This window comes from Conger conger, chromosome 10 (assembly GCF_963514075.1).
Source record: "Conger conger chromosome 10, fConCon1.1, whole genome shotgun sequence".
Taxonomy (NCBI): Eukaryota; Metazoa; Chordata; class Actinopteri; order Anguilliformes; family Congridae; genus Conger; species Conger conger.
In genome coordinates, this window is record NC_083769.1 from 9050442 (window position 1) to 9122530 (window position 72089).

The 72089-nt window shown below is 43.3% G+C and overlaps 1 protein-coding gene and 1 long non-coding RNA gene across 3 annotated transcripts in view; one reads left to right on the forward strand and one right to left on the reverse strand.

Annotated features, from left to right (window-relative positions):
- kcnd3 (potassium voltage-gated channel, Shal-related subfamily, member 3) overlaps positions 1 to 11842 on the reverse strand; it is a 172393-nt gene extending 160551 nt beyond the window's left edge. The window contains exons 1-2 of one of the 2 annotated variants that reach the window (XM_061258779.1): positions 11714 to 11842; positions 8214 to 9390 (exon numbers count right to left, since the gene is read on the reverse strand). In XM_061258779.1, the coding sequence (XP_061114763.1) occupies positions 8214 to 9316 (1103 nt within the window). In that variant the 5' untranslated portion in view covers positions 9317 to 9390; positions 11714 to 11842. Of the gene's footprint in view, positions 1 to 8213; positions 9391 to 11120; positions 11437 to 11713 lie in introns of those variants that run through there. The other variant, XM_061258778.1, reaches the window with a different exon arrangement.
- Positions 11843 to 19762: 7920 nt separating this feature from the next.
- Positions 19763 to 49952, forward strand: LOC133138343 (uncharacterized). Its single transcript, XR_009709723.1, has 3 exons — positions 19763 to 19820; positions 21679 to 21734; positions 49901 to 49952. It is a non-coding gene; the product is annotated as an uncharacterized LOC133138343 (long non-coding RNA).
- Positions 49953 to 72089: the final 22137 nt, after the last annotated feature.

Here is a 72089-nt window from a genome sequence, read left to right on the forward strand (position 1 = left end):
ATCCTACCGCTCAAACTCACAACATCGACGACGGCTCTCACTCAACGGGCGCACGTTGCTGAACAAACCATGTCCTGTTTTTATCAAAACATGTCTACCAAGCTCCCTCCACCACCTGGGATACAGGGAACAGATTGGAGGGCCAGGGTTCACCGTAGCGAATGATGTGTTTTAAGAGCTAAAACACTCAACTTTTGTTTTTTGGTTTTTTTCCCCCCTTAAAAACTTTCTTGACTGCACGATTTCAGAACGACGGGAGTTGAGAAAAGGGAGAGAGGCCCAAAGGGAGATGTTTCCAGAAGGTTCCGCCGCTGCAGTGCGCCAGGCACTGAGGGCACGAGGGCTAATCCGTCTGCTCCTGAGGGGGGCCAGTCTGGAGCCCCGCGAGACGTGGCCCGCCCCCTAACCAGGTGTGGGAGATCATTTCGGTGGTTTAATTTCCAAATTGAACTGGCAGCTAAGGGGGAAGCCTGTAGCCTAGTGGGTAAGGGACATAACTGGGATGCCAAGGTTAGATTAGGTGAGATTAGATATCTTTATATCGTCTGTTTTGACAGAAATTTCTAGTGCGAATTCAGCCAATTAATCTGGCCTGTGAAACGGCAGGTAGTCCTCAATTTCTGGCCTTCACGAAGCGCCCTGTAATGGGAGCTCACGGCAAATGAAGTAGTGAGACCTGCTCTTTGTGGGGTGGGGTGGGTTTACCCTTTCAGAATCGATCGCTCGGGCGAGACGCCGCAGCTTCCGTAAATATTCACGCTTGTAAATAAGTCACGTTTCCTGGGATACCGGTGTCCTGCGCGCAGACGCATGATCATAAAACGCGGGTGACCTTTCACCCGGGAGATGTTCCCACCGAGCGCGACGGGCCGGCCGCTCCCTCCATCCCGCGCGCGGCCCGTAACCCTGGCGACGGGGGAAGCGCGGTTCATCCATCACGTTCCCTCGCGGACGTGATCGTTAGCGGATCCACCGCTGCTCTGACTTCAGCGCCCGGCTGTAATTATAACCCTGATCGATAGTCGTCACCTACGGGGCGGGCCTGTTCCTGACAAGTCGCTGATCTGCATTGATCGCACATTTTCACGCACAATCACGCCGGGGGGCCCCCCCCTCCCCCCTCCCGAAAGGCACAAGGCTGTGGAACCCACACAGCAAAAAACTAATATCAAGAATTTTTGTCTTATATTGAGTCCTAAAATCTCATTTCTTTTACTTTTTGTCAAATAAGATGAAAATATAAATCGGGTAAGACAGTTTGACTCATTTCAAGATTTGGAATGAAATGGAATAAGAGGATGTCACTTATCAAGCAAATATGAACTTAAAAGAACTTCATATTTCTACTTGAGAGAAAAAAAAGATCTTATTACAAGACTAAAACACGTTTTGCAGTGCATTGGAGTCCGTTCCTCCCCTTCCGCCGAACACCCCTCCACCTCTGTAAGGAATTAGAGACCTTGGTCGGAAAAGACCTTGCTCTAATGCGCCAACAGATACTGGGAACTGGGGTGGGTTTCTGGGGAGAGTTGGGTGACAGAAACGCAAGATATTTGACACACTTCCATGTCAGAGCACATCTGTGAGTCATACAGGTAGCACAACTCAGACTGCCGCTGCCTCCATTTGCTAGACCACGGCACAGGATTGGGCACCGCTGAAGAGCAGAGAGTACGCAGGTCTCCGTTCCAACCAATCGCTACACCAGCCCATTTCACCAATGAGTCCCCTCCTCTCTGGGTGAAGGTGCGTAAATGAGTGAAATCAGCGGGTGCAGAGAACGCCACACGCTCTCGGCCCTCCGTGGCTCATGATTGGCCACCACTTGGCTAGACCCCATACAGCAGGGGTGTCAAACTGAATTCCCAGGGGGCCGCAGTGTCTGCGGGTTTTTGTGGTTTCCCTTTCATCAGCTGCCAATTAAGGCCTGATTTAACCAATCAATGACTTGAATGAAGCACGGGTGCCCAGAACACCCCAAAAACCAGCAGACACTGCGGCCCTCCGGGACTGGAGTTTGACACCTCTGCCGTACAGCCATTCCAAGTCGTCTCAGCCGACTTGTGGAAAAGGTGCGAGATGTCTGGGGCTTTCTCCTGGCTTCAATGAAGAGCCTGGAACTGAATCATCATTTTTGGGGGGGGGTGAGAGGGGCTAGCCGCAGGGCGGTTCTCCATCAGACTAAGCCTGTGGAATCGGCGCTACTCAACTCCACATCCTGCGGGCTGCATTGTCTGCAGACATTTGCTTGAACCGCTACACCACCTGATTTCACTAATTAGCTTATTATCTGAACCGAGCGGATTAAATAATGAGTGAAATCAGGTGGAGCAGTGCACGGTCGGAGCAAATGCCTGCAGACACCGCGGCCCGCAGGACGTGGAGTTCAGTAGCGCTGCTGTAGATGTCGGGCCGGTGATGTCACACAGGTGCAAACCGATATAGGCCGTTCCCACAACTCATAATTACGAAACGCCAACTGTAGTTGAAGCTGCCTGTAATACCGCAAACGACTCCGGCGAGCCTAAAGGGGGACCGCCACGAAAATCATAAAAGCAATAATCGGCGTTCCCCACGGTTAACGTTTACAGCGGCTTCCGTGCACAAGCGATCGCTGCGCGCCGATATTCGCGGTGACGGGAAGCTATGATGCACAGAGGGGGCAGAATGCAAATGGGAGAAACACTGATTAACTCGACGTGCTTTTTTTAAAAGCCACACTGAATCACTGCCGTTCAGGCAATTACACATTTGTAACAAAGTCAAAAAGACGTTCGTAGAGTCTTTTTTAATCTCTCACTAATTACTTTCTTTGCCTTTATTGGATGGCTAATTAAAATCACTTACACAACAGCTAGGTTAATAATTACCCGTTATGTCGCCTGGTTTGAGGCTATCCTCTCTTTTAATAATAGGATGACAAAAATCATTGTTGTAAAATGAAATGCAGCATTGTTTTTGCGAGAAGCGACATGTTCAGATCACCAGATCAATTTTTTTAGGTAAAGGGATCCATTTTGAGACAGCACTGCAAAGACCTGGTGCAATATATCGCAGAATTTCTGTTAGCGGTTAACCAGAAGGAATAGGGTAAAGTCGTGTTAAAATGACTAGTTTCATGTACAATGAAGCAAGGAGTGAACACTTTTTTTCTCACCAGTGGCCTGTATCACAACGCAGGATTAGCTGGATCACTATAACCCGGAAGCTTCTCGGACCTTAAAAAGAGGCAGGTTTTTATTCCCGCTTCGTTATACAGGCCCCGGCTCACCTCCTCAGTGAGAGCAGGGGGTTTTCTAAACAGACTCCGTAGCTGTGTAAACACACATCACCCTTTCCACCTTAATGCGTTCTCTGCCAACATCAGATAGGCCGGCGCCAGTAAACATATCAAACTGACGCTCGGCACAGTTAGCAGGAGCGTAGCTTTACTACATCAGATACAGGGGAGAGAGCGGCCATCTTTTAACGGCAGGACTATATAAACGGCTCTTTATGGAAAAATAAATTATCCCCGAGATGTTTTATGCACGCTTGCTTACGGGGGCTCTTTGGTCGAATAAATCTCAATGTTCCGGCTGGACAGCGACAAGTCTAGCGCACGTAGAAATTTAGGGGGCGTCTACAGAGAGCGTTCCTTTGCATAAACGCGAACGACGGCCTTGAGGATTCATAAAAGAAAATAAACACGGAGAGGGCGTCGCTATAACTCAATCTCATCCAAAACATCAAGTGATGCCACTAGCGCCGCCCCGGAGACCATTAAACGGCAGGTCTTTTTATTTTTTTACAGTGGAAATTGAAATTATTTTCTTTTCTGTTCTGTCCTTCCCTTCAGCTGGGGATATTTTTGCTAGGGCTGATATTTCAGCATCCGTTCACAGGGATACCGTAGATTCATTATTGGTGAGAAAACAAAAGGAAACATGTATGCTCTAAAAGGTCACCGAAATGTATGAACCTCAGAAAGGTCAGCTTCACTCCGACGCGAAAGCCTCGTTTTCTACGACAGCAACTATCTGCCCTCCCACCCCTCCCAAACACCCAACCTCTCTCCCTCATTTGTGCTTGTTCAAAGGACTTAATACTTTATTGGTCACGGCAAAAAAAAATGACAGCCCGGACAATTCCCAAACCGTCAAAGGTCAACGCTGAATTAATTAACAGTCCAACTGTACTGACAAATTCCGACTCCGGTTTGCGTCAGGAAAAGGCTCTGACTTCGAACGAGTCCTCAGAATAACTCCCTCCCATATTTCACACACTGTGACAGCGCAAGGACATCGGGCAATGAAAACCAATGGAGCTTGTCGCATTCATCGAATCAAATCAGTTGTTTTGTAAGGTTATTTTACGTTCATGACTGTATAATCTCCCTGGTTCTGCAAGGAAGGAGGCACAAATTGAACACGGGACAACCACAGTGCTCACGGACCGCTGCCTGCTTCGTGTTACACCGCAGTCGGACTCCTGAACAAACCGGAGGCAACCGCGTGCCTCAATTAAACTGCTCTCGTAATATCTGTTAGCTAAATCCTATTACTGCGCATTGTAATTGCCCGATTATGCATTCTGGTATCAAAAGAGATAAGTGTCAGATTAACAAAACCTTACCGAAATAACAACAACAGAGTGTCTAACCCGGCTAGAAAAAAAAGCACATGCTAGGTTTTGAAACAGCCGGTTGTTGGTTGACCAGTTCAGACCAGCTCCATACTCAACATGGTTTGACCAGCTCAAGCTAGGTTTTGAAACAGCTGGTAGTTGGTTGACCAGTTCAGACCAGCTCAAGCTATGTTATGAAACAGATGGTAGCCGGTCATTTCCAGCTGGATTTACACCAGGGTGGGGGAATGAGGAGGGCGAATGAAGGAGACTAAGCAGTGTGTTTACTGTGCATGTCCGTGCAGATGCTGGGTAGAGGCGGACCACTGACAAAGTGGCCCAGAACTCGGTCGGGCAATCCATCTCAGGAGTCTCCCGCTTTAACAGTTTTTCAGTGCGACGGCGTAGTCAACCGGGGGGTGGGGGAGGGGGGGTGAGCGACGGCTGAATTAAACATGAGGCGCAATACGACTGGTACGCGCCGGAAAAAACCAAACCGTTCTCTGAGAGCGACCGCAGAAGCGCATGCTAAAGAGGGCTCTACCCCGAGGAACATGCCAGGGGTGGAGTGCATGCTGGGAACAGGCCGTTAAGCCCACGTGGGCTCACCGTTTCCCTACAGTCTAACTAAAGGAATGAGGACCCACCAACTTTTTTGGGATGTAACCCTTTCAGTCCCATATGGTACTCGAGAGCGTATACTTTTTCACCCAAGACTTCTGCTACCATCTTGACCAGCCTGTTAGAAGATATATTGTGACAACATCAGAAATAAACTGAAATAAGCTCATTGGTTGTCATGCCCACCTAAAGCCCTGGTACTACCACTGACTACAACAGCCATTTACTGGGGAGAGAATGTGGTTGGGCAGGGGCGGAAAAGAGTAGTGGGAGGTTAAAATAAATGTCAGCATGCAAGAAAAAGTCACGGTCCAGAGGTCACGTACCAGTGAGTACCATCCCACTTCAAGGACGGTTGGTCGTACATAAAGGCGTCGATTCGAATGTACAAGGCAGAGTCAGTTGAGTAGCCAGAGGAGAAAACCTGAGAATGTGAGCTGTGTCTAAGCTGACACCTCCTTGGCACACCTATTACTGCTGCTGCCAGCCACAGGTGGGAGTGCACTCCACACACACAAACTTATCTGAAAAAGTATTTTAGTGCTATATTTAGACTCAAGATTTTTTTTATTTTTTATGTCTTTTGGGCTAAATAAGACAAAACGATTGCCAATGAGGTGAGACGTTTTTACTCATTTCAGGATTTGCCAGTGGCGTAAGACAATTCCATTTCACGAGAAAAATGTAACTTAGAATGAGGTAATAATCTCTACTTCATAGAAGAAAAAAGGTTTTTTATCTCATTACAAGACTAAAACAAGTGTTAAGACAGACGGTTTTCGCAGTGTGTATAAGGAACTCTCCAGAACCGACCACCTGACTTCCACATGGAGCACGGAGGGCACTCCCCTCCTCCCCTGTCCAAGCCCTCACGCTCTGTTGAGCTGGAATGGAGGGGGAACGTGCTCCTGCCCCCGCCCCACCCCTCCTCCAGAGCAGCAGCCATGACCTTATTAAGCCAGACCCGGGGAAAGGTAAACAGCTAACAGCTCTGAGGATGTGGAGGGAGAAGGTTGCCGTTAGTCAGCAGATGTAGGGGGACACGTAATTAGTCACGATGACACCCACGCTCGCCCGACTGTTTTATTGATGAAAAAGCTCCTCGCCTCATAACAACACACGAGCATTAGCCCCCCGTCACCCACCCACACAGACATACACACACACACACACACACACACACACACAGACACACACACAGACATACACACACACACACACACACACACACACAGACATACACACAGACAGACAGACAGAAGCACACACACACACGCGCACACACACACACAGACATACACACACACACACCACACACCCACACACACAGACAGACAGAAGCACACACACTCACAGACAGAAGCACACACACATACACACACCCACACAGACAAATACAGAAGCACGCAGACACACACACATAAACAAACAGAAACATACATCAGACACACACACACACGCACACAGACCCACACACACACATATACATGCATGCATACATACATACACAGACACAGTCATACACACATGCACACACACATACACTCTCTCATACACAGACACACCCACACACAGACACACACACACACATATACACGCATACACACACAGACACACACACATATACACACACACACGCTGCAACACGAGAACCCGGCAGCATCTCAAGTCTCAGTCAGGTCTCAGTGAGCTGGCCGCAGCGCTTCGTGTGTAACCCACACATTACACCGAACCACACAATGTCACCCAGCCGCCTGTTAAAGAAACGCCTTCACCACAATAGATCAGGGAACGCGAGTAATAAGACAACCTGAACGTTCAGTAACGGCAGCGTCTGCCATAAATCCATTTCTGCGGAGCGCTGGACGCCGTCCCGCATCCCATCACAACATCTCCGCTCCATCTCCATATACAGAGTTGAGAAAAGTTGGCCCGAGTCCAACGCCTCTACCTTGTAGCGTCTGCACAGCTCAGCGCTCTACCCACAAGGATAGTGCCCTACTTAGGCCTCTTAAAGCTCTGCCATTTAGCAAAAAGGCTCCAATTTACCACATTTCCCAGGCTGACTCACCCGCTACCGCAAACAAGCCTTTAACGGCGAACGTTATGAGGGTTAATAATTTACGCTGATTAATAACGGAGGTGAGGCAGAAACACGGAGGCGAACGCGACGCCCGAGACAGCGGTCGAACGGCAGAGCAGCGAGCGCTCGGACGCGCCCCGTCCGTCGCGCCGCTAACTCAAGCGAAACACAAAAGGTGATCTGTAATGGAAAATGAACAAAGTCAGCCCAGGAAAATCAATTGAAATGAGAAACCCGACGCAGTCTGGGAATTGATGTGCGGTTCCAAGTTGGCTGCGTTTCCATTACATTAATTGTTTTTACGGGTCTCACGCAAGAACAAATAATTGCTCCCCACGTCACTTGGGTGCGGGCAACACTGTGGACTTTGCGACGTGAAGTGCGATAGATCTACAGGGAGGGGGACGGGGGCGAAAGAGCCAATTTAACTTCGGGAAAAGCATAGCTGCTAACAGAGGGACAGACAGAGAGGGAGAGAGAGACACTGTGAGAGAGGAACAGTTAGAGACAGAAAGGGGGAAGGAGAAGAGATAGAGGGGCAGAACCTGAATCATCCTCCCCATCTTCTTTATCAACCAGTTGGTAGAAATGACAGAAGCGACACTCTTTAGTGTCCAGTCACCTTCAAACCTTTCACCTTTCAACGTCACTGAGACCCACGTGGAGCCAAACTCCACCCTTTTACCTTTCAACGTCACTGAGACCCACCTGGAGCCAAACTCCACCATTTTACCTTTCAACAACACTAAGTCCGACCTGGAGCCAAAGTCCACCCTTTTACCTCGCAAAACCACTAAGAACCATCCACACTCCTTGAAGGAGACCGTTCTGACCAAACGCAGGAGCCGCACAGCGAGAACGTGGGGGAGGAGAAGGAGGCAAAAGAGGAGGCGTTTCTCCTTACCCCAGCGTCGTCATGGTGACGATGGTGTACCAGAAGGAGGCCGGGATGCTGGTGAACTTGCTGGAGCTGGAGCCCTTCTCGGCGTAGAACATGACGGTGGCGAAGATGATGATGGCCATGGTGAGGGAGAAGAGCAGGAAGCCCAGCTCCGAGGCGCAGCTCTTGAGCGTGTAGCCCAGGATCCTCAGCCCCTGCGAGTGGCGGGAGAACTTGAAGATGCGGAAGACGCGGAAGACGCGCAGCGTGACGAAGGCGCCGCTCACGTCCTCGTTGTTGGTCATGACCAGGCCGATGTAGTACGGCAGGATGGCCACCACGTCGATGATGCTCATCACGCTGCGCATGAAGCGGTAGCGGCTGGGCGCGGCGAACAGGCGCATCAGGTACTCCACGGTGAAGATCATCACGCACGCCGTGTCCATGCAGAAGAAGGCCACCGTGTAGCGCTCCCCGCACGGCATGTCCTTCTGGTTGGGCGTGGCGCCGCACGGCACCGTCTCCACCACGTTGGTGATGACGGAGATGGCGATGAAGAAGCCGGTGACGTAGTAGAAGACCAGCGCCATGGTGCTGGTGTGCGGGTTCTCGAAGGCCCGCCACATGGTCTCGCGGAAGGTCATGTTGGGCAGCTTGCTGTCCTTGTTGTCCTCCTGGTCGTCCATGAGGCGCTCCGCGTTCTCCCGCTTGCGGTCCTTGTACTCTTCGTAGCAGCAGTCGCCGATGATCTCCGGGATGATGCCGAAGAAGGCCAGCTCCTCGTCGTAGGCCGAGATGCACTCGTACCGCGGGTAGTGCAGCTTGCCCGTGCGGTAGAAGTTGAGCACGCTGCGGAAGACGTCCGGGTCGCGGTCGAAGAAGTACTCCTTGGTCTCCTCGTTGTAGAAGAACTCCTTCTCGGAGCTGCCCAGCAGGGTGTCCGGGTAGCGGTCCAGGGTGTTCCTCCAGGTCTGGAAGCGTCGCCCGCTGACGTTGAGGATGATGAGCTCGTCCTGCCGCTTGTTCTTCTCCGTGGGAGCGAGGGGCATGGGCAGGTTGGCCACGGGCATCCAGCCAATGGCTGCGGCCCTGGCAAAAGGGAGCCACGCCGCCACACCCGTCGCCATGGTGACTCCGGCTCGGGGCTCGGGGAACAAGTCCACCACCTTCAGAACCAGCTTGCCTTCAGATCTGCGACCATCTGCGAGAGAGCGAGAGAACGAGGGCGAGAGAGAAAGAAATGAGAAGAGAGAGAGTTTTTAGTTTTAACCCAGCTTTATTGTGGCACTACAACTAAACATCACAAGCCATTTAATGCAGAAAAAAAAACGACAAGAAACCAAGTAGCCAACACAAAGAGAGAGAGATAGAGAGAGACCAGAGAGAGAGAGACCACAGAGAGGGGTCGCCCAGCTGAATCCTGGCTGTTAAAGAACCACCACCCACACACTGTCATCAAATGGCTTGAGCTGGGACTAGATGTTACGGAACATTAAAACATTAGCATAACCCTGTTAACCACTAAGTCAGTAATTGCCAGGAAACCCTGTGCTTAATTGTGCTGCAGAAACCCTGGACACAGAAAGGGAATACTTCAATATAAATGTCCAAATGCCATAAAATTTATAGCGCTGTAAATGATCTCATAATGGACTACATATATAGTAAAACAGTAAATGCTCATAAAACTCTAAATCCATAACAATGATAGAAAAATTAATGGTGCCTTACCCAGCACTCATTATAAGCTTATTTTCTTATTTCTGTTGAAAATTGTGTGATGTTGTGTAATGATAAAAAAAAAGTGTATTGCTTACTACTAGTTTGAATAAAGCATACACTTTAAATGGTTTATATGTACCCAATGTAGATAGGGGTACTGCATGTACATGTTGAAGTAAACAATGACAAACAACAACCAAATAGAAACAACAACAGCTTAGCACTGCTTCAGCACCAGTACAGAATATTTTGAATATTTTGACCTTTGATTATTATTTCAGATTATTTTCATCATGATCTGATAACAGACCTATACAGTAAACTTATTTTCTGAAAAATTATGGGATACATACATATAGAAATGCTTAATTAATGATGATACATTATTAACCTTTGATATAGATAATGCCGTTCATGTTTCACAGAAGTGCAAGCGAACTAATTGCAAGCTTTCTATTAAAAAAAACATACAAGCGAGTACATCTAAAAATATACACCAATATCATTAAAGCAAACAGCCTAATTGGCCATGCAGATCATTAACTGCAGTAGAATGTTACTTATGTAATGCAAGAGAGGGAGCCTTTCACACAGTGATCTTAAATTATTACATCATTTATAAGAAAACATAATAACAATAACGAATAAATAGCTGCAAAGTGCGCTGAGAAGGGGTTTCCGAAAAGAGGTTCGGTACCTGTTGAGCCAACACTACAGAAGAACTCCGGCGATTCTAGCAAACATTTTGGTCGTTTCCTTTAGCCGTACTACGTTACACTGTAACATACACTGATTTTATCAATTCCAGTGCTTGTCGTATGCCAGTCTAACATTATTAAAAATTGTGATTTATTCATTATTCTTCATTTTATACTTTTGTTGCTCAATGTTAACTGTTTTAATGACTCGAACTACATATGCATTTCGCCTTTGAGAAGCATAAAAAGTCATGCAATTCCAGTCATGCAGTATCATTAAGCGTTAATGTGCTTGTCGAAAATGTACATGTAGGTATAGAACACATGTAATAACGGTGACATTTTTGGGTGATTTAGCCTAGGCTACGAATAGGTATCCTAAATGCACAAAAACGCACATTTGAAATCAGCAGCCCCCAAAGACACTCTGACCAATTTGAATACGGTTTAAAGTTATTTTATGGTATCGTTTTAACTCTAGCATCTGGATCTTTCCATTTAGTTCACTTACCTCTAAGAATAAAAACATCCGATGAAATAAAAAAACATGAAAATGCCCGCTTTTTGGAAAAGTAACTCTTTAGAAAATAGCTGTTCCCGTGAGTCGTTGCTGAGACGAGGGGAAATCCAGCTGCGATAGATGTTATAAAAATAAATAAAATACCATCAACAGGCAAGAGATGTCAACACGTAATTAAACCAAATAAGACCGTGGAAAAAGGCAGTTACTCTTTCGCTCTCAACCGCGGCTACGTGCGATTTCCTTCTACACTGTAACGAGAGCGGGCGGCGTGGACGTTTATTCCGTTTGCTCCATCAGTTGGAAATGGTACCCTGAAAGGCTGGAGCTTTCCTGGTGGCACCTCGCAGGAATAGTAGAATGACAGACAGAGGTGGGAGTCTCTAGCTCTCTCCCTCGCTCTCGCTCTCTCTCTCTCTCTCTCTCTCTCTCTCTCTCTCTCTCTCTCTCTCTCTCTCTCTCTCTCTCTCTCTCTCTCTCTCTCCTAGTCCACACAGCTGCTCGCGTTTGCGCGCACCTCCTCTTCTGTGAACGCAGAGAAAGACCGCCTGCAAGAGAAACACACCGAGGCAGTGTCCGCTTACTTTCAGCCTCCGATACACCCGATCGCCAAGGGGGTGCGGTGTCATAGCCAAAACGAGGCCATTAAAGTAATCAGCTGTGCCCTCACGTCAGCAGTGTCGCCTGATTTTGGCTTAGTTTTCATTTTCCGCTACTCGTTTATTCTGTTTTAGTCTAAAAATAAAAATAATCAGATGCAATCAAATACTCAAGCTATAGTTAGAAGTAGCTACAGCTTGTTCCAATTAGACAAGTGTATTCCGCCTACTCACAAAATGAGGGCTAATGAAGAGAAACGAGAACTGAAATATTAGGGAAATTAAAGGCAGATTTATACATGCATTGAGGGAATTATTATTTTATTCCAAATTGGTTGCTATTTTGTAGGCTAGTAGCCTAATTAAGGTTGTATATTTGACAATAGATTGCTCTGTTGAGATACAACGAATTAACACAGTTTTCCCAATGCCAACCCAGCCATATGAGTCGTAAGTCCTGTAAGTAGTTAAGAATGAATAATAAATGCTTTTTAACCATTCAGGTTCCACATGGCACTCTGGGGTACCACAATTTAAAGGACAGCAGATGTATAGAAACTATGAAGAAAAAACGAAATAAAGTATACATGAGGATTATTAACAGTTGGCCTATATACGCACACACACACAATTATGAAAGCCCTGCAAAAGTCAAGGGGAATTACTGTAAAACAAACTCCATCGTGGATAACAACTGTAATGTATATACACTCAGTGAGCACTTTATTAGGTGTCTATTACTTATTTTTTTATACATATTGGTCTTCTGGTGCTGTAGCCTCTCCACTTAGAGGTTTGATGTGTTGTGTGTTCACCGATGTTCCTCTGCATACCACTGTTGTTGTGTGGTTATTTTCTGTCACCTTCCCGTCAACTTTGGCCAGTCTGGCCGTTCTCCTCTGACCTCTCTCATTAACAAGGCATTTCTGCCTGCAGAACTGCTGCTCACTGGATGTTTTTAGTTTTTCACACCATTCTCTGCAAACTCCAGAGACTGTTTTGTGTGAAAATCACAGGAGATCAGCAGTTTCTGAGATACTCAAACCACCCTGTCTAGAACCAACAATCAAAAGTCAAAGTCACTTTGATCACATTCCTTCCCCATTCTGACATTTGGTCTGAACAACAGCTGAACCTCTTGACCACGTCATGCATGCTTTTATGCATTTACAGTTGAGGCAAAATGATTAGCCCCCCAGGAATTATGAACATTTTCCAAAGATTCTGCCCAATGCTTGCATTATTGCTAAAACTTGATATAATCAAACATTCACCAGTGCTATTTAGTAGCTTTTGGTACATTTTGGAATGTAAAATACAGGCTTGCTTTATATCAAATATAGTGAAAAATAGGGTGGTCAAAAATATTAGCTCCCACGTGCATTTTTGCTTTCAAAACACATACAATCAACCAATTAGCTTTCAAACCACACCTGTGCAGTCAATTAGCTTCCCAACAACACCTGAGCATTCAATCAGCCTTCAACTTTGAAGGGACTCCAAAGAACAGGGCACTGGAACACATTGAGAGGGACTACTCTTACTCACCATGCCAAAGACAAAGGAAATCAGTCTTGAGCTCAGAAAGAAGATAGTGGAGGCTCATAATAAGGGGGAAGGCTATACTGCCATTTCCAAGCATTTTACAGCATCTAGAACAGCTGTACCTTCCATCATTGCTAAGTACAAGGTGACATTCTGTAAGAAACAAACTTGGGCATGGTCGAAAGCGAGGAAGAGGTCAGAGATGTCAACAAGAAGCCCCGGACATCTGCCAAGATGATTGTTGCTGACCTGGCTTCTTCTGGAGTTAATGTTTCTAGGAACACAGTTGTGAGGGCTCTTCATCGTGGTGGGCTTCAGGGCCATCGTCCCAGAAGAACCCCTTTACTCAAAGAGCGGCACATCAGAGCCAGACTGAGGTTTGCCCGTGAACATTTGAAAGGTAAAGATTAGTTTTGGAAGTCTGTCCTTAGGTCTGATGAGACTAAACTGGAACTGTTTGGCCACATGGATGTTGCTTATGTTTGGTGAAGAAAGGGCGAGGCCTTCAACCCTAAGAACACAGTTCCCACAGTTAAACATGGTGGTGGGAGCATCATGCTGTGGGGCTGTTTTGCAGTCTCAGGCACAGGGAGCCTTGTTCGGGTGCATGGCATCATGAAAAAAAAATTATATTGAGGGATAATATGAAGAAATCTGCTCTTAATCTAGGCTTAGGTCATCGCTGGGTCTTCCAACAAGACAATGATCCAAAGCATACCTCAAAATTGGTCCAACAGTTCTTAAACGACACCAAAAACAAGGTCCTGGAGTGGTCCGCACAGAGCCCAGATCTCAATCCTATTGAATGAATGTCCATGCTCGGAAACCACGCAATTTGGACCAGCTGGAACAATTTGCAATGGAAAAATGGGCCAAAATCCCTCGACATGTGCCAACCTTGTGAAGAACTACTCTAAGAGGTTGTTGTCAGTTGTGGCCCAGAAAGGGTACACTATTGACAATTAATGGCCAGGGGGCTAATTTTGGCTGTGTCATTTTTGCCTTTTCTTGTTTCAACTCAGTGCATCAATAAAATATTCTAATCAAACTTAGTGGGCATTTTGTCTTTGATATTTTGGAAACAAACTATAAACACTTGGTCATTTCCATGGAGAAATCAAAGGTTTTGTCTGATTTCACAAGGGGAGCTAATAATTTTGGCCTCAACTGTAGTTGCTGCCACATGAATGGCTGAATATTTGCATTAACAAGTTGGTGTCCTGGTCTACCTGATAAAATGTATACATCTGTGCAGCCTAAACATTTTAAAATCACGTACAAACTACATTCTCGCCCTCTCATCAGGACTACCATCCAATGGTTAAAGATCACAATGCCTTGGTTATTCATACAGAGGAATGCAGAATGTATTTGTGACTGTATATGAAAATAAGTTGGCGGGTGACACAAGCATTTCCACTGTGTGGCCACAGCTCTCCATGCAGTGCTGAGCATTTGGGACTTTTAATTAATTCTGCTGGGAATAACTAGTCTCCTGCTGCTGCCCAGTCTTATAGAGAATACCAATAAGCTTTAGCCAAGACCATGGCCTACAAACCAGGAATGCAATGTACTGGAAGTTGTGGCCTTTTCAAAATTAATTAAATCCCTCAACCCCTTGAAATGTCACTGTGAAGCCCGGCAGTTAGTGGCAAGTTGCCGCATTACAGCGTCGCGTTTTTAGGTCTGAATGAGGACTTCACTCAATGATCTTCCGTCAAGGTTCATCCCCGCCTTTTCAGAGAGGCTCAACTCTCTGTTACACTGAACCACTTGGGGACCATTGAACTAATGCATAATGTGCCGTGTGAATCTTTGATATCGATGCAGATCTAAATTTTCTAGCAGGTCTGAATTGTAATGGGATTTGAGATCCCTTTGAGCCATTTTTGACCAAACCAACACAAGATTGGTTTTAAAAACATTGCTTATGCATGGAGCCATCTCACATTGTACTTCAGTCCTCCGCCAGCTAGAGGTCACTGTAGCCTCTTTGCCAAGCTCCTTATGAAACATTTAACCCACTTGCACAACCTCAATAATCTAAATGAATAAAGTAATTGCTATCAATTAAGCACAGAGGATGACTGACAGTGATGTTTACAAGTGAAACACATAAATTACTTCCATGGATATACTAGAATACTTTTTAGTGTTGTATTGGGGCATAGGTTTTGTTAGAAGAAGCAGTATGAAATACACCAATTCAAGATGAGAGCGATTATATAACATTTAACTTGCAAAGAAAGTTATATAAAAAATAAATGAACAATTTAACTAATTAACTAATCATGGTCTTCAATCAAAACTAAGTAGAATCAGGTTGCTTAGTGCTAGGCTAAAACAAAAACCTGACCCTTTTCAAATAAGATTGGACACCAGTGCTTTGCATTGTTGTATTTTTTCTTATTACTTAAGTGATAGGCTACTCAATCCTGGTCCTGCAGATCCACATAAGCTGTTGGTTTGTATTTTTTCCTTAAGGTCATCTACCGATACAGTCCCAATAAACAAGGTGACCTGAGTTAACTGATCAATTGAATTCACTGTGCCGTTGGATGGCATCTGTATACCTATTATTTTATTCTGAAGTAACTTTAGTTTGCTCATGGATGATCATTTGTAGTGTAATATGGATGTAAAATGGATGATCATTTTACACTAAGACAGTTGAAAAGAGAGGGAGATCACATAAAATATCCAATAATGCATATTTGTTACACAACATTTGAAAATAGCTGTAGCATTATTTCAGTTAATCATTTTTATTTGTACATGTAGGTAAAATTTGAGGTGACCGCAGCACGCTGAATGTTCACCACTTCCTCTACTGCTGTGGACCGTAACATCTTCTTCGCCTTCTGTTCCGTTCGTCTTTTAGCGATGATTCGCTCACATAAACTCTATTCGTCTCTATTCATCCATGGCTGTCTGTGCCTTGGCAGCACCATGGGCTGTTTGAGAAACCGCTCTTTGATGTGGTCAGGAAGCAGACTCACTCTTGGGCACAAGACTCAGTAGACTCGGCCCCTCGTGTGAAGCCTCTGGGTTAAAACCCTGTAGGTCCTTTTCTGGATGAACACACACCTGAATTCACTCTCATCTCGGTTCTGTTCTATACGTGCATTGTACTCTTAATACACTTCACTTAATATAATTATGGACAGAGGCTGCATATAGTATTATTAACTATATGGGACTTCAACTCGCTAAGTACTTTTTTTGCAAGCAGCAACTGTCAATAAAGTAAATCGAATGATTCATTTTTTTTGAGTGTGGGAGAGACACAGTCACTCAGTTAATGACTTCAGGGGAGGGAATTGACAGAATTAACCTCTCCGGTGAACATGATTCAAACCCAGAACTTTGAGTTTGAACAGACTGTTTAGTTTTCTATGAAGAAGATATGTCATTAAATAGAGAATGTATCTTCTCATAGTCAAGGGAAATGAGGTCCAAATTGGTTCCGCAGTTTGTATGTATGCGCTTGATGTATGAGATCTCTGAGAATATCTTCACATCTCATTTACACGTTAAACTGCCTGACCAAGTCTGTCAGTCTGCTGTTTGAAAGAGTCACAAGAATAAACACATGCACATCAATGCAAATCAGGAATGCTCTGTTTTCACTTTCTCCTGTCATGCAGTAAAGCCGCTATACAAATGCTCATGTAAAATTCATACATTTCAACACTAAACATGCTGTCGATGGCAGTTTCAGGGCCTCACAACATAGGAAGAAGATGAACAGGTTCAAAACAAAAGGTCCTTGGGATGGATGTCTAACAAAAGCACATAAAACTGATCACCCCACAAATAGTCTAATGCAGATTGTGAATTTACTCACCACAGCTAACTGTTTTAGGTTAAGCTAATAATTTATTCTGCCCTAACCCCCCGAACCCCCCATTCAGTTTATCATGCCAGACAGGACAAGTCTTCCGGACGTTTCCAGGAGTATCTCGGATCTAAGCGTTGGCTCCCGCACTCCGGCGAACAATAAAAGCCCTCGGAAATGGGGAACGGCTTGCTATCAGCACACGCACCTGTGACTTTATTCAAATTCCCTGAAAGGCTTCTGAGCCCCTGCTCAACTCTGACAAAAGCGTTGCCTCTTATCTTCGGCGACTTACAAAAGTGCACTGTTAGCCTCAGAGCAGAATTGATGCCAGGTCATCAGTATGGCGGCATTAGCAATTACACCAGCCTACAACATAATGCTAAGCACTATGGTAGGTCAAAGAGGGAGACCGGGGATGCAGCGTTTTAATTAGCAAATGAAGGGTGGGCGGTGTGTTAAATGTAGCATAAATAGGGTTGCTCATCCCAGAATAAAAGCTTAGGGTTTAGGATTTGCTGAGCCAACATACTGACAGTGATGTGATTGAGAGGAGGACTATTTAGGAAAGGAACAGAGTGAGGTTACAGAGTGAAGTAGTCTGGTTGGAGTTAAAGGATTTATAATAGATTGTAGGTAAAAGGGTGCAGCTTTTTGCTGCCCTGTAGGCCAGAACAAGAGATTTGGATTTCTTTCAGGCCACTGGTAACTAGTGGTGAGCGATGACTGCAGAGAGATGCAATTACTTTGGCTGACCTTTGACCTTTCACTTTGGGGTTCAGAGATTCCAATAAGAGTGGTCAGATTTGGGGTGTCCCCGATGAAGAGGCTGGAGGTGACCTAAAGCAGTGACTTTTCCTGGACTTCAAAAGACAAACACAAGGCAAAAACATGCCCCTTTCACCTCTCAATAAAGCCGGCAGTGCACCTAAGGCCACAGTCTTGTGTAGTCCTCTTCTGTTTGAGATTTAGCTCTGAACACTCATGATAGGACAGCAAGATAATGGCTTACATATCGTGGGTGGGGTTAAAGCCACCTATCAAAATCACTGACTTCTTAGAACCAATCAAAAGAATCTGCTCCCAACACACCAGCCAATTATCGGTTCATATCAGTGAGCACATGATAATAATATTATAATAATAGTAATATTAATATATTTGATAATATTAATAATAGCTCCCTCCATCCTAGGTTCAAGGCCATACCAGTACAGTACATTACATTACATTGAATTTGTTCAGCAGATGCTTTTATCCAAAGCGACGCACAATAAGTGCACAGTGGAGGTCATCAGAACTATAGAACAGATTGGATAAGGTACAATTCACAGTCTCGGCCCATCAAGAGTGATGGCAGGACACCATGGATTTAGAGTAAAAGCTGTCCATCTCAGGATGAAAACGAAATGAAAACAATACCTGTGCACAAGCATTAATAAAATTGTAGCGCTTTGAATGGCTCCAAGTTACATTGTGCATCCATACAATCCCCACCATCCTCAACACACATTCCTCCTTCCCCACTGCCGCCTCTGAGATAGCATTTGGACCGCATCCAACTACCCAGAGTTATCAAAGGTATCTCTGCTTCAATTTAAAGAGGGCTTTCTCTCATTCCATTTTGCTCAATCTGCAGAGTGACCATGAGTGGTGATGAGAGCTCTTAGGCCTCTCAAGTTTCAGCGGAAGCCAATTCAGGTTCTTGGTGTCATTTCGCCTCACGGAGAGATGGCTCCTTCCTGTGTCCCCCCAAGCTTAATGAAACAGAGTTGAGGCGGCATTTTGTGCCGGACTGGAGCTAAGCTGCACGTCTTTACATAGCTGGTTACTTCTTGTTACCAATGCATGGATGCTGCACAGTACGGTTTACGTTTTAAGCATTTAACGCATGCTTTAATCCAGAGCCTTTTCTTTTTCCCAATATGTTCCATACGGTTCTAGATCCTCTGTACAATAGAAAATCCATGTCTATGGAGTTGCACTCATGCTATTAAAATCAACCAAGATGACACGAATTGTGAGAAAAAATGAGTGAAACAAACAAAGTAACGTTGCAAAGCAAAAAAAGAAATAAAAATGGAATGCAAACGTGCAGTTGAAGATATAGAAAGATAGACAGACATACAGGTAGGCAGCCATTTTGTGTACTTTAAGAGTTTGTGTGTGTAGATGTAGATGAATGAGGAGAGGGATGGTGGCAGGTTGGTTAAGGTTACCCCTTGATCTAAATTTAGCCACATGCCTGCGATGAAGACTATGCTACTGTGACAGGTTAAAATTATGATATACTTATGGTCTGACAAATGTGAAAAGATTGTAATGTCATGGTCTGTACTAAGATTAGAATGCTGTTATGAGGTTTAAGAAAAGATCATATGGTCATGGGAAAGAATTCATAAAATGTGTTTTAAAATGGGTTAAAAACAGTAAACTCATGGTATGTTTACAAAGGGTTAAAACACTAAAAAGTCTCTTTAATCCATTGTTTATTTCATTTTTCAGGGTTAAAAAGTTAAGATGTAACAGTATTATCAGTGATCGACAATGTGGTCTTGATCCGTTGGTCGGATTAATGTGGTTTTAACCGATTACTCTGGCCTCCACCTATATACTAGGGGATTCGCGGTATTTTCTTCGTTACAGTAAAACATTACCGAAGGAAACTCTGGTCTTATCACTCTCGTGATTATTTCTCCCCTTATTCAGGTGTGTTGATGATATTTCACTGTTAAATGTGTCATGATAATTATTCTAACGTGTTGAGAATGTTTTTAAGTGTTTATATACGAATTCTGATTAAGTAAAGGAAAGTTTGGCAAAGTATGGTAACGAGTGTCTAGCTTCGCTAGCTAATTTAGCTAGTTAGTTAACAAGGGCCTGAATGCAAACCTCGGAATGTAGGTAGAAATGCATGTGATGTTTCTGTCACTTTGAAGTAGAAACCACGGTCGCGCACAAGATTGTGTCCACGGGATACGGTTTAGTCGGTGAATGAAGTACAAATTTGAATCGGGAAACGGCAACGTTAATTTACTTCAAGCTAGTGGTTGCTTCTCGTGTGTGCGCGTTTTTTCCCTAATTTTGAGCGGTATCTTTCTAGTTCGCTAAACAAGATGCCCACTGAAATTAGCTAGGTTTATGTCGTTGTAATGTTAAATTGCCTACACATGCTGGCTAGGTTGACTTATTTCACAGACTGTTCAGTACATGGAAAACACAGGGTTTTAGGTAACGTTTCCGAATGTTTCCGTTTTTATGCCAGTCGAGCAAGCTCTGATTTTTTGGTAAAAGAACCAGGCAGTAACCCATCTAGCCAAGCAACGACTAGAGCGTGCTGCTATAACAACGGTAACGTTAAAGTGACCTTTTTTATGTGAGTAAAACTCCCGCTTCATTAGAAAAGTTTCTACCCGTGGCTGGACCGCGTGTATATGTTATTTTGTGAACGTGTATGTGCACGGTAGCAATGTAACGTTATTCGTAATCGAGTTTAACAGTGAAATGTGTTAAAATAACAGGCCATGTTGAAATACAACCATACGTTTGTTAGTTATATATTTTGTAAATGAATCTGTTTCATGTGAATACTATAATTGAGCGAATGTATTTTGAAATGTATTGTATGTGTGAATAGTTATGAAGATTCAGTATACAGGTAAATTGCAGTGGTAAAATTGACCTTTTTTTCTGTAAAAGGGATATCTGTGATGGTTTGAAGCCAAGTAACCTGATAAAAAGAAATATTATATTCTATTTTTATTAAATATAACCAAAGATGCTTTATAAAGAAACAAAGTTTATTTGAGATATATTTTTGTTGTGATTAAGAAAGAATATGTATTGTATGCTACCACATCTGAATTGAAATGTAAATGTTATTTTGTAATTGAATGTATATATGTTGTCTGTGATTACAGTAAAACATTACTGAAGGAAACACCACTCTTATCACTCTCGTGATTATTTCTCCCCTTATTCAGGGGCGTAACACTACACCTTAACACCCACTTACCCTGTCCTTGCAGAATGGAAACCAGGCAAAGAAGCCGTCAGTGCATACAAGGCAGTCTGCTGTCTGGCTGCAGACTAGCTGATCAGCAAGAAGGCAGAATCTTTTTTTTATTTTTTTTTAGCATTTATGCCTTTTACAAATACACTGATTACTGAACTCGAATGGTTTTAGCATTGTTATCCACTCCCCGAGGTCCACCATGTGTGCAAACGTGGTGTGGCTCTGCAGTGTGTAATTTCTATGGTACAGTAGATCTGACCTCCTCCACACTACATTAAACAATAAGAGGAACTATTCAGTGCAGTTATTCTAATTTGGAATGACTGATTACAGTTGTGATCCTGTTCCACATCACTACAAGGTCCAAATTTGGGAGAGCACAGACTAGCAAGCCAATTCTCCGAACACCAATCATCACTTCTTATCGCACTGCAGCCACTGGGTCAGAGGGTACTGCTGCCGCAACAGATCGCAGGCATCCAAAGCAACCAGAGGTGTCACTATTGAGCAACAAAGTGTAAAATACTCTTACACTTATTTTCTGCTTTGCAGAACGCTGCGCCAACATTTGATCTTGGCTGAGCCAGGACATCCAGACAGTGCGTACTGTAAGTGTTTTTGCTGGATATGCCATCCAAGAGTCAGCCATGTCCTTTAAATGCATATAAGCATGCAGACATGGTCAAGAGGTTCAGCTGTTGTTCAGACCAAATGTCAGAATGTGGAAGAAATGTGATTTACAGTCCGTGATTTTGACCCTGGAATGATTGTCGGTGCTAGACAGGGTGGTTTGGGTATCTCAGAATCTACTGGGAATTTCATGCACAACAGTCCCTAGTGATTGCAGAGAATGGTACCAAAAAGAAAAAACATCCAGGGAGCAGCAGTAATAACATCCAGGCAAAAACGCCTTGTTGCTGAGAGGTCAGAGAAGGACCAGACTGGCCAAAGCTGACAGGAAGATGACAATAACGCAACTAACCACACATTGGGCGGCCTGTGGCGTAGTGGTTAAGGTAAAATGACTGGGACACACAAAGTTGGTGGTTCTAATCCCGGTGTAGCCACAATAAGATCCACACAGTCGTTGGGCCCTTGAGCAAGGCCTTTAACAGTGCATTGCTCCAGGGGAGGATTGTCTCCTGCTTAGTCTAATCAACTGTATGTCGCTCTGGATAATGGCATTAATGTAATGTAATGAATGTGATTAGTTGATGGGAAATGTGTGTGTGTGTGATCATTGAAGCTGAAGCTATATTAGCATTACCTGCACACCGCTTATTGACAGTGCTGCACTATACATACAAATACACAATCAACTAATTCCCTGCTCAGTGTTCTGTACATGGACATTTGATTCTTCCTGTTGCGGTTATTAAGGTTGGCCCACTTCTCCATAAGGATTTCTGACGTCTCCAAATCTTTCAGGGGTTACATTCGTTCGGTAGTAGCCTTCTCAGGTTTAAAATAAACCATGCATGATTTAATGGATTGAGGTCTGGGGGTTATGCCGGCCAGTCAGAAGTATTGACTTTGCGTTCGTTTCTTTGGAGATATGGAAGTACAGCGGATCATTATCGCGCTGCCATGTCAATTTTGCAACCAATCTTCTTATCAGCGATCCAGGCTTTTATCCCGGTATACCATTGAACCCATCTTTTCCTTGATTTTGATGGGGACACTAAGGCCCGATCTATTTTCAGGGAGACTCATTTGCCTGTACACCTTAAAATAAAAAAATTACCATTTACAACAAAACTTCACAGATAAAAACAGAACGTTGAAACATCAGAGTCTTTAGCCTTATCTTTATTGAGAAGCACTCAGCCATAGATGGCATGACATCAACTAACTGTAAGCATATGATTCAAAGTGTCATTAGGATCAATGTTAAGATGCGACTCACTTATATTTTTCCTTGTGATCACTGGTCCATTTCGAATAACAGATTCTTAGACGTCTCTCAGTGTACTGAAGTTAGCAAGACTTTCTTTAAGATCACTAATTGTTTCCCCTGGGATTGAGTTTGCTTTCCAAATCGACTTTTCAAACATTTATTGCGGTGTTCTTGTTATGCTGTTCCTGCTATAGACTGTATATTTGCTACAGTGGATCCTTTGCAGTTCAGACCTCTCTCTACCGACACTAGCCATGCTAATGAACACAGATACCGCACTGCTCGGTCTTTTGTTTACCGAGATGTAATGCAAGATGCTAGCAAAGGTTTGTGAAGCTGTGACAATGTGAGACACTCCTGTTCGGCTGCAGGCAGCCAAAAACAGGCACAGGGATGTGCCTAACGTTTTCTGTCTATTGTAAAGCTGTAAAGTGTAAAAATGAATATTATTTTGCAGCTATGATAGCATATATGTTATGTGAGCAAAACATATATATATTTAAAAAAAGAGTTTTAACTGTTAAATATTATGTGTATTATTTACTTTATTGGGATTAGGAATAAATATGATGGCATCGAGGGCTATGCAGGAGAATATGTTTTTCTGAACAATTTGTCACTGCAATGAGCTGGCTGATTAATATGAACAACAGACTTTTTCATGTATCCCTTGGATACTCTCGCATCCATTGTTTCCCTACACATCACTCAAACAGAACAAAGGTCTGGCATTCAGTAAAGGTTAGCTGTACAGCTGTATGCTCAATTGCACAAGTCTGTTTTTCATAACATTACTCTCGACAATGCCCTGCTATTGTCAGTGTCATTTGTCTAAATGGGGTGGATCTCACCAAACTGTAAAGCAAGGCAACATGGTTGAGGTAAACTGAAAATGTCTACATGGAATATGAACCTTGTTTCCTCAGTGTTTCCCCCATTCTCTTCTCATCAGGCCCTGTACTGTGCATGGCTGACTTCTAAAGATGCCTAGTGCTTAGCCTAATTTTGTATTTAAGGGAAATATGAAATGAAAGTCAGCCCATGAGGCCATCTAAAAACCAAGTCAGCTGTATTATGAATGGGATTGTGTCCGTAGCCGAAGTTCCATTGAATAAGGTCACAAAATGATGACTTGCGTGAAAAAGAAAAAGGATGACATTGGACATTGGAGCATGGAACATGGCCTGTGGGTATTTACTGTCGAATTTGGAGCTTTGAGGGCACGCACTGTAGCAACTTCACAAGGACTTCCAGGAGGACTCAGCTGCAGTGTGCAAGCAGAGAGCCTCAGAAAATGAACAGTACTACTTAATGGGCTCCAACCCCTCAAAAATATAGCAGCAAGTGCAAGAGATGTCACCAGTGCAGCTGTAGTCGCAAAGAATTACGGACTGCAGTATCGTGGCTCGTCAGAGACTCCATTGAATGTCCATTCTACATCTGACAGCCCTAATTGGAACAGTGAGTGCATGGCAGAAGTCAAAGTCGAGCAACAATTTGGGTAACATTTTTCATGACATGATATCAGTATTTTAAACGCATAAGAGGTACAAGGTGAGTCATCTTATTTATTCAGACAGCGTAAATTTAAATTGTCCATGTAAAGGCCAGAGAGGTTCACTGCAATCAGTTAAAGTAAGACTTTTAAATGGTCTACAGCCTTGTCATCTAAGCTTGTTATAAGTTATAGAATTGCCTCCACGTTTTCAATATGTACACAACTGTTTGATAAGTTAACTGTGTCACATACTGTATCTGAAGATTTGCTACCATAACAATTCCAAAACTACCATCACCCTATAACTTTTAGAACTGGTGACCTTAGCACTCACTCAGGAAGATGTTTATAACGATGTTGATATTGTAATTTAAAAAATACTTTAATCGATAAAGAACACAAGGACATTTCTCCAAATTGCTTACAGTGCTGAGTGTTGAAAATACACAACATTTCATGAAAAATGCACTTGGATAAACATGGGGTTTATGTCAGACTGATCGCTCAAAAAAAGCACAAAGACATAAATTGCTCCATATTGCAACCCAGTGGGAGTCATGGATTGTCTCCACAGGTAATGAAAACATGCCCTTCATCATATGATTGACAACTGAAGTGACCTCTCTCTAGAACAATCAGGTATAGAGATCCTGCCTCATTCTCCTCAGCTACACATCCCATAATGCAGTGTCAGAGGCTCCTACAGATCAGCTTTCCCACAGGATATCTGATTGGATTCCCTGCGATTCTGGAACGTCAACAATCTCGCCTTTGCCCGTCTGAGATGGAACTCTTATAGCGCCGCGGACTCAAATTTATTTGTTGGTTGTTGATATTCTCCCGTTCTCTGAAGATTAAGCAATATCCCTGACTCAATTCTGGTTATTGGCTCACTGAAAGCCCTGCAGCTGCTATCGAATGAAACGGAGATGTGCAATATTTGTGTTGAGCGCTTGCAGCGGTGCCTGATATTCTGCTGTTGCATGTCTGTGCGCAGGTGCCGTACATGTTTAATGAAGTCAGTATTAGGGGCTCACTGGTTGGGTGCCGGCATGCGGGCCAATATAATCGCAATGAAAAGGCACGCAAAGATGCATCATCGCCCAAGTGCTGAGGCCGTTTTCATTCACTGCAGTTGCTGTAAGCCCAAATTATATAGCGATAAGAAAGACTACAGGTGTACCGAGGTGGTCAGGCTCCGACTGCAAAATTGCGGAAACATTTTTTGTTGCTGTGGGAGGAGTGGGGGAGGATGGTGGTTGGGAAGCAGGAGAGTAAGGAACATGATAAACAGCTAAATAAACAGCCGCCCCATGTGGGATGTAGCTCTGCTGCTCGTATGTGCAGTTCAGCATGAGGAGAAAAGAGGGAAATGCCCTTTTTTTATTGCAAAAATAGAGCCAGCCGTATAAGCTGTGATAAATGGGGCAGAAAGAGAGAGAGGGGGGCAGAGAGAGAGAGAGTGAGAGAGGCATGGAGAGGTGGGGAGAGGCAGAGAGAAATGCTTATTCAGTAACCATAGCAACCAGCGTTCAAACAATACCTTCAGAACCGACAGTGATTACTTAGCTGATCATTACCTGCAGGCCTGCAAACGTTCCAGAATGTTCTGTGCACAGACCCCTCTGTCTGGGAGGCGCGGCGTTCGGCTAAACGGCTCTGCTGCGCTGCCACGCCCCTGCCGCTCTCACGGCAGAAGTGTTTAAGATCAAGCTGTGCCCTACGCACGCGCCTGCGTGCGCCGTCTGCCGATTATGCCCTCACCGAAGGTGTTCCCACGGAACGGCATGAAAAATGTACAAACAATGGCTAAAGTGCTGTCAATCCCCACCAATCCCTCTAAGACCTCATAACCGTGGGGCTGTGTGAAGGCTACGAGCCTTCTATAATTCCCCAGGCTTTGTCAGGACATTATGGGAAATGCCAGGCTTCTGATACGTACAGCAAGGTACAGATGCCGTCATGTTACACTTTATTTTCTTTACATATATGTAAAATTGTTGTTATTATTATCGATAATCATTATTAGTCTTGTCACATTTCACAAGAACCATATGCTAAACAATACCACATTGAAAAACAATAATAAGAATAATAATGTCTCTCCCTCAGTGATGTTGATTAGTATAATGGTTACATATTATTCTTGTTTTAAATTATAACATACTGTACAGTGCTTCTGTTTCTGTGTCTTCTGTGTTTGTATTGTTTCATGTTTTCCCTTTTCCCCGATTACCTGTCCACGCCCGTGCACCTGATATGTCTTTCCTCTGTTGTAATCATCTCACCTGTTTGTTGTTGTCTCGTCATTAGTGTTGCATATAAGCCTACCTGTTTCTCTGTTCTGAGCCAGAACATCTTGTGCCCAGGATTCATAGTTGTGTCCTGTACTTTCCAGCGTTATTTCTGCCTGCTCCTTACCTGTTTCCCGAGTTCCTATCTCCAGTCCAGTGTTGTCCCGCCCTGCTCCTGTCCTCATACCTGCCTTACCCATGTCCATTCAAGCCCTACTCCAGTCCTCCACCCTCCTGTTCTCCAGCCCCGCTGATTGATCTCCTGGTTCCGACTTCTACCTGTTCCTGGACTTGGCCCTGCCTTCTCCGCATTGCTCTGGTTGCTTGGACTTTTACTCTCTGCCTCTACATTGCTGCCTATCATGCATTTCTCTGCTTGCTGGGCTTCAATTAAAGCCTGTTATTTGCTACATTTGCTACTTGGTGTCTGTGTGTGGTTATGATTGGTTCCTGCAACAGAAGGATCTGACCACTACTGAACCAGCAGACCCATGAAAGGCTTCCGAGGCCCTCTGGTATCAGAGCAGTCGGCTGGGATAGCACGACACAGAGCTGCAGTTGCTCCAACCATCTGTACACACCCTCTCGGGAACGGATGACATCGTGGCACTGCTGGTCCGAGACTCCGCAACTGCCGCCCATGTTGTCGGCACCGCCGTGCTCCAGGTCCAGGCCGCGGCTGTGTCCCGAGGGGTTCCAGAACCCCGTCTGCCCCCGCCTGACCGGTACTCTGGAGAGCCTGGTTCCTGCTGCGCCTCCCTCGCTCAGTGTTCCCTGGTTCTCGAGCTTCAGCCCTCTTCAATCCTCTTTGAGGTCCAAGATTGCCTCCGTTATCACCCTGCTCTCTGCGGAGGCTCGTGCCTGGGGAACGACGTGCTGGGAGTCAGGGGACCCCGCCACTGCCACCTTTCTGTCCTTCTCCAGCGAGATGACACCCCGAAGGGTCGCCTCTACGTTCCGGAAGCCAGCTCCCAAGTGTGCTGAGCTCATGCCTCCCAGCAGACATGCCACCCTGGACCCACCTGCGCCCTGCCATCCCTCCATTCCTGTTGGGCAACCGTGAGGAGGGACACCGCTGAATTTGTCGTGACATGCAACACGTGCACCCGCTCCAAAATGCGCAACCAACGCCCCAGTGGCCTACTCCAATCCCTGAGGTGTGCCTCATCATCCCTGGTCCCACATCATGATGGACTTTGTGATGGGATTACCTACTTCAGGGGAACACAGTGGTCCTCTTTTCCAAGGCAGTACATTTTGTGCCGTTGCCCAAACACCCTTCCGCCAAGGAGACAGCGGAACTACTGGTCCTGCACATGTTCCGCCTCCATGGTCTCCCCCAGGAGGTCGTTTCTGACACGGGGCCCCAGTTCAGCAGCAGATTCTCAGGCCTTCTGCAATTTGATCAGAGTCACACCTAACCTGTCCTCCAGGTTTCACCCAGAGACCAATGGGCAGACCCAGTGGCGGAACCAGAAGCATGGGAAGGGGTTGCACTGCGTATAACTGCCTGCCATGGATCGAATATGCTTACAACTCCCTGTCTCCTCCACAGGGGGATCTACCAATTCCAGTTTGGGGTACCAGCCCCTTCTATTTCAGGAATAAGAGAAGGAGATGGAGACTCCCTCTGCCCAGCCTCTAGTGTCCAGAGCCCGGAGAACTTGGAGAAGGGCGCACGTCACCCTATTATGCCACATCTCCAGGATGAAGAGCCATCATTGACGCCGAAAGGTCTGGCTCTCATCCCAGGACACCCCTCTCCCAGACCCTTTGTCGGAGGCTCACCCTCCGTTTCATCGGCCCCACTGTTGTCCATTTTAAACAGCGTTGTGACAGATTGAAATTTGACTGTCTCGATTTCCCATTCATTTCTGAAGTAGATATGTGGTGAAAGAACACAAAGCCAACATGAGTTGCCGAGTGAGAGGGGGAAATCTATTTTTTATTCAGCAAACAATTAGACACAACTCGAAGGCATATTCTTAGTTACAGTGGCAACTCTCACACAGGCTGTGAGCTATTCAGAGCTGAATGTGTGCTCAACTTTGTCTGAAGTCTATTTTTAGCTCTGCTGCTGCAGACTGACTCCTCACAACATAATAACGCAGACTTTTTAGGCTCGCCAAGTATTCAGCTGCATTCCTTCCATCTTCTCTGCTTCTTAACTGAAGGAGTATGCACTACTCTTATACAAATCAGCCAGTCACAAGAATCCATTAGATTTCTCTTGGTGCTCAACCTCCCATATTTAATTGCAAAGTCTGTCTTTAAGATGATGGTGGAGTGGCGGATGGTGGTATGACGATTCTTAATTGGAAGACTAGATTTGCCAAGCAGAAAAGTCTTCTAAAAACCGTCAAAGGAGATAAGCTTATGAAAACAAATCAAGCTGCACTCAGTACACATGACAACCAAAATAAATAAGCAGAAACTCTCTAGGCACTTCAAGAAACAGGGTGATTTTTTTCCCTCAACTTCAAAGGCGATGGAAAATGGGAACACAAAACACATACTCATCATCTCACAAGTTGCCACAGATGTTTCTGAAAGGTAGTAGTCCTGCCATTGCCTGAGTCATTCTCATTTAGACTTGACTTGTGTTTTTTCGAATGACGTCATGCCAAAGCTTAAATATGTACCGTTGAGATTACGAAAACAAGAGCTGTGGTAATAATTAATAATCAGTGAAGCAAGGCAGGTGATGCTGAATCATGTGGAGATTAATCAATCTGAAAGGGCTGAACAGAAATATACAGTCAGCAAGAACTTTATTAGGCATTTATTAGACTTATTTTTTAGATTTATTGATCTTCTGCTGCTGTAGTCTATCCACTTAGAGGTTTAAAGCATTGTGTGTTCGTTCAGAGATGCTCTTCTGCATACCACTGTAATGCATAGTTATTTGTGTTACTGTCACCGTCCTGTCATCTTTGACGAGTCTGACATCCTCTGACCTCTCTCATTAACAATGCATTTTTGCCCGCAGAACTGCTGCTCACTGGATGTTTTTTGGATTTTTTGCTTTTTAACTCTAGTGACTGTTGTGCATGAAAATCCCAGTAGATCAGCAGTTTGTGAGATACTCAAACCACCCTGTCTGGCACCAACAATCATTCCAGGTCAAAGACACTTAGATCCCATTTCTTCCCCAAAAGTGTGAAACTGTCTGTTATCCAAAAAAGTTCTTCATGTTTTGTCAAAGGTTTTAAAGGAGCCTATAAGAGAGAATCAAATTTTCTCAAGTTTGATACAGTATAAAACTTCCTTAATCCATCTTTCAAACACAAGGGGTGAGACTTGGGGTAGGACATTTAAGTCAGAGCTAGCAGACCAGTCTGGTGCGTGAGCACGGGGAGTTGAGGCACTGGTCATATTTGTACGGCTATAATCAGTACACGTTATCTGTAATCAATACACGTCATCGTGCCTCTTCCTGGGTAGAGGCTGCAGGTCGTAACTGTTTAGAACCACCGATAAAGATATACGCTTGTTATTTAGTTGTGGGAATAAGGCAGTTTGGCCTTGTTTCATAGGAATGCTGCCATAGTGTCTGTGCACCTGATAAACGGTTTCCCCTCAACCTGGGCTCACACACTCTTAAGAGGCACGTCAATCAGTGCTGCATACAGCACACACACCAGGGAGGGTCTGAAAGACTAGCGAGTTATGTGGTTTTCAATTCTTTATTTAGATGAATGTCCCGTACTAGTCTCTTGTTAGTGTAGTGTTTGTACCACTGTTAGTATTACAGTAGTGCAACTTTCATGAGGAATAAATAAGAAATTAGTTCCAGATCAGCTTTGGTTTTTATACGTGTGTAAAGTGTAATTCCTTCCATTTTCATAAAAACTTGGTTTGACATGTACACGATCCATCTCAGCATACAGTAATGTGACCGTGTGGTTGGGAAGCTGTTGCTAACAAGAGACTACCACGTGACCACATACGTTATTATTTAAGACCTGTATTTGGCAGGGGTGATATAATTCCTTTGGTGGTTTAAAAATGTCTATTCATTTTGTTTTAACTGCTAGATGAAGGCTATGTGCAGTTTGGTTCAAACAATGGCTGGCAGCATAGAGCGTAGCGCTCGCACAAACCGGCTTTGCGAATTGACCAGCGTAAAGCCCAATCAGGTGATGCCGACCATTCTTCCATGCTATAACCCATGGGATCTAGACTCAACCTTGCATCATGGCAGTGTATGAAGCACCTCATGTATCAAGTTAGTTATGAACTCTATATGAACTCTGCAGAGGCAAGAATTCAGCTGCTAGAGGTCAGAGGGCAGAGGACATCGTGACATCACAATGGTGTCAGGCGGGGGCACTCAGGAGAGTGGACCCAAGTGCAGGAACACAAGGAGTTCAGGAGTGAGGTCAAATCCAATAATCTTCAAAGCATGGTCCAAAACAAAAAACTAATCCACAAAGGCAAAAACCTGGGAAAACAGGGGGGAACAGAATAGTCAGAAATCTAAAGATATTAACACAAACATGAGGGGCTGGTGGCGAACTGGGGTTAGTTCAAACAAAGCCAGGAACAATAGGAGCAGGGAACATACACGTATACACCACAACACACATGCAGGCAATAACCTAAATTAACTAAACCTGTGCAGAATAAGGGAACTAATAATCTAATTATGACAAAGAGTTAACAATGAACTCTAATGAGACAGGGAGACATGAGGGACAAAGACCCAGATGAACCCTTACAAAGGCTCAATGAAGCAGACATCTTAATTTGCATAGCAAATGCGGATTGACTGTAGAAATGCCAGTTGGATTTTAGAGTTAGGGTGGTTGGAAAACGGTTCTCAAACAAATGCTCATCATTCAAAAAGTAATACCCAAAAGCTAGGGTGTCACTAGGTGGTGGCTAACGTGTGTTGCGCGCGCATGCAAAGTGGATGGGGGGGTGGTTCCACTATGGTCATTATTCCACGAGAGCAGAGTAGATTATCCCGTACATATATGTGGGAGAAAATGGGGGGAAAGGTTAACTCTTCATTCAGATCATTCAGTAGGGCGATAGACTATGCAGGTTTTTGTGTGTAAGGGAAGTGCTTTATACCTATGCTTGTACTGGGAAAATGACGTATCAAGTCTGGAATAATAGCGTCTTAACATACATGTACTGTTCTGATCCCCTACTTCCGCTATCCCTGGAAATGCCATTATTTTTCTTCCTTCTTGTCATTATAAATCGCATGAGTTTGCTTTCAACTCAGCTCAAAAATAATTACGTAGACCGTACCCCCTCGAAAATGTATTTCACATAGATATTGATAACGCGAGGCGACATAAGCTCGGTGTTCCTGCTTGCGCTGGTCTGCATCTCTGAGGCTTTTCCTGTTTATGTGGTGCCGTTCTCTCTAAGCCTCGTTTTGTTTTGGATAATAGGAAGCGCCGGGCGATGTCTTTCAAAGCGGCGCCCTCCTAATGAGGCGGGTCGTCGGTAATCCCACGTCCCTTCCCAGCAGGCACTGCTCCCTGTCCCATCTCTGGGATTGATATAGCCGTGGGATTCTCCGTCCCGGTGAATCGCTGAGCCTCTGCATAACCGAACGAGGGACGTTGCGTTGTCACGGTGACCTTGGTTATTGGGGAGGAGGTGTAATGCCGACCGTTCTATCCTGCGGAGATTACAGAGCGGACCGCCCTGCGCTTCGGGAATTACCCTAGATGGGTTTCGGGCGGATGTTCACCTTCGATTTGCATCAAAGGCCTCGTCAAAGTCCTTCTGAAACAGCTTACAGACAGCATTCTGTACAGAGACGGTACTCAACCTGGTCCCGGGGAGCTGCAGGGCGGCCAGGTTTTTGTTGTAACTCAGCACTTAATTGGTCAATTAAAGCAGCTGATTGCACAGTCAGCGCATCTGGTATCTCGGGTCTGAATCGGTTTTCTGATTTTGAGGTGAAAACAGAATCCAGCAGGCTCTGCAGCTCTCCAGGGTACCTGCTACTGTATGTAGCATGGGGCTTTTTCACTTCCTGTGTAACACGATCAGTGACAGTTACTGTATTGTGACCAACTGAATTATACATACAGCATGCATTTACACATGTATATGTAGCTACAGTCGATTTGTAGTGTACACGTATGACTAATATTTGCGTCACTTCACACGTGTATTGCCTGGCAACAAAATTGTGAGTCAAACTCAATATTGCAAATGATGGTAGCAGTATTTTTAAATAATTATTTGTATAGCAACATTTACTTAACACACAGTTGAGTACAATTTAGGTTTACCAAATGCCTAAAAAAGAATGTTATTTGCATTAAGTCATCTCTCACTTCAAATTAATGAATGAGTTTCATCTCAAAATGCTTTAAAAAAAGAATAATAATACTGTTTTGACAGAACTCTATAGCAAAATACTACAAAATCTACACATGCAATAAAATATATGACAACCGACTTACTTTCCAAACACCTTTATGCATCAGGATCCTATTATAAGGGAAATCTAAAAGGGGTTTTTAAGCTATATTTTTTATCTCAGGATAAAAAATCCATCTCACCAAGTGCCTTGATAAAGATTCCTTTGCAAACCTTCCTGGGATGATTTTCTGTCAATCGTGAATTTGTTTCCATTCTTCCTTGCTGCTTCATCTTTGACAGGAATCTGGCGTTGTTTGGGTGAATTCATCTCAAGCAGACTGAAAACTGATCCTGAAGCATGTCTTGGGTTTTTCTATCAAATCAGCGTCAGTCAGTCAGCCAGTAGGTCAGTCAGCCAGTCAGTCGGTTATTCAGTCAGTCAGTTAGTCTGTAGGTCAGTCAGTCAGTCAGCCAGCCAGTCAGTCAGTGAGTCAGCAGGTCAGTCAGCCAGACAGCCAGCCAGCCAGCCAGTCAGTCAGCCAGTCAGCCAGTCAGTCACTCAGCCAGCCAGTCAGTCAGTAGGGCTGTCAGTCAGTCAATCAGTCAGTAGGTAATTCACTCAGTCAGTCTGTCAACCATCTTGCATCCCCCCCAAATCAGTTTTTCTCATTCACGGTGCTCTACCGACCTTCCTTGCTTTCTTAGGAGCTGTGACAACACCGCCGTATTATCCAAACTGTCAAAATGATTACTTATTTGCTAGATCACTGTGTGGATATATTGCAATAAAAGCGGAAGTGACGTTTATTGTAGTTTATCACGGTTTGTATTCATGTATCTCTGACTGTGGAATAATGTTGTTATAGATGTTAAATATTCTGAGCCTGATAGCTCCATCAGTCATAGATGTTTTAACACTTGGTCAAAATAATTTGGCATTGACAGCGATTTGCGATGAAACTCTAATTTCAAATTTTACCTGAGAGTACTTTCCTTAGAGGCATATGCCTACAAATCACACTGGCAACACAGGGCGTATGGAAAGGTTTTTAAATAAACGGTGTGGGAAGATTCAGGCCTGCTCAACTGACAAAGCTTTTAGCTAAGCCTCTCTCTCCCTGTCCGCAGCCAGCCCCGGGTGTTCTTTCTGCTCCAGAAACACGACCATCTCTTAACTGGCTCCATCAGACTCCTTTATACCTCCTTCCACTACCAACCCAAAACGCCCAAGACTCTCAGCTCATTTCTTACAGTGAAGAGCCTGCCTCTTATCTGACATCCAGAAAAGGATTTTCCTTTTTCCTGGCGGTGGCCATGTTTCCCGTAGAATGTATGTTATCAGTAGCAATTAGTTTTGTCAACCTAGCCGATGGGGTGTGCCCAGGAATTCGGGAAACCTAATTACCGGCACAGAGGGGGAAACAAGCCTACAACTGTCCCGGGAGGCGCGGAGGCAGCCGGAGATTGATTCCGGTCGATCCGGAAGAAAGCTGAGGTGCAGGGGTGCAGTGCGGTGCGATGGGGTACGGAGTGCAGAGGATTAATTTACATCTGCAGATTAATGCGCCGGAAAGAGCGCTCGCCGACTATCAAAGCGGCAATATTAGTTCAGCCAACGCAGAATTAGACAAAAACACCTGTAGGGGAAATGGAAATCTAAATAGCTTTTTAAAGAAGATTTAAAAAGCAGAAAAAAGGGATTTCTGCAGGGCATGAGGAGGAATAGAAATTGGAAAATCTTTCAGGACCTGCTCTGCGACAAATTATTAAAGATTCCCCCACCCTCTAATTTGGATAGAAACTAATTTTGTTAACAAACAAAAGTTTGTTAGTTTTCTTTTAACACATGAAAGGATATTGTACATTGTTTACACTGGGCTCCAGAATTATTGGCAATTATGTGCAAAAAACTAAAAAAATTATAGTTATTATAGGTTTTCTTGTCCAGCATGTGTAGTGTATTTTATTACAGAGTCAATGGAATCAATCAAGTCTTCCATTTTTCAAGAAAGATATATATTTCCCCCAAAAACAACACAATTATTGGCACCCTTGGTTTAATACTTAGTATTTCATTTAATTATTTAACACCCCTGGCAAAGATGACAGCAGTGAGTCTTTTACTATAGTTTGTGATAAGGTTAGAGAACACATCTCCAGGACTCTACTTATGGCCCAGATGCAGCTTCCCAGTAGAGGCAACCAGATTTTCGGCCAAACTTTTCAGGTAACTTGCCGAATGCATTAAACCCCTTTAATCACCCCCCTTTTCTTAACCCAAGCTGGAAAATGTCATCTGTTCTGAAAGGCAGCCCTAAGGATTATCACTAAAAGGTTATTTGTAATACTGTGATTGTCTTTATGTTAACACACATTGTCAATTAAGAATCAATAAAAAAAATTACCCTTACATTTTCCAAGAGTCAAATGTACTCTAAATTTTTTTTTTTAAGTTACAGAAGCGTGTTATTTTCCCAAAAAATAAATAAATAAAAGCTATAGCTTGCTTATAACGTCAAACATAAGCTGTCCACCAGAAAGAACACAGTTGACAGATTACAGAAGTCACTGATAACCCCACTATCCTGTGGCGAAACTTTAACATGTATAAAAAAAAGTCTGATCTTAGATGAACGCCCGATTCCAAAATTGTACCTGGAGTTCGTCACACTCGCTCACACACAAAATAGTTTAGCGAGCGCAGCTTGGAGGCTTAATGAAAGCCATGCAGCGGTGGGTAACGAAGGGAGAGGGTAATTCACTTGTTGACAGGTAAAATGGCTCTGGGGTCAGGTATATCAGCAGGGGCTCTATGAAATGACAAAACGCCATCTTGCACAGCCCCAAGCACACACACAGGGTGGCCAACTTACAGTACCCGCAGAGAATGAAGTGGAAGAGGCCATTCAGCAGGCAATTCTGACGGCGGCAGCGGAAGGTTGTGTGTATTAGTCGAGTTTTCAGAATGCAGACTATCTGTCATCATTTCTACAGCAATAACCCATTGCTTCATTGTTAAAAGTACTGAAGCTATTTTGAGGCAAACGGGTAGTTGTAAACAATGGCGGACATTGTGTTTTTCCACATCCGATGTGAGGAACGGTGAAATTTGTTTCTCAATCTTGCTGTGAAGAAACGTATTGGAAAACGTATAAAAGATGTATTTGAGTCTGTGGCAGGATCAGGTAAGGGGATGTAAGGGTTCTGGGCATATCATCCAGCTAACAAGACTATTTTAATTTATTTAAACTATAATATGAAATGTATACACTCAGTGAGCACTTTATTTGACTAATCTTTCAGACTTATTAAGTGTAGCCTATCCACGTAGAGGTTTGATGTGTTGTGTGTTCAGAGATGCTCTTTTGCATACCACTGTTGTAATGTGTAGTTATTTGCATGGCTGTCACCTTCCTGTCAGCTTTGATCAGTCTGGCCATTCTCCTCAGACCTATCTCATTAACAATGGTTTTCTGCCTGCAGAACAGCTGCTCACTGGATGTTTTTTATTTTTTAATTTAGAATTTTTTGCACCATTCTCTGCAAACTCCAGGGACTGTTCTGTAAAAATCAACCAACAATCATTCCATGGTCAAAGTCACTTTTTTTCAAAGTCATCAAATTTTTGATAATTGATGGTAATGTGAACATTAACTGAAGCTCCTGATCCGTATATACATGGCTTTCTGCATTGCACTGCTGCCACACAATTGGCTGATTAGATAATCACACGAAGTAGGTGTACAGGTGTTTCTAATAAAGTGATCAGTGAGTTGATATTGTCCATATAATTATTGGTACCATTGATGGTGGGGATTAACCTTTCTAGTCCCAAGAGTGCCATATGACATTGTGAAATCCCAAGAGGATTTTATGGTACTCTCAACCCTGTATCTTTTCAGCCAATCAAAATGACTGCTACACTATTGTTTTGAGGCCCTATTAATCTCAAAACAGCCAAAACCAAACCCCCTTGAGATTTGGGTAGAGGCACTTAATATTGGGCTTGGGAATGAAGGGGATAGGTTCATGTGTACGATGCATATTCAGTCCACTTGAATGACACCTCAGGAATGCTTGCGGTGATATTGAACCTGCTTGCTCTAAAGCTACTGACAGAATCACCACCTGTTTATGGCGGGGGGCTCATCAGCGGTGGTCAGGATCGATCTGTCCTCACTCTCTGACAAACACTGATGCCGCCTCCTCATTTGCACCTACTGCATTTGCATTCTTACCTCGAGGCATGCGATTGACACAGCAGGAGAATAGCAATCTGCAGTTAGCACCCCTGCTGAAAAAAAAAAAAGTCAAGCTAGATTTTGAAACAGCTGGTAGCTGGTTCACCAGTTCTGACCAGCCTGCACCTCAACATGGTTTAGCTGGTTGACCAGTTCAGACCAGCTCACAGCTTGACATTACAGTACATTACATTATTGGCATTTGGCAGACGCTCTTATCCAGAGCGACGTACAGTTAATTAGACTAAGCAGGAGACAATCCTCACCTGGAGCAATGCAGGGTTAAGGGCCTTGCTCAAGGGCCCAACGGCTCTGCGGATCTTATTGTGGCTACACCGGTATTAGAACCACCGACCTTGCGTGTCCCAGTCATTTACCTTAACCACTACGCTACTGGCTGCCCCACATGGTTTGTCCGGCTCAAGCTATGTTTTCACCAGCTACTAGAGCTCAGAGAAACTACCAGCACAAGCTAGTTGACCAGCTCATAACCAGCTAGACTAGCTTAATGAGCATCTTAGCCATGCTGGTTGACCATCTCATACCCAGCCAGACCAGCTTACGACCGGCTTGACCAGTTCACTTTTGAAGATGGCATAGCTGGATTTCACAGCAGGGACTGGCTTTATCAAGTGCAGCCTTGTTTGTGATGGAGAATAAAAAGAGGCAGAGAAAGCCTCGGGAGTTTTCCACCATGACTGCTACAGCGACAATCACTGGGTGCCTTCAGGAATTTGTGTCGCAAACTGGAGGGGGGAAGAGATCGCAGAACGGTTCCCAGTTGTTTACCCAGTTTCGTGTGTCTCACCCCAAACATCTCAACAACAAGCCAGGCTGTACTACATGATCTCTGAGCCTGCAACTCAACTTGTGGCAAACTCACACTTCCTTACAATACTAAGCAGGGGGAAATCAACTCTGCCTCTGAAAGAACACATCAGGTCCCTACTGGTCTCGGAGAAAGCATCACTGTTGCTTTAACCCTGAGAATATTGGTACACAGGAGACAATATTTATGAATATTTTTGAAAATGACATCATCATAACACAACAATACCTTGTGGTAAAATCTTTCAAGGCCTGAATTAAGAAGGACTATTCATTTACATTTGTTGAAAGGAAAGTCTGGAAAAAAATCTGAATACTATGCCTCGCTTTCTAAGAATTTGACACTGTGTAAACCAGTTTTAAAGTGAGCCAGGGCAGAGCAATGCCATTTCATCTACAGCTAGTGTGTAAGTGTGTGGGGCGAAGGCTGAGTGATTTGACCCGTCGGGACTAGAATGCACTCATTTAAAAATCCCAGATGGCACACAGCTGCGGGAACTTTGTGCGAGGAACTGGCGCTGAATTGCGACAGGATGATATCCGGCCTTGTATTTAACGCGCGCTAGAAAAGAACATCTGCTAAGTGGAGGGGAGAGAAAGAACAGGAACATACAGAGCCAACGACTGCAAGGGCACTCGCCCTGCGTTCTGGAAATCTCAACTCGAGCGGCGTGTGTATTTTTGCGGGGCGAATTCGGTGTGAAAACGCCGCGTGAGGATCGATCGATCGATCTCTGGGCGCTCGACTCACAACCAGACGGCTCCAGGTTCAGCTCCCTGGAGGAGCTCGGCCGCCGTGCCCTTGAGCGAGGGACTTCAACCCGAGGCGCTTGGGTAAATATCCGAACGGGGACAATATGTTTGACGCGCGGCGTCCAGGTTTCGCCGGATAAGAGCGTCTGTTCTAAAACGAGTCAAGAAAAGTGAGGTGCTGCAGTTAATGGGTATTTGTGCTGCCCATCGAGAAGCAGCCAGAAACAAGGTGAATTTCGTTTATTGAGCTTAATCTCATCAACCGACAGGTTGACCAGCTGGAGCACGGGGGTGGGGGGGGGTGGGGGGTAGTGGAGGAAGGTCAGGCGGTGTTATTCAAGAAAGGACACTGCCCTGGTGTAAAATCCAGCTACGGTATGACTGGCTTGAAACTACCAGCTACCAGCTGTTTCAAATCATAGTTTTTGCTGGTCAAGCCATGTTGAGTATGGAGCTGGTCCAAACTGGCCAACCAACTACCAGCTGTTTTTAAAAACTTAGCTTGAGTTGGTGAAGCCATGTTGAGTATGGAGCTGGTTTGAGCTGTTCATTTCAGCAGGGTAGAATGGTGGCAGCAATCACTGGGCAGTTGTGTGCTCTACCCTTTTCACAAAATTTTCACAAAACCTCTTAATCAAACCCTTACATTTTCACAAAACCTCCTAATCAAGCCCTCAAAACGGTATTTACAGCACATTGTATTGTACCGTTATTCATTTTATCACATGAATAAATTGTTGTACTTTTTAAGGTATTGTAAAGTTAACCAGATTTGAGAAATCATCATTAAAACATGAGTGACAAACCCATTTAGATCAGAGAACAGGATAGTATATGGATATCTATTATATTAAAATTTAAAACGAGAACAAAATATTTACCATTGTATCAGAACTACCATAGGCAAACGTTAGTGATCAATAACAATTTACAGCTGAAAGAATGACAGGAATGACCTTTATACTCTATGCTACCTACAACATCAGTGTATAAATTTGGCACACAGAACCATTGATCATAGCATATTTTCTTTGCCTGTCACTTGCCTGTATTTGGGCCAGAAGGCCATGAATTATTGATTAAGTGACTGTGTGATTGATTGACAGATGGCAAATTATTTGTTTTCTCTGAGCATTAGAGTCAGGCAGCACATTATGTTGTGAAGTGCAATCCAGCGTGAATGCCATTATGAAAACTGTGCTGTAAATATTTAGTTGTAAACTGCAAATATATGCCTGTGAATGGAAGGGCCAATTAGAACAGGCCTAGCAGATATTTCTCCTGTTATTGGCAGCTGAGGAAGGAGGGTGATTGGATTAATTTCAAGAGTCACGACCGAAGTGTTTGCGACTTCACAAAAAGAGATTAATCGGAGTGTGGACTTTTACCTTTTTTTTCCCAGCTTTGATTGGATTAATTTTTCCCTCCTGTCCCCTCTTATTAACTAATCAAGGGCCATAAATTAAATATGACAAGCATATAAATAAAAGAGCCAAACTGTAATGAGTCTGTGAATCCATTTTCTTCTTTAATGAAGACTTTGGAGTTGGCGTCAGATCTCTCTATACATATATTTCAGTGCTCTCTCTCTCTGTCTCAATTTCAATTCAATTCAATGAGCTTTATCGACAGGAAATACACATTGTAAATATTGCCAAAGAAAACATGAAACATATACAGACATGCATATACATAACAGTACAAGTAAAACATGAACGATAACAATTCATATGAGTACAATTACAATTAGAAATTCTGATTCAATTTATTTATCCATCTCTCTCTGTTTCCCTTTGAAGTGTATTGTCCCCGAATGTATTGTTCTCATGCTGATGGTCAAAGGCCTTCAGGGAGCTAGACGTGAGCTTTCATCAGTGTGCACTTTCGATATACACTCACTGAGCACTATATTAGGTATGCATTATACTTTTTTTTTTTTTTACTTATTGGTCTTCTGCTGCTATAGCCTATCCACTTAGAGTGAGACGGGTGCGTGGGGGTTGGACCCAAAATGCCCGACTCAGAAACAATGGTTAGATAAAGACCTGTCAGGGCTTTATTCGGGACAAATCCCAGGAGCGTAGTCAAAACAAGCAAAGTCCATACATGTAGATCCAGCCAAACAAACAGTAAACAAACAAAAAGCACGGTGCCGAGGGAAGAGGCAAACTCGTAGTCGGTAGACGTGCAGGAAGGTCCGGTAGCAGGAGAGCCGTCAGCGGGGAAAAGTACAGGCGGACGGCAGGCAGAGTCGTAGTCGAGGGCGATGCGGAAGTCGAAACCATGAAACAATCAGCGAGGCAAAGGTACAAAAACGGTAGGCGAGGACGAGGTCAAAAACAAACGATGGTCAACGAAACAGAAATCAATAAACAATGGTCGGTAAAACAGGCTTGGATCGTAACGTGTAATCAATGACAGTAAATGCTCAAGAGTTGCTTTGACGAACAAGAGGCAGACAATTTTGCGAAGAACAGCAGTGCGACTGGGCTATAAATGTGGGTGTAGACAGGTGTAGACAATTAGTTAGAGAGCAGCAAGGAAATGAAAAACAGGTGCGATAGATGACAAGTTTAACAAGGTAATTAGTAATCGTTAGTAATAAACCTATCCTGCCCTAGCATTAGTAAATTAGTAAATGACATGCACGAGAAACGTAAGGTAACATGAACACATGATTAGTTTGTTAGTTCTACCCAATCCTGATCTAGTGTTAGTAGTTTTAATAAATAGACAAATGGAAAAAATTAGGGTGTGAATGACAGAAAGGGAGAGAGAAAGGCGGAACGCAAGGTTTGCGGAAAGACATGTAAAAGTGTATGTTTAAACAGTAACCAGTCTACGTAACAATAAACATAAATCAAAACATAACACTAAACGAACTAAGACGATAACCACTCAACATACAAGGTAATATAATCGTAACGAAACATAACTAGACATGACGAGAAAATAAATCGTAACAAGAAACAAACTAAACAACATGACAAACCTAGACTAACATAATACATGATAAGACAATACGTGACGAAGACAAAATGAATAAACATAAAACATGGCAAGACAGACCTGAAACGTGACATAGAGGTTTGACGCCATGTGTGTTCAGAGATGCTCTTCTGCATACCACTGTTGTAATGTGTGGTTATGTGCGTTACTGTCACCTTCCTGTCAGCTTTGACAAGTCTGGCCATTCTCCCATTCTCATTAACAAGGAATTTCTGTCTGCAGAACTGCTGCTCACTGGATGTTTTTCGTTTTTCACACCATTCTTGCACCATTTTCTTCTGTGTGTGAAAATCCCAGGAAATCAGCATTTTGTGAGATACTCAAACCACCTTGTCTGGCACCAACAATCATTCCACAGTCACTTGGATCACATTTCTTCCCCATTCTGGTCTGAAAAACATCTGAACCTCTTGACCATGTCTGCATTCTTTAATGCATTTAGTTGCTACCACACGATTGGCCGATTAAATATTTGCATTAAAAAAGCTAGTGTACAGGTCTACCAAATAAAGTGCTCACTTTAGAGAGTATACGTATTGCATGCAATCCTTTTTCTCAAAAGTCTTGCCCTCCTCCGTAATAGCATATGCAGGATATAAATGTAAACAAAGTATTTATTAATAGTTTATAACATTTTTTGTTTATTTTTGTAGAGAATGCCTGCTAAAATGCACCCCATCTAAAAGCAACAAATGAGATGTAAAAATTGGATACTGGGCAAAGCTCCAGAGGCATATTTCCATAATATAAGTGAATGTTTCTTTTTATTTTTTGGTTTCAGATTTTTACCCATTTTCTCCCTATTTGGCAGGACAGTGTGCAACTGCAACAAACTCATGCCTGCATCAAGGCCCTTTGCTTTAGCCACGTGCTACCGCGGCACCCAGAACAAGCGAACGTTATTCGACTCTAAAAACAAGTCAATTAGTGACACCTCCTGCGTCACAATAAGACACCTTCTTGTACCTCCGCACTTACTCATCACAGGCATTTTCAGGGCTTTTTTTCCTCTTCTGAAGCTATTTTTGGCACGCGAAAAAAGTCCATCAGAAGACAGCGGCAGAGCGCTGAGTAGCGAGCGTAAGAACAGGTGGGACGGCGGCGTGTTTGGCATGACTGGCACTTCTATTCCAGACCAATTAATGATTTCAATTATCCAGGGGTTTTTAATTAAAATCATTACAAAGGCAGAACGCATGTTAAACACGCGCGTGAGGGATGGAGTATCCGATTAGTCTTTTTCTAATCCTTTCCTTCGGTTTTACCTTGATGAAAAACAGGGGAGCTCAGATCCCACGAAGACAATAAAAGGCAAAGTTTTCGGTCTTCGCTCGGAGGGAAAGCAGTGGGCTGAGTTGAATTTCCTCAGAAGCCTGTGCTGTTTATTTAAGGATCTTTGAAACAACTGTAAAAGATATTGGACTAGTAATGTAAAACAGAACAGACACACACACCGACGTGGGTTTTTACTAGACAAGCATAAGCTAACATAAAAAATCCTGGCGATCAAAAGAACAGAGAATATGCTAGACTGAAGTCCCACGCTAGTCTGAAGAGTTTGCAAAGAATGGTGAAAAAAAACAAACGAAAAAATCCAGTGAGACAGAAATGCCTTGTTAATGAGAGAGGTCAGAGGAGAAGGGCCAGACTGGCCAAAGCTGACAGGAAGGTGATAGTAATGCAAATGGCCGCACATTACAACAGTGGTATGCAGAATGGCATCTTACGACTGCTCTGTAAGTTACTATGGGGTATGAGAGATCAGTATGACTGTAGTGTTGCATGTAGTCGGTGTAGCTCCTTTAAACCGGAATTAAACATTACATTACATTATTGGCATTTGGCAGACGCTCTCATACAGAGCGACGTACAGTTGATTAGACTAAGCAGGAGACAATCCTTGCTCAAGGGCCCAACAGCTGTTCGGATCTTATTGTGGCTACACTGGGATTCGAACCACCAATCAATCTGTGGGGGAGAGGGGGAGAGAGAGAGAGAGAGAGAGAGAGAGAGAGAGAGAGAGAGAGAGAGAGAGAGAGAGAGAGAAAGAGAGAGAGAGAGAGAGAGAGAGAGAGAGAGAGAGAGAGAGAGAGAGAGAGAGAGATGTCAGCTGGAATAAGTCTGTGTGATATGGATTTATTGATCTGTTGTGCTGGTGGCCTGACATGATTTATACACACATGTCCAAGCAGATGAATTAGTTATTAAGATGTATCACATAGTCTGAATGAAATGTTTTTAATTTAATTTTTTGTTTTCCTTTTTCAGACAGAATAATAACTTTTATTCCCCCCAATTTCAGTGGACAACAATTGCCTTTTAACTGTAGCTTAATGGAGCAATAATATTTGAATAACTTAAATGTCTGTGGAGGCCTCGCATATTCTATGGCTGCTTGGGGTCTATTTTGTTAAAGTAATTGCTATTTTCTGTCTTTATGCTTTAATGTCTTTAGCATGTGTTGCTTTTTCTTTGGTGGTAAGGGTTGGGAATGAGCCATTGGCTAATGGTAACATAATGCATCAGATGCATGTATTCACATTACTGTCACCTTCCTGTCACCTTTGACCAGTCAGCCCTTCTCCTCTCCTCCTCCTCATTCACAACTTGTTTTTGACTGCTTCACTGTTCACTGGATTTTTTTTTTCCAACACCATTCTCTGCAAATGCATGAAAATCTCAGGAGAGCCGCAGTTTCTGAAATATTCAAACCAGCCCGTCTGGCACCAACAAACATTCCACGGTCAAAGTTACTTTGGTCTGAAAACCAGCTGAACCTCTTTACCATGTCTGCATGTGTCATACACAAGTGTTCTTTGGCTTGTCTCCATAGGGGAACCCATTTTACCATTTTAATTCTTTAAGGAAACCTACACCTGTAGGTGTGTTAAAGCTCCAAGATTTAACTATTTACCTGCCTAACTATTTAGAACCCTTGAACTAGATAGGATGACTCCGTGGAGACACTGAGGAGCCTTTTGGAATCCTTCCTTCTGAGAGCATAGCATTTTTGTTTAGGTTGTTGCCTACACAAAAGTGCACAGTGGCAATTGTGTAAAGATGGCTTCAGAGTGTTGTGATGCATCAGTATTATTGATCATCTAATTAGACTCCCCTGGTGCTTTTTTTTATTGTTGCAAATAAAAGGAATCACGCTGAAAGCACAGAAGTAGTTTCTCATCGTAGTTTTTTCGGGTTGGGCCCTACCCAGAGGCACACGGTGCTGATGAACGCGCTGTCTGTTTGCACGGCTTCTTTGAAAACAAATATGTTCCGCTTCGTTCACAATGTGTTGCGGAATTGGGCCCACAGCACAACTGATTGCAGTTAAGGATCCCCAAGCTTTCTGCAATGAGGAATTCATTGTAAATTGCCTAGGCAGGCCCACATAAGGCCCATCTCACAGGAGACACAGAAAAAAAAAAGAGGAATTGATCAATCGCTCACAGTTCACCCAATTTGTGTTCTCACAAAAATGAAGCTACAGTATTGTTTGACTCTCAATACTTTGAACTTGCTTGTTTGGCAATTAACAAACTGGAACAACTAGCGTGAAATTGACTTGGCTGGTAATTTTTTTGGGAGTGCTGGGTAGCTGTTATGGCCTTATTCTAAAGCCTGATTCACGTTTCATCCGGCAGACTCCATATGGAGTGGCTGTACGGTGCTGCCCGGAAACTCCATATGGAGGCTGCCAGATGAAGCGTGAATCAGGCTTAATGTATGAATACGCCCCATGGTCTGGGGTCAAATCTTGGCCGATCCGTGTCAGTACCAATGGTGACTCTGCAGGACGATACATACAGTAATTGTTGATACTGTCACTGGGTTATGAAGGGTTAGGTCAGGGATTAGTGACTCATTGCTTTCTGGCCACTGTCGGATAACTAGTTTGAGGGTCACACAAAATAATTTTAAAATATATTTCAGCAAACTCTCTGATTGTACCCTGTAGCCTGTTGCACCAGTACAGCGCAAATTCAAACATAGGCTACTTTTGGCGTAAATTCAGAGTTAGGTCCTAACTGAATTTAAACCGGTTGCACGACAGATTTAGTTCTGACGTATAGTTAAGATACAACTTAAAATGTACACCTATTACCTACTACTGTAAAGACATTCCTAAAACAGCCATTGACATAGCGCATCGATTTCAAATATGGGGAAACTTTGTAAACGGTAAATAGTTGGCATTTATATAGCGCCTTTATCCAAAGCGCTGTACAATTGATGCTTCTCATTCACCCGTTCATACACACACTAACACACCAACGGCGATTGGCTGCCATGCAAGGCACCAACCAGCTCATCAGGAGCATTTGGGGGTTAGGTGTCTTGCTCAGGGACGCTTTGGTACAGCCCGGGCGGGGGATTGAACCGGCAACCCTCTGACTGCCAGACGACTGCTCTTACTGCCTGAGCCATGTCGCCCCCTCGAAGTGGAGGAGAACTTCAGCGGCATAAGCTAGCAGCGCATTCTCCACGATGACCACATTAATGACCACATTAATAGAGATAAAAAAAGAAAAAAAATATATACGTTTATGCAACTTCTGAATTGTATATTTTTGTTCTTATATTGGAACATGATTTTTTGACAGAAAATGGTATCAAGGATTGTTAGAATATGCCTTTTATTGTCCGAGTCTGTGGCGTGTTGAGGGTGAGTATGGCCATGGGGAAGCTAGAGTTGTATTGCCCTGCTTTGCAAATAAGAGGCTGATAAGCATCTGCTGTTCTCGTAGCGGAGAGTCGTTTTAACAATCGCCATTTTGCAGTTTTATGAATTTCATTGCAGTTTTTTTATGATATAAACATGAAACTTAAATCTGCTGAATTCTGGCCACATTTCCCTATAAACTTCACTTCCCCAACACCACCCTGACTAGATGAATAAGCGCTCAGAATTTCTTATACTTGCTAAAGTTGTTATATGTGGTGGCTAATGTCTATGCATGCTTGACCTCTGGGATCCATTTTTAAAGAAAAGCAGTGGGTGATATCGTGTGCTTCGGAGGACTGTGAAAGGCAGGTGCTCAGAGGTCAAAGGTTACAGGAAGTTGCATAGAACTGCAGTATCTACATCTCTACATGTAGAACTATGTGAGTGGACAATTTGAAATGCTTTAGCCTTTTAGACACCAGTATAATTCCTGAGTAACAGTTTATTGTTGAAAACAAGGTGAGTTCTCAGATGCAGAGTTGACTCAGGGTCTGATATTTGGTGCTCAACCCCCCAGAGACTCCTGGAGGAGTGGAGCAGCATTGTCACACGCCTAGTAACACCCCTGGAAGGGAGATACGGCACTTCAAGGATTTCTGCCGTTGTTTGCTGCATGGCGAGAGAACCACACCAACACAAAATAATAAGAAGTCTTCACCCTTTCCCCTCCCTAGCTCTGTGCAAAAATAACAAACAAACACAATAAAAAGAAAATAAAACAAGCAAAATAAAGCAAAACCAAGAGACAGCTTTTGGAGCCGGCCACTTTTCAGCCAACCGGCACCTCCACTTTTCAACCACTTCTTCTTTCTTGTGCACTGAACTAAAAGATAACCACAATAAAAGAAAAACAAAACCGGCTCTCCAGGGGTGTTCTCCCGGTCTCAGCCTCATACTGTGGTGATGGGCACATCTTACGCACCTGGGCTGATTAGTTGACACAACCCAGGTGCGTGTGCCCTATCCACTGTCGAGACAATCCAGCTCTCCACATAACCACCATGTTCCCCTGCATTGATGTGCCTCCAGCTTTTCAGCAGTATGGGGATTACTGCTGAACGCGGTGGTGGGACACGTGCTGCAGATGTTTAAAGATGTTTTATCGTGGTGGCCTACAGATATAATAGTAATACAGTCCCATTCAGTTATAATAAAAATATACCATAGGTACTGCAGTGCTGTACCGCCGCATAGATATGATGCTTTAGCTGTGTACAAGTATAAAGATACTGTAGAGCTGTACAGGTCTAAAATACTAAAATAGTAGTGTAAAAGTATAACTGTAATTGTGTACAGGTTTAATTGTATTACAGCGCTGTACAGATGTAATGATAATGTACTGCCGTACAGGTACTATTTATACTCTAGTCGTCTACAGGTATAATGATGCTGTAATGCCGTATTGGTATAATTACACGGTTGTTATTTGAATAAACATTTCTGTTTGGCGTCTGTCAAAAGATGCAACTGAAAATGTTCTCCCGATATTACCAGTAAAGCAACCGCTTTAAATTCCACAGAAGTACTCAGTGTGCTTTCTAGACGTAGTCGTATACTTCCAATTTTAAGTATACCACGGGAGACACACTTCTGGAAGCTTCCTGCCGCTCCTCCGCAGTCCACCACTGTGTTATCATTACGACAATCTCAGCCGTGGCCCAAACCCGGAGTGCCGAGCGGTTTCGCTCGCCTCGGGAAAGCACAAACGCAGACTAATTGATCGAGCGCCCTCTCTAAGGGGCTGTTGGGTGCTGTATTATTTAAAGCTTCTCCCTTTAAGGCAAGTGCAGCGAGTGTGTGTCGAGATGGGTTAATTACTTATCTGTTGTCAGTTTGATTCACAATGTTTTGATCCTCCTCGCCCGCGATAAGAGGGCCGCGAGCGAGCCACGGCCAGGAAGCGGTTTGTCCGCGGCGAAATGCGCGCGCGCGTGCGTATCTGCCTGTTTAAAGCCCTCCGTCAGGACAAACCGCGCTCGACGCATTGAAGAAAGAAAACCCTTTTCTTCTCACAGACACAGTGGAAGAAGAGAGAATGCCTTTGGCTTTTATCTCTGATAAAAAAAAAATAAACTGCCTGTTTTTTCCCTTGCTGTCGTTGGAGGAAGTTAACTGAGCGGGATTACTGCTGTCGGACATGAGTGCTCAAATACGAAATTAGTCTTCATCACCCAAACTGTTTATTTCGACCTTGGGATTAAAACATGTACAATGGAAAATTAGTTTGGAGGGGGGGGGGGGTCCATGAATATGAAAAACCCTTTGTCTTAATCTTTACGCCCCGTATCAGTTGTCAAACTCCGCAACAGCGCCCATTGTCGGCAGAGGGCCTGGAAAAGTCGGACATTCGTTTCGATAAGGGGGGCTCAGAGAGGAATGATTACTGCCGTACCGAGATCGCTCCGGGCGCCCGAAACCCGACATCATCCTTGCGCAAGATAACCGACCGCACGGAGCGTGGGGGAGGTGGGGAGGGCGAGGGGGCTTATCTGGTATCCGAGCAACCACTCATTAGCGCTGCGCTTCATGCATGATGCTTCGTCCTCACTGTTTGAGCTTACTAACCCAGCCACCGGACGGACATACCTCATCACCGGAGAATGGTAAATGGTTTGCCATATATTGCCTTTACATTACATTACATTACATTAATGACATTTAGCAGACACTCTTATCCAGTGACGTACAGTTGATTAGACTAAGCAGGAGACAATCCTCTCCTGGAGCAATGCAGGGTTAAGGGCCTTGCTCAAGGGCCCAATGGCTGTGCGGATCTTATTGGGCTGAATCGAACCGGCAACCCTCCGACTGCCAGACGACTGTTCTTACCACCTGAGCCAATGTCGCCCCAAACTAAAAACTACGTTCCACTGAATTGCACAGCACGCAGCTAGCATGAGAGACACCATTGGTTTGGCCTAGCCTTCAAAAATGAAATCGATCAAATAAATGGGCAGAGCAATTAATTTGATTGCGCCCTTCTGGAACGATATCAGAAAATGCTCTCTCCCCATTACCAGCAGCCAGCATTTCACCCGACGTGGCAGACGTGGCACTGGAGTTATGATTATAAATATTTCTTATTAAGTGACATTGCGTTATCATGCATGGGCAGAGCTGGTGAGGGATCTGAGATCAGTGAATCTCCCAGCTGGCCCTGTGCTCTGAAGCTCACCCCGGCATTCTCCCTCACAGCCTCCAGCCTGCCTTGGGCCTAGAAGTTGCTTTGGAGCCACCTGGAGCCATTACTGTGTGTCTCCAGACACAGCAGGTAACATCTTCTAAAAGCCTTTTTTTCTTTTCTTTTTTTACAGAGCAACTGGCTTTGAACACATTTATGCAGACAGCAATACCCAGAGTGACATGGATTTATTTTAATATGTTCATTTGATTTAGTTACATTCGGTTTTTAATAGCTGGATAGTTACTGATGCAATTCATGTTAAATACCTTCCCTCAAGGGTACACCTACAGTGGAATGTCATTTGTAGCCTCTGATTTGCTAGCCTGGTTCCCTAACCACTGCGCTGCACTGTCGCAACAGTCTACTCAGCTGCACCGTACCTTGCTTAACCCTCGTATTATGTTAAGATTTTATGACCGCTTTTATGTTTGGGGTGAAATTTGAATTTGAATTGACACAAAATTGTTGTGATAGAAACATTTTGACACCTTGTGTGTCGCCTTCTTATTTTCTCCCAAATGACTAGCCTTTTATCCATAAATATGAAAAATCTGTGAGAAACATCTGAGGTAAGTGAAAGTTTAACACCTGTTGGGGAAAGTGCCACCAGAATTATCCACAAAGAAACTTATTTTCTTACATGTTATGCAACTACACGGAGAAAGCTAACCCCACACAACACCTTTGTAGGCAAAGTGTCTACAGGACTTTTGGGAACATAGCATTATGTTTACTGTTTAATCACACAAAAATAGAAAAATCATACAGTTTCAAGATTTAAAAAAGCTAACTGATTTTTAAGAAACACTGAATGGGGTCAAATAGACCCCAAACATAATGGGTTAACACTGTGGGCGGGGCTCCCCACCCCTGTCCAATGCGCCGCTCAAAACCACACCTGGAGAACCTTGGTAGCCCAGTTACATCTCAAACCTGCTGTCTTCATTAAGACCAGGGGTGCGTTTTCCGATAACGGTGTCTCTTAGTGCTTTACGGGGACTCTCTAAGGTACACCTTACTAAAGTTGTTTACTATTCTACGTGTGTTCCCCAAAATATCTCTTCGGCGGTTGCTTAAGGGATAGCTTCTACGTGTGACGTTACTAGGCCCATCGACTCGCTCTAAGATTGATTATACACTCCATGCAGCGACTGTTTGACTAAGTTATGAGAGAAAGTAGTGTTTTTTATGAAAAAAACACTGCGGGAATACTTACAAATATTGCATTTATCATGACTGGTGGGAAAGTATTAATAGAATTAAAAACTTTTTTTTCATCACATTACTGGTGTAATTCACTATTTTCTCTGATTAGCTGATGTTTTCAATAAAAGCGCACCAACAAGCAAAAACAACCAAGACGAAAACAACATTTGTTTTTTGTACATAAGATATGGCGGAAAAAAACTAAGAAATAAGCGGTCCCAGCAAACAAGCAAACAAAATGGAGATATTGTTAGACGTCGACCTGAATAAAGAAACATTATTTTCCAGCTTTAGGACTATGGTGTTCAACAAAACCAAGAAAAAACTATGGTTAAACATCGCTCCAGCACACAGAGTGGGAAATCGTCAGTTTATGAATATCATTTAAAAGGCAATTAGGCAACATGTTCAATAAAGTGAAGAACGAATGGGGGAAAAAATAATCACCCAATGTCACCGTTTATCCACACAGATAATAACAGACTATGAGACAGGGTAGGTTATCAGTATTTGATACATCATTACATTGGTCTTAGCTTTAGGTTTACACCCTTTCACAGCAAGATGATAACATGATAGAGAGATGTGTCTGTTCATTTGACTATGCATACGGGTTAACTGATGTCCAAATGAGTCAGTTCTCGGCAAGTAAAACCGTGAAGGATAATCAAAGTTATTTCATAAGACATCCATTTGAAAAAATGTCTTCAGTTTGCCAAACTTTTTGCCAAACTCTGTTAGGGCCTGGCATCAGGTTGGGTATAAGCAGCTAGTGCCCTTGGCTTGTTGCAGGAAGTTGTTTATATAATATTGAATGCTATCAAATCATAAATCTGGAAGTAGAATAGAGGAAAAAACAACACCTGGAATGCATAAAAAGGGAGAGATGGAGAGAATAGTAAACACTTTTACAGCACTCTGGTCTCTAGCAGCTTGTCGTCCAATATGTTCGGAGTACAGCAAGTTTACCAGTGGCCATTCCACTCTGTCAAACTTCTGAAACTAATTAGCCAAGGTAGTACTACCTTGAACTCTTCTCATGTCAAACAGCTGAAGCTAAGCAGCCATACCACTCTGACCCTTCCTGTGTCAAACTCCTGAAGCTAAGTAGCCACACTACGTCAAACTCTTCTCATGACAAACTGCTGAAGTTAAGCAGCCAGACAACCATGTACCCTTCTCATGTCAAGCTGCTAAGCAGGACTGGGGTTCAGTGCTGTGGAACCTCAAAGACAAAATGCACTGGGAAGGAATGTATTTTGGAGTTCTGAAAACTTCATGTTTTATGCTAGTCACTCCGTGCCTCTGAGGTTCAAAATATGTCCGAGGTTGTACTGTACTTTAACGGGAGACTTTCTGCAAAGCTACTGTTGGAGGAGGTCTTGTTGGGCTAGGGCCAAACAGAAATCCAATACAACAACATTGATAGGGGCAATGTGCTCTGAACGGTTGTTGAGATAGCCCAAGGTTCAGGCTCACTGCGCTCATCAAAGATCTAACGGCACTTTATAGAGGGGAACCCCAGTGTCCTAGTCAAACTCCCACAAAAATTGACTCTCTGTCCATTTTGTCACCTATCCATGCCCTGCTACAGTATAGCTACACAATCCCATGCTTTCTCTGCCCAGTGATTATGCAGCATGTCACCGCTTAGCACAACCTGCCTACCTGGAGAAATACAAGATGAACGGAATGAAAAAGTAGTCGGCATTCACAGGCTGTACATAATGTCTGCCAGCGTAAAGAAAGCGATGGCAGAGCTCGAGCACACATTCAATACGACCTCCCCGACGGCAGCAGCCCTCGAGTTACAGCACTGAGAAATATTCCCATTGAAGGATCCAGCAGACTGTGGAAAAGCAGTCTGGCCTGCCGGCAGGTATTTATTTATTTACAGATCTGATGCTATTGTCATGTGACCTGGGGACGTGGTCTGAATTCAGTGGAAGAGTTCAAAGAAATGAACTCTTCATCCTACTGTACACTCATTTTGACATCAAGTGGCATTTTCAAAGCTGAAGTTGGCACGCAAATGCCGCGTCATTTAGATTAGCGTGGCGTGGTGATGGACAGCAGACTGTCCCTTTCCGAGAACATTGCGGCGGTGACCCGGTCATGCAGGTTCTTCATATACAACATACGGAGAATCCGCCCCTTTCTCACCCCCTACTCGACCCATCTCTTGGTCCAAGCGATGGTTCTGTCCCGCCTGGACTACTGCAATTCCCTCTTGGCTGGCCTCCCAGCGTCCGCCATCAGACCCCTCCAACTTATCCAGAATGCAGCAGCTCGTCTGGTCTTCAACCTTCCCAAATACTCACACGTTACCCCCCTGCTTACTTCCCTCCACTGGCTGCCTGTCATGTCTCGCATCAAATTCAAAACATTGGTGCTAGCCTTCCAAGCAGTTAAGGGGTCTTCCCCAGCTTACCTACAAAAAATCATCAGACCCTACACCCCTGCCAGACCTCTTCGTTCAGCCTCCACAGGCCGCTTGGCACCTCCCCCTCTCCGAACCTCCACCTCATGCTCACGACTACTGTCTGTTCTGGCTCCACGGTGGTGGAACGAACTCCCCGTTGAGGTCAGAACTGTAGAATCTCTCCCCACCTTCAAGCACAAACTGAAGACACACCTCTTCAAGCAGCACCTCTCCCCATCCCTCCCTACCTCCCTGTGAACCTTAATTGTTGTCTTTGTGATTTACATAATGTTTCGGTATTTTTAGTTGGCTAGGTAAGCAGTATTTGGATAGTTAAGTTTGGTCACTTTTGCTTTGTTGTTTGTTTGTTCATTTGTTAATAAAAAAAAATAAAAATTTTTTTTTTTAAATAGGCCCTGGTCCTTATCTTTGTTGTACGGGTAGCAATTGAAATTGTACTTCCCTCTAGGGTCTTTCAGCGCACTTACCCCTGGTTATGGGTATGCACTTTGTTGTACGTCGCTCTGGATAAGAGCGTCTGCCAAATGCCAATAATGTAATTAGACAAGACATCTTTAAATTTGTATAATTACCTCAGTTTTGGGTTTTAAAACAGCTAGTAAGGATGGTTCTTGCATAGGGATTTGGCCAAAGATGGCGGGGAAGTAACAAGACACTGTACACCTGCTACAATGCTGTGTCTGCAGTTTGTCATCACTCAGAGAACTTATTAGATACAACCAAAAAAAAAAACCTAAATATTTGAATATTAACCTGAATATTCAAGCAGCATGCAGACATTTAGAACGATACAAAATGATCTTTAGAACCAGCTTCAGGCTTTTCTATTTGTCAGTTAAGAAAATGTGACTGCACAGACACATTCATTCAGTTATTCACCCGGCAAGGTAACTTCCCAAACAAAATGTCAAAAAGTATTTACTGCATAAATATGCATGAGGAGGCACAGTGTAGAATATGTTAATGTCAAATAAAACATTTTCACACAACCGACATTGTCACATTTGAATTTTCATACGGATATTTTCCTGCCCGACTGGGCATTACTAATCGATTATCTGGGAAAATCAGACCATTAATTTGTGAGGTGACTGGTAACAGCGCTGGATAAAGCCCCACTGATGTCCATTCAAACCACAATATTAGCTCCTCTGGCATAAGGTTTTACATTACACTACATTACATTACATTACATTTGGCAGATGCTCTTATCCAGAGCGACGTACAGTCGATTAGACTAAGCAGGAGACAATCCTCCCCTGGACCAATGCAGGGTTAAGGGCCTTGCTCAAGGGTCCCACGGCTGTGCGGATTGTGGCTACACTGGGAATCGAACCACCAACCTTGTACCGACCCCAGTCATGTACCTTAACCACTACGCTACAGGCCGCCCTATACAGACTGTGCGGACAATCTAGCAAGGTGCCGCCTATTCCTCTCTTGTTTGGTTGACTGGGGTGAGGGGTGAGTGTGGGGACACCAGTGCCACGTTTTAATCTCAATGTCAGTGCTGTCCCTCTGAGACCTTGGGTGGCAGAGGAATCTTCTAGCGTTAAAACTGCATTAAAGTTTGTTGTTCGATTGTGTTTCCCATAAGGGAATATCAATCTGCTCAAACTAACCTGCCTATCTCACATATGCTAAATTCAGAGGCTGTAAACAGTTCAAAGAACCAGATATGGCATCTCATTTCCCTAGAAAATTTTATTTTAGATTCCACTCATCTCCACCCCAACCTGAGCAAGAAGAATTGGGTGTGATTTAATGCATGATAAACATGTTTAATGTAAGGATGCTTTTCAACTTCTGAAAAAGTCACATGACACGGTCACATCTTTTTTTTAGCTGGAAATATAGACATGCACGCATGCACACCTACATATATGAAAATACATTATCTCACTGCCACTCTCACGAGATCACACATAATAGATAACTTTCTTGACAGATATCCTTGAACAGGCAGATGTGCTTTGAGAAAATACTGCATTATCAGGCAAGAGAATCTCTGTTTACTTGTTATTAGTAGAGCTTTACATGCAGAACCTACAGAAAACCCAGTGAGAGACAGAAAACAGCAGTGAGAGAGAGAGATTGTGCTGGTGGCCTGACATGATTTATACAAGGGTCAATGAATCACTTAAATACTTTTAGAGGAATAATCTGTAAAAGTGTCCTGTTGATGATTGTCAATTTCAAAATAGGTTTCACAAATAATGAGAACCAAAGTCTTCTTTCGTGATTACATGTGGTGGTAGCAACAATTCTGAGCTGTCAATCTAATCAGCCTCTATAACTGCATGCCCAACTAAAATCCTGTAGGCACACACTGTTTTTTTTCCGGCTTCAGCAATTACACCGGGCGACATTAGCTCAGCAGGTAAGAGCGGTCGTCTGGCAGACGGAAGGTTGCCAAAGTGTCTCTGAGCAAGACACCTAACCCCCAAATGCTCCTGACGAGCTGATTGGTACCTTGCATGGCAGCCAATTGCCGTTGGAGTGTGAGTGCATGGGTGAGTGGGTGAATCAGAGGCATCAATTGTGAAGTGCTTTGGATAAATGCACGATATAAATGCAGTCCATTTACCATTTACATGCCTTATTTAAGTCATTGATTGGCAAAAACCCTGTTTCCAAGACCTACAAGTGAAACTGAAAAACCATTGAAACCTGCGGTCTTTGGTCCTCCAGGATTCGATCTTGAGATCCCTGACCGAAAGAGCTGAAGTCATAAAACATGTACTCGGCCGACATTTTGAGGCGCTAGACCGCTAACGCCTCTCGCCTTCCGGTTCTAACCTGTTGAACAGCGTTTCTGCCCTTTTCCCCATTTTTCGCGGCATTGCGCGGTTTTTTCCAAAGCTGTCCTCGTCGCTCGAGGGGATGTTGTCATCCTCGGGGAGGAGGGGGCCATCATGTGACAAGCGCACGGGCAGCGCCTGGCCCACTTTCGCTCGCTGGCGCGCGGCTCCGAGCCGCTCGTTAACAGCCCCGAGCCGCTCGCTTTGATGCGCTTCGCCTCCGTCGACCGCGGAGACGCTCGGACCGCCAGTAGCTGCCGGCCCAACTGTTAACCAAGCGACCGTACGGCCAGAGGCGTCCTGACACAACCCACTGGAAACCACATAAAAATGCAACAACAATCAACAAATTACAAAACACTGAAATGTACAAAGAGAAACCCCTTATTACCGTAGCCGAAAAAAATGTAAACTTGTATTTGCCATACAGGTTTACTTCACCTCTTCTCCTGGTCAGATGAAGCCATTCCTAGACTCAGACTTAAATGTACAAATACAATGTCTGTTTTCATCGTGTAAACTAATTTACACACCTTTAATTTGCCGGGAATGTGCTTTGCTGAAAACACTGTAGGCAAACATTTACATTTAAAGTCACAGCAGTTGCTTCTCATAACTGCACCTGCAGCTGTGCTGGTGGTGGAGGTGGTTACCCTGCGGCGTGATATCGTATTAAGGTCACGGTGACTCGCTGAGTGGAGTGATGCCTTAACTTTTTCCTCCTATTACTCTCATTCACTCACACTGTTGATAAGAAGGGTTACTGCCACGAACAATGGTTGAATAAAGTCGAATGAATGTACGCAATGGAGAGGATAACTCATAACTCACTTATTATCTGTGATTACGAGGGACACTATATGAGAACTGCTGACGCTTCATTCTTGCTTAAGAGTTTAATGAAACTGACCCAGATGCGCCATTCATTCTACATTTTAATGGAGCGCTTACATTTACTTGTGTTCCTTTTTACTACTGTGTCCATAGTGAACTGGAAATACGTCAGTACCAAATGCAGAAATGAAACTTTAAAGATCTTCTGCAGGATTCTCGAGGAAATTAAAGAGTAAGGGCACTGAGGTTCGGTACATTTCCATTACAGCCACATATTAATGAAGTGTGTTGTAATGAAGTGGACTGCGATTCCCAGGATGAGTCCGAAAAAGGAAGTCTGAGCCAGTTCTGTCCTCATCTGTAAATCAACACGTGGTAATTTAATCGAAACCCCCTCATGCTGGCCTTACCAGTCCCAAATGAGGCAAACACCTCATTAAATCCAGGATCGGAGAATACTGCTGTTTTCTTTTGCATTACTCATGAGCATTAGTCCAAAGGCAAGGCCACGCGGGGTTTTACCCCCTCTCTTTCACAACAGCCAATTTGGAGCCCAACAAAGTTGCACAAAATATCCTTCACGGAAGGAAAATTAGAAAAAATCCCAGCCATCTCCCGATAATAGAGACGTGCGTCTGTGCCATTAAGTCCATAATCCTTCCTCGTAGTCCTTAATGAAAGCAACATTTTCAGGATCACAACCCAGAGCGTTTCCCAACGCTTCCAGGCTCTAATTCAGTGGTTCAAATGCATTCGTCTGAGATGCGAATGAATTATTGACCCCTGATCAGAGCCCATCTCTCAGGGCCTCCTGGAGCATACTGATGAGGTCATTAACAAGCGCCAGCGATGTGCTGGGAGTCTTGGCTGTTGATGAAACGGTATTTTAAATGCTTTTGTAGGCTCTTCTGCTTGCGTTGGCTCGCAGGGCCACCAGGGCCAAAATGCAGGCCACCTGGGAAAATCACAAAATCACAGTTAATTCAGCAACCCAGGGATAAAGGCAAACAACAATGGCAATAACAGATGTCTATTTCCAGACAAAAATATGTGGATATTGTCAAACAGTCCTTGGTGTAAAAAGAATAACGAGTATTTTTCATAAAGCTTTCAGACTCCTGTGACTTTTTGACTATTATATGACGTAAATGTACACAAACAAAGTATTATTGAAGGGTCCAATTGCCTGTAATGCGTAAGGACCTTGTCATTTTTGTTTTTATTCTTTTTTTTTTCAAACATTCTCCATTTTCAATCACCAAAAAAGCATGTCTGCGTACTGTATGTTACACGATAACAGGAAAAAAATCGGAATATTTGTTAGTGCGTCGTTTTCCGCTCATATTGTAGGAGCCTTTTACTTGTGCTCAGCCCCCATTTCCTGCTGCTTACACCTATATAAATTTTTTATTGAGCATAATTATTTGCCAGTTTACCTCGAGAGTCATAGATGACCCATATTTTCCACATCTTACAGCATTTATGCAGCTGCACAGTTCAGGTGAGCTCCCTCCCTCCAGGGTGTATCCATGCCTCGTGCTGGGATTTCAGCATACAGCTGTACAACTTACGGCTCAGCTACTTACAGTGTGTAATACACAGCCTAAGAGCTTTGGAGCGTAATCATACACATCTTTTCTTTTCTATTTTTGCAACTCTTATTTTTCTTTCTTCTTATTCATCCCAGAGAGATCCTTTGAAATAGAAATCTATTTTTGTAGGGCACCTACAATCACGGAGCAGACGCCAAAATAGAACACAGTGCAACGTAAAAACAGCAACATAAAACATAAAAGAGTCTTGATGATTTTACTGGCAACCAGCAACTGATGTGTCTGAGAAAGAATGTACCTTACTTTTCATAAATTTTCAGTAAATGATGAATTCACATATCCACAGTGTAATGCAACCTGGAGGCCAAGATGGATCTCCTTCTCTTCGGTAGATGTGTATTAATACACATATCTGGGTTAATTATTGCTATGTTTCTGTGATTCCCCATTAGCTCCCTATTATCATTTAGCCTAATTGATACTGACACTAACCAGCCAATGGAGGGTGGCTTCCTCCAAAGATTTGATGGTTCCTAATTTTCTTGGTAAGGAACTTTATGACCGTGTCTCTGTAAAAGGCACTACTGTACATACAATTAAAATGAGTATCAACAGAAATTAGTAGTGTCGTTAACGCTCTCTCATAGTAAATGTATCAGTGTAAATGTACATCACCTGTACAAGTGTGCTTACACCAATCAGCCACAACATTAAAACCACCTGCATAAACCAGTTTGAAGCATTCAAAATGCATTCCAAATGCTTAAAACTGTATAAACAAGACTATAAACACTTCATATGTTATTATATTAAGTTTTTTTAAATAATTTAAAATCATTTTAAAATTAAACTTTTGAATGCAATTCATTTATGATTATCTGCTTATATAAGTACACATATCATATAATGAAATGTTACATTTTTATAGACGGTTTATACAGTTTAACGCATTTTTAATCATGAAAAAACTGATTTAAGCAGGTGGTTTTAATGTTGTGGCTGATCGGTGTATACTGAGAATCAATGGCAGAGTTGATAAAGCTGTTTTACTCAAGGTTTCTGTTTACTCTCAGAAGACAACAAATATAACGACACAAGATTCTCTCTCTGCGCTGCGCCCCACTCCCTCCGTGGGTTCCCAGTGAATAATTAAAGGACGTGGCATATAACATGCCCCCAGCACAATTCATTCCATTGTGAGGAACACTGATTGAATATCACACACGTTTTCTGTGGGTCAAGTCCCATGAATGATGAATGCGAGGGCAATATCATGTAATGTACTGGAGGTATGGGCTCCGCACCCCATTCATCTGATGCTAGATCAATTTCAGTGCAACCTGAACTAAGCAGAAAGATAGGACCCCAGTTAACCCCGGTTTATACCATCTCCCACGGAAATACACTTCAGTCGAAATCTAAAAGAGTGATGTCTGTCCGTCATGGAGGCACAACTAACGCACGTTTCTTCCATCGCTCTGGAATGAAATTCCGGGTGCTGTTTTGAATCTGAATGCTTCCAAATGCTTCTCCCAAAAAGAAGAAAGGACCATTGAAGGGACTTTAAATGGAACACGCTGGCCCCGAAACTGCATCGGCACAGATGCCTTTACAGCAGGGTATGTGAGCTCAGGGAATGACCTTCACCTCTATGGTATTTAAAATGGTCGCCAACGCTGGTGACGACACATTATGCAAAGTAAACATTATGCAGAGTTATCTTTGTTACATTGAAGAACTGCCCAAATTAAATGTAAATGCAACACAGCGCGTGTGTGTACCTGACCAAACCCTACACAACAGACCAATATTGAGTGTAAGCCAACCTTGGTCATAGTGTCATGGTGTCACACTATTTTACACAGAGCTCTAACGAAGTTTACTATGCATGAGTTCTCTCTGGCCTCAGTTCATGCTCAATAATATACCGTTCAGGCCAGCTAATATTGATGTATAATGATGTTTTTTACTGGGAAGACACACGTACAAGCACATCCAAACATTTATGGTTCCACATTACAGATATCACCATGGCCACAGCAGTTGATTGGCCGCCACGCTTCCGTGCCTCCTCACGAGCGAGGGAATCGCTCATTATTCGGAGAGACCGGCACTCTGATATCGCCCATGCGCTACATGAATGGAGGCCTTCGGGCACAATGGCTGGCAGATTGTAATAAGCGTGAACCGGGGCCAAGATTGGATCCCTCCGACGGAAAGGGAAGGCTGCCGATTTCACCATTGCAATCTCTGCTCCTGCTCTCTTTTTCTATCCATCCCTCTCTCTCTCTCTCTCTCTCTGCACATCTCTTCAGTCTGACGAGTCCATTATTTATTCAAAGGCTGCCATATTCAAAACTGAAAGCATGTTTAATTAATGGAACTTATTGTAAAGTATTCCCCCAGGGGGGGTTCCAGCCTCTTTAAAATGGCATTCTGTATTCCCAAAGAAGACAGGGGTGAAAAAAAAACCATTACGTGTAGCAAAATCAGGTTTACAGAATCCGAGAGCAAAGTCTCGAATTGATTCACCTTATCAAAATGGCTACAGAAATCTAATCCCAAAGGGTTTGAGCTCCACTGTTATGTGCTGCGGGGGCGGTCATATAGGCGGTGCAGCAGGTGTAGCGGGGCCCGTGGTTTAGGGGGCCCGTGGTTTAGCGGGGCCCGTGGTTTAGGGGGCCCGTGGTTTAGGGGGGGGCGTGGTTTAGGGGGCCCGTGGTTTAGCGGGGCCCGTGGTTTAGGGGGCCCGTGGTTTAGGGGGGGCGTGGTTTAGGGGGCCCGTGGTTTAGGGGGCCCGTGGTTTAGGGGGCCCGTGGTTTAGGGGGGGCGTGGTTTAGGGGGCCCGTGGTTTAGGGGGCCTGTGGTTTAGGGGGCCCGTGGTTTAGGGGGCCCGTGGTTTAGGGGGGGCGTGGTTTAGGGGGCCCGTGGTTTAGGGGGCCTGTGGTTTAGGGGGCCCGTGGTTTAGGGGGGGCGTGGTTTAGGGGGGCCCGTGGTTTAGGGGGCCCGTGGTTTAGGGGGGCCCGTGGTTTAGGGGGCCCGTGGTTTAGGGGGGGTGTGGTTTAGGGGGCCCGTGGTTTAGGGGGGCCCATGTCTCTCCATGTCTTATATCGAAATTTTTTAACAGGTCTTTGTATTTTAACCACTCACCAGAAAATAACACTTTTATGTTTGCTTTAGCGGTGGTATCTGTTAATATATCCTTAAAGGTACAATAGGTAATTTTGTACTTCTGATGGTCAAGAGAGAAAGAGTGCTGCCGGAAAATATTTTTTTCTGTTTTCCAATGTGAACTGTCTTAATATTAGCTAGTCTAGTGCATAAAATATTGAGCATCATTTAGCTGCCTAGTGTGAAAATGCCCTTGAAGCACCAAAGTGGGTCAGAAAAAGAAAGGATAAAGAAGGATCAGGAGGAAAAGGTAGCAAAACTACCAAAACTGGACGGCTTTAAAAAAAAAAGATCACTCACCCGCAGACATCACCCTCTGTTCCCAGTAGCAGTCGCCCATCGCAATCACTGCACCCGACTGCGGCAAAACCTTGCGGGTAGGATAGCAAGCTAGATATATAACGTTACCCTACTGTAGTTTCTCAGGATAAAATCCGGCAACATTTGGTTGTTTTCTGGCAAGTAGGATGTAGCCATGCTATATACAGATATATATCCATAAATTATATCGCTTAACACGGAGGAAGCGGCTAAATAACATTTGATTGGCAAATTTGGTCCTTTTAGTTTCATCAACTGCAGGAGTTACGTCCATAATAAGAATAAGTACCTGCAATAAATAGAAACATACAGTACATTTTTTAAATAATAATGACAAGTTGAAAGTGAACAGTGCATTCAGTGAATGTATTGTGTTGTGCTTTTCCTCTGATACTGACACATGACTAGCATGTAGGCCTAAGCTTTAGTTATGTAAATATCCCAAGTATCGTTAGTTGATTTGTTGATTTGATTCCATGACCATCCACGTTGGTCCATGGTTCTGACTTGATTTATACAAATATTGTAAAGTATCGCAAACAATGTAGCCTGCGTCCCAATAACCAAAGTTACTCATGAGCCAAATAAATTCCAAAGTATTGTCTGTAAAATATCTGTCTAATGGTGCTGTGTGTGTGTGTGTGCGCGCGTGTGCGTGCGTTTGTTATAAGCGTTTGCGTGCGCATGCCTGCGTCTTAGAAGAAGGGCCCATAAAAAAAAATCATGCTCCGGGACCCATCCTAACTAGCTGCCGCCACTGATGTGCTGCATCCTGAAAGCATAGCAAAGCAAAGCCTGTTTCACTAAATTACCGCTGGAGGAAATACTGAAGCCTCAAATTGCTCATGTATTTCACAAATGTGCAGCTTAACCAGAGTACACGGCTGTGTTTAAAAATGGGTGGCAAGAGCCCGGAAAGTCCTGATCATTCTGGCTGTGCTTACCAAACCCTTCCCCAGGTTCTCTGCTCTTTCTTCAGAGCACTTTCATTTCAGCGCCCGATTATACTCGAGATAGTCTGTGTCCAATTTTAAAAACTTTAATTAACTGTGTTTTGGCAGCCTTTAGTGTAACATCTGTTGTATTTACTTTCTGCATTTTGATCAGACCAATAACAATAAACAGAATAAGCACCTGCTAAATGTTAACACTACAAAGCATGAACTGGAGGCAGAACAAAGTATTTGAAAAGTACTAAAAAGGAAAGCGTAGCAGGCGGAATGTTAAAGCAAAGATTTAAATAGATTTCAGGCATGCAAAGGCTTTTTCGAATGGTGCAGACTTCACTAAAAAATCACTGCGGTTTCACTCCAAGGAGTCGTTAAAAGAATACAGTGACTGCACTTGCCAGGCTAAATCTGACAAACATGCAAATAGATGAAGGCACCTGTCTGTGTCAACATTCACACAACATTCACATTGTAAGGGGTGGCTGACCAAGAAAGACACAGGCTTTACATCCAAATTTAATTTGCTGCAGGAACTGATGATCAGGACGATCAGGGCCCAGGTCAAATAGAATTATACAAACCAATCATTTACTTATACTACACTTCACTGTTCAAAGACATCTTCCTCTCAAGCGGATGATTTACTTAAGTGTTCTCCGATTGCACTTAATCAGGACTATTATTACACGTAACCCAGGATAGTTCATATAATTACAGAACTACAGCAGTTTGAACATCAGGACTACACACACAAAGCCCTTTATGGAAAGTGATATCAAACAGAGCACTGATAATGTAATATGAGCTGAGCAATATCATAATAACCTGGCACCCTCCTGATGTTACACAGATGGCATCATTCAGGATAATTTGCAAAGACAATTAAGGAATGGGGTGAGAGTGGACAAATTAAAAATCAATAAAGAATGGGTTAGGATACCAACTGCTCCAAAGAAATTTTAAAGTACAATGGCTAATCTGTGCTGATGGATCTCAGAACATCACACTCATAAGCTATTATGGTTACGCCACACTGCCGTGTCTGTACTTTTATTCAGAAAAGTTTACATTTCCCATTTGTTTAGGGTGGCAAGGAGGCCAATATCTGCATTCAAAAAGTTCACAAGGTTCTAATTATAAACAGAATAAACAGACATAAATAACATATACATAAATATCTATGTTTATGTTTTATGTTTTTATTGTGTCTACGCTTCCTCTCTTTTGTGTTCTGGAGACCTTTGATTCAGGAGAGGTCAGACGGACATGTGCTCTCCAACCCAGCACACGAGTCAGCATTGTCAGGACAGGAGTCAGAGGCAACAAAACAGGCAGCTGCTAGTGCATGATAACGGCTGCTAGGGCCAACAGCATGTCGCCCTGCGGGGTTGCTGACCACTGTCCGGATTCAACACCCGAACATGTAACCCATCCACTCTGAAAGGAGCCTTCAACAGATGAGCCAGGAGTCCATCCATTTTGATCCCCAGCGCGTGTATACAGAAAGCACGGCATGCAGGATAGCATAAGACAGGATATCCAGCTATAAAGCACGTCCACATCCAGTGTTCTGAGAGTCAAGAATTTCTGCAGGGATACTCTATCTTACCCAGAAAGGGCCAGTGTGGGTGCAGGCTTTTGTTCCGACCAAGCAGTTACACACCTGATTCTGCTAATCAACCTTTAGGGTCGTTGCTAAGGAATTTGATTAGTAGAGTCAGGTGTGTAACTGCTTGGTCGGAACAAAAGCCTGCACCCAGACCGACCCTTTCTGGGTAAGATTGAGTATCCCTGAGGTAGTGTATGATGGCTTGTTTCCTCTGGCATACGCTACTTCATGCAGATCTTCTTTCTTTCACCAAGCATTAATGAAACAGGAGCACGTGTGTGCTGAAAACAACAGGGGAGGTGCACATTATAATCTCTGCCGATGGAACACCTTTCAGATCACGGAAATTGATCCCAATTTCACACATGAATGTTTCGCTTAATAGGAAGCAAAGGTAGAGCCAGTTCGTTCATTTTGTGAAAAGGAAAAGGCCTTTTGTGTGCACTGAGAGTAGTGTAATCTCTCAACACTCAGAGAGAAGGGGACTGAAAACTCAAAAAGCCACAAATAATTTAAGTCCACCCCTCCCGTCTGCCATCAATAGCGTTGCCTCTTCTGTACTTCCTCCCGAACACTGCACATCATTAGGTGGCTAATGAAGAGGGGGGAGAGAGAGAGAGAGGGTCGGGCCAGCATTGCATCTTCTTTCACATTTTCTAAATTCAGTCAGAATGAAGCAAAGGGGAAGAAAGATCTAACAGCATCGCTAAGAGGACGAGCGGCTCTGCAGGTCTGGGTAAAAGTGCCGTGAAGTTTTCTTCAAGGAGATGAAAACTTTTCCAGTTGGGTGCCTCTCAGTGAAATTTCCATTAAACTCAAGGGTTCTGACAGGTTAGCACTATCAGGATCCCGGATGAAAGGGCGGCAAAGCATCCAAAATTTTATCTGGACACCAAATAAGTTCACACTCCTCTTCCTTTTAAAGAGGGACGATTTTGCTTCCGCCTTCTCCCAGGTCTGAAAATCTGTCCCAGTTGCATCAGAATTCGCAAATAAAATATTCCCTGGAGACGCTTGGGAGGAAAGCAGCATGCTGTTTCAGAGAGGATCCACAGTCCAGGGAGTCTGTTAAAGCCCTTCTTCTGGTTGAGGGGTGCTGAGGGAGATTTTCTCTGGACCACACTTTTGGATGTGTTAACAACAGAGACCGGATGTGTTAACAACAGAGACTGGGTGCAGGGTTGTCATTGAACCCTGTGACTCTGTTGATCTGTTGAATGTGGATAAGAATGTCCACACACTGCACTAAACCTGTGTATCTTGCTCACAAGTATAATTCATGCCTATAACACCTGTGGAATTTTCCGGAATTGCCTTCCCTTCACTGTAATGTAGAAACTACACAGCTACTCCTTACAACCTGGGTAACCCTCATGAAAGTATTGGGTAAAAGATTGATTCATTTCTCACAGGTTTCGAATGCTTACATGAAGCGTGTGTGCGGATTCTTCAAAGCTATTTCTGCCTGTCCACCATTTATATCTTCCACAATCATCATCTCATCACTTTAAACAAGTAACGAACGAGCAGGACCAAAAGTTTCATCTGTTTTGATGAGAGCATAACCTTACCTGACAGATTTCCGAGTTTCACAGACTATGTGTTTTCTCAGAGACCAGAACATATTGATCGCCTAGAAGCTCTAATCCATTCAATAAAAAAATAGGGCAACTGAGCCAAATTTGCTTCTGTTATTCGGGAAAAAAGTGAGTAAATGATGATACTTTGACAGTGAAAACAAGTACAAGGTTAATTCCTTTTTCATTGTAAAACAGAGTGCGTAATATGCGTGTTGCATATTGAGCCACTGGATGAGGTCCAAGTATTATGCTTGAAGAACAGAATGACAATAGGAAAATAGCCTGCTACCCATCCAAATGCCCTTTAAAATATTCTTCCCAATCTAGATATAAATTAATGGTACTCATTACAATCCAATTGTGAAATGGCTATACTCAGGCTTTTCCTAATAAGCATTTATGAATCTAATAGGCCAAAAAAAATCCCAACTGGGCACAAGTAATGTATCATTAGCATCCCCATTATTCACATTCAGCAACAGTGTGGATGGGAACATCTCCAAGCAACCTCATAACACACCCTCGCCAACTCAAACCCAACAACCTCACACCCTCCCCAACTCAAACCCAAAAATCTCACACCCTCCCCAACTCAAACCCAACAATCTCACCCTACACACTCCCCAACTCAAACCCAACAATATCACCCCACACCCTCCCCAACTCAAACCCAACAATATCACCTCAATATCAACTCAAACCTTTAGCATCCACTCAAATCATACATGCTCCCAAATGAAGCTGCTGTTTTCCCCCTCAGGTTATGCAGAGTTCATTAGTGAAACCCTGAAGCTTCCTGGAAGGCATGACCTTTCAGAAGAGACTGAGGGGAGACTTAGTACACTGGTCCCTCTGGAGGAACAGCTGAGTGTTTGCATTTGTGTGTTTGCAGGTGTGTGTGTGTGTGTGGGTGTGAGTGTGTGTGTGTGTGTGTGTGTGTGTGTGTGTGTGTGTGTATGTCTGCCATGTTTGTACGCATGAGTGTGGCATTCATGTGCTGTGCACCCGGGGACTGTTCGTGTGTGTGTGTGTGTGTGTGTGTGTGTGTGTGTGTGTGTGTGTGTGTTTGTGTGTGTGTGGGTGTGTGTTCATGTGTGTGTGTGGACCAAGATGGGCGTGTCTGCTTCTGTAGCAGTATAGTATAGTGTCAACCATTATGGGAGGAGAGGCTACACTTTGAAAAATTTAAATTAAAACATGTACCAATTATGAATACTTTTTACCCATTTAAAAAGACAAAAATTCACCAGCCTTCTAAGCTATAGTAAGCTGATGCAGGAGACCTCAGGTCTACTTTTTTTAAAAAGCAGCTTGGTGTTCATTTTGAGAAAGGCTCCTCTTTGCCGTTCTCATAAGAGGTCCCTGAATAACCACTCACAATACAGCCCCGCTAATTAAACTGAGACGGATGTTGGGTACGGATAGGGGCTTATATTTGCCATGGTTACATGTTAATATTATGACAATTATTCAGAAAATGAGAAATCATTCGACATAAAAAATACAAATTTAAAGTCATTATTCCAGGGTATGAATACCTCAGATTAATTTGCATATTGTGCATAACTTTTACTGGCTATACTATTCGTGACAAAATAAAAGTTCAGCGGAAAGACAATATGTAGGTTCTTTGATGGGAGCATGAATTGTTTAATAATCCAATTCTGCAAAGTAATTATGTTTTTATAATAAAAAAGGGTTGTAATAACTTTTGTATAATAGCACTGAATAACTTTAATTCCTATTCTTGTGTGCTTTTTTAGTGAACATTGTTTGAATATTTAATATCATTTTGCTCAGTTTATTTCCCAAAGGATTATTACAAGGAAAAATAAACCTTGTTTTATGAAAATGCCCTGAACCCCTCAACAAGGAATCATCTGAGCCAACTTTGATTTGATTCAGTTGGGACAAAGGAAGACAAAAGCATTAAACTTTGTCCCCTCTTCCATTGAATAACTTCATGAATGTCTCAATAATTGTCTGCACTATAAATGAGAATGAATACCAAAAATAAAAAAGAAATAACAATGTTGGAAATTTTAATGTGTGTCTTCCTTCACAAATAAAGTCTGATGCAATTAATTTCCTCCACTGAAAATATGCACATATGGTGCAAAGGCAGGGAAAGTTTCTTTTTTAAAGCATGACCAACGAAAATCTGAGTTCAGTTTTAAACAACATTTTGACACTTTTCGCGTAGATTAGAATATGAAACAAGGAGAAATCAATGGGTCAACTGTTTCTGCATATAAATTAAGCTTCTTATTGGGAGGCTATGTGAAATAATGATGAAAACAATCTGACAGAAAAACATGCCCTACATTCACTTTAAAGCAGCGATAGGCCACCTTGAAAGAGATTTCAATTCTTCCTTACTTTTGCCATTGACAGGATGTCCAACTGAAGTGGACCAACCCATTTTTTGCCACTCTCCAAGGAATTAGAAGCGTACACTTCATTTCAGACTCCCTGCAACAAGCCGGCACAACTTATTAAGGCATCCGTATTTTCACAGGGAAGTTATTATTTCTGAAAGTTCACTTGAAATATTTGGTAATCCCTCAGAGACTGCTCCTCTGCCTTCAGGCTGCACAGTGCACTGAAAGTTTGTTTGTGTCTCTCTTTGATGGCTAGTAGCCTGAGGGCATCCGGAATATGTTTTGGGTAAGAACTCCAGGCGGACGTAGACACTCCTCCCTCCTGGTAGAAGAAGGCTTTGACCCAGTCATGGGGAAAGTCCTGAGCTGCTGCTGTCTGCATACCTGGCAAACACATGCTATTTGGGGTTGTGAGGTCTACAGACACCAGGTCTCTGCTGGATCCAGTAAAAGTGCTGCAGCCAAACCAAGCCTTGTACTGTAAGCGGATTTGTGACATCATATCAAATAGTTGTAGTTAACAGGCCAGAATACTGCATGTGGCATGCCTGTGGGATGTAAGGAGTTAAGAGATAAGACAGTTAAGGCTGGAGCTACAGTAGTCCAGGAAAAAAACCTGAGGGGCTTGTAAAGAAATTGGGAAAGATTCAGAAAATAATTGTAATACCCAGAATTGTGGAAGATCAACTGTGCTTCCTGACCCCAGACCACACATTAAGCAAACAGCTTCCTTTGAAACTTCAGCCGGAGAGCTTTAGACTTAATGAATGCTCAATGATGCTTACATTTAATGAACATGAGAAAGAACTACCACGGGCAAAACTGAAAAAACTAAAACTAAATTGTAATTATAAAAACTAAACTGTTGATGAGAGTAGATAAGAGACTTAATGTTGACTGAAAAAGATTCTTCCTTGGGAGTTCATCTTGAAAAAGTTTATTTGCATTCAGTTTCAGTGTTTTTTTCCCCCATTGCTATGCTCTCCTAAGAGTGTTTACAATAATCACTTATCTTAACGTACACACAATCAGCCTTTTCAGTACTGACCACACTCTTCATACTTAGTAGTGTTCAATCAGCTCTTACAGTACCTAGTGTATATTGTTTCTATTGAACTCAAACACTATGTACTCTGTTAGAGTTTCATTTACACTTTACTGCATGCGATTCCAGATCTTTTAACATAGCTTCACTCTTGCTGCACTTCATGTTAGTCAGTCCAAACTTGATAGAGTAGTATAATCTCAATATTCATTAAGAGATGGACTCAATGTCAGATTAATTTTCAGCTGGCCACAGAAACATTAGCACAGACGATAAAGAAGAGGTTTGCTCTTTTGCTGCTTGATGCAGCAAAAAATGACTCCCTTTCTCTGGAGTGTGCAACAATAGACAGAACAGTAATATTGCAGAAAGAAATTTCTAGAATTGTTCAGATGTGCAGATACGGCACAGGCATTGGGACACCTAGGTTTCAACTAAAAGTGACGAGGAAGCTAGCGTGAATTAAAATAGTACAATATCTATGGATCCTCAGGTCGAATACGGTTTTCCCTGGCCTACGTTAAAATAATACATTCTCATAGTGAAATATTCGACAAATGTTTAATTTGTTTTTATTGTGGAATTTTACCCACGACTTAAAATGATGAAATACCAGTTTTGTTTATTAATAAGCAAATTCAGGTGTCACTGTCCATGTACAAATGAGTTACACCCAGATAACTTTTGGAACTCTTCCCGAGAACTTTGTATTTCTTTCCTAATTTCATTTTCAGACAATAAAACAAGTATGCTTTTATATCAGAGTGTCCATGTTGATTTATATTTGCAAAGGAATGAGCCTTACTAACTGCTCATGAATTGATATGAAGATAGAGGAATGTTTTTCCCTTCATTTATAACAGAAGAAACTTGGTCCTGAATGGTCCCCCAGGATTGAGCCAATGCTTTTGGCACTGTCTAACGTCAACCATCATGACTTATTACTGCCATATCAACCTTTCATTAAATTCAACCGCATCCAGTCATAATACTGCATTATGGATCGCCCTGTTCTGAAATGTTTCTCTGAACTTATAAGCTTTACCTACGGCCTAAACTGTGGAGATGGATCTAGCTGTAAAACTTGAAAACAAGGCCCATTATTTTATATTGGGGGTGGGGGGGGAGCACAGAATTGAGGATGGAGGGTCTGTAATCAAGTTTGCATATTCAATCTCCGCCGTAATGGGCCTTTTGGCAGAGCAGAGCCAGGCTGATGATGGAAATGTGGATTCTTGCGGATTAAATCTGGGCTGTAGCTCATCAAGTTTTCTTCACATATTGTAGGATACGGCCTCTGGAATGCTCAGTAAACAGCAGGGAAATGGTATGGCTTGATTAATATATCTTTTTTGGTTTTTCTACATTGTGAAGAAGGCAAATGTAGCAATGTCCGTTGAATGGTAATTATAATTTACAGGACAGGATCATTGATATTTTTTCTTTTCAAATGCTCGATTCGGCCTTAATGTTATGTGAGCAGCTTGTTGTTTCATTCATGTTCAGCAATGAATCAATAGTTATTTTTTTAAATATAGATGTGCAATACATTTTTCAGGAATTAATTTCAGGGTGAAAGTAGTTTTAACTTGGTAATAACATTACAATGTTACTTTGAGGTCAAAACCACAGTGTGCGAGCTGTCACACAGAAAAATAACTGGCATAAGGAGTATAAGAGTCCTGCTATGCCGATATGTTTTGTATGCTTTCCTGATAGCGACATGTCCAGAAAACACACAACGTACTTAACACACAATTTCAAGTCAGCTCTTGAAAATGTTCTGTGAGTTTCCCAAAAGATGCTGTGAAGAGAATTGTTCAGTCAGGGGTGTTTGCAATATGGAATCAAAATGGCACTGAGAAGTTTGTGCTAACACATTCTTATTCTTTCCTTAGTCCCCCAGAGCATTAATGTATGCATTGATACACTGCAAAAAACCCCCAAGAAATAAGTTAGTCTTAACTGGAATCTTAGTCTTGTATTTAAACTTAAAATCGTATTTCTATTTTGCTAAATGAGACAAAAAACTGGCAATAAGTTGAGAAAGAATGACTGATTTCCAAAATTGTCAACTTAAAACAAGCAAATATTGTCTACTTTATTACCAGACTAAAAACCAACCCACACACAAGAGTTGTGTGCAGTCGAAAGGACAGTCGTAGTCGTAGTTGTCTGTTTACTTCCGCATTCATGATCACCACAGACTAGATCAACACAAATCGATACCTATCACTCAGGCATTATATAATGATTGCAGCACAATAGAACGACTCCGTGCCTCACTGATAACCCAGTGTGCAGAC